The sequence below is a fragment of the Phyllopteryx taeniolatus genome, chromosome 7, assembly GCF_024500385.1.
Source record: "Phyllopteryx taeniolatus isolate TA_2022b chromosome 7, UOR_Ptae_1.2, whole genome shotgun sequence".
NCBI lineage: Eukaryota > Metazoa > Chordata > Actinopteri > Syngnathiformes > Syngnathidae > Phyllopteryx > Phyllopteryx taeniolatus.
This window is the reverse complement of record NC_084508.1, coordinates 7,983,065-8,043,238: the sequence shown is the minus strand read 5'-3', so window position 1 is coordinate 8,043,238 and position 60,174 is coordinate 7,983,065. Positions and strand designations below refer to the sequence as shown.

At 42.7% G+C, this 60,174-nt stretch overlaps 1 protein-coding gene across 4 annotated transcripts; it reads right to left on the bottom strand.

Annotated features, from left to right (window-relative positions):
* Positions 1-12,142: 12,142 nt before the first annotated feature.
* On the bottom strand, positions 12,143-51,532 carry kita (KIT proto-oncogene, receptor tyrosine kinase a). Of its 4 annotated transcripts, none has more exons than XM_061778343.1 (21): positions 51,188-51,532; positions 47,100-47,354; positions 41,565-41,849; positions 40,279-40,418; positions 38,596-38,788; positions 37,271-37,460; positions 35,661-35,776; positions 35,456-35,570; positions 33,324-33,508; positions 28,174-28,280; positions 27,968-28,094; positions 26,111-26,215; positions 24,485-24,595; positions 24,261-24,402; positions 23,141-23,259; positions 22,930-23,060; positions 18,958-19,080; positions 16,532-16,643; positions 16,353-16,452; positions 14,709-14,814; positions 12,143-13,866 (listed from the first exon to the last, which is right to left on the bottom strand). In XM_061778343.1, the coding sequence occupies exons 1-21, from the start codon at positions 51,243-51,245 to the stop codon at positions 13,627-13,629; spliced, it is 3,060 nt and encodes a 1,019-aa protein (XP_061634327.1). In that variant the 5' UTR covers positions 51,246-51,532; the 3' UTR covers positions 12,143-13,626. The 4 variants fall into 4 exon arrangements, with proteins under 4 accessions (XP_061634327.1, XP_061634329.1, XP_061634331.1 ...); XM_061778345.1 differs by having other exon boundaries at positions 38,596-38,767; XM_061778347.1 differs by lacking the exon at positions 18,958-19,080.
* Between the last annotated feature and the right edge of the window lie 8,642 nt (positions 51,533-60,174).

Here is a 60,174-nt window from a genome sequence, read left to right as displayed (position 1 = left end):
TTCCAAAGGTGCTATTGACATGGAAATTTCACCAGAACAACCCGTACATACAAAGAAAGTAGAACAAATAAGATCAGAAATTAAGTTATGTGTAATCATGTGAAAAAGTATTGAACACGCCAACTGGTATTTATTGAATACTTTGTTTGCAACGACAGCTTCAAGATGGAGAAACTAGTCGCATGCATTGCTCTGGTGTGATTTTGGCCCATTCCTCCACACGAGCAGTCTTCAAACCTTGAGTTTCAGTTCTTTCCATAGATTTTCAATTGGATTCAAGTCAGATGACTGGCTGGGCCATTCTAGCAGCTTTATTGTTTTTCTTGGAAACCAATTGAGAGTTTCGTTGGCAGTGTGTTTTGGATCATTATCCTGCTGAAATGTCCACCCTCGTTTCATTTTCATCATCCTCATAGATGGCAGCAGATTTTTGTCAAGAATGTCTCGGTACATTTTCCCATTCAGCCTTCCTTCAACAATGTGAAGTTTACCAGTAACATTTGTTGAAAAGCGGCCCCACACCATCATGTTCCCATCTCCGAACTTCACTGTTGGTATGGTGTTTTTAACGGCGATGTGCAGTGCCATTTCTCCTCCAAACGTGGTGTGCATTATGGCATCCAAAGAATTCAATGTTGCTCTCTTCCGACGAGACTATATTCAGTCTTTTTGAAGCTGAAGAAGAAGGTGGTCCTTGGCTCTTGGAAAACGCTTCTGAGGATTCTTTGCACTCCTCTGTCAGAAATCTTGCGAGGAGCACCTGATCGAGGCAAATGTATGGTAATAGGATTGGCTTTCTTTCCACTTACGTATTATGGCCCCAACCGTGCTCACTGGAACTTTCAAAAGCTTCGATATGCACCCGTAATCAACGCCCGCCTTATGTTTTGCAACAATGAGTTGGCGAGGATCCTGAGACGGCTCTTTGCTCCTACCCATCATGCGATATGTCTTGGCAATGAGACCTTTTTGGAGGCCATCAATTAGGACTGAACCGGCTGATATTCATTTGCACTGACAAGGGGCTGGATTGCTGTTTGATTATTAATGGATTTTAGGTGTGGCTCTTGGCTTTCCATGCCTTCTTGCGCCTCCCTTTCTTCATATGTTCAATATTTTTTCCCTGTTCACAGTCAGTCAGTTCACATCATTACACACAACTTTATTTCTGATCTTATTTATTCGACTTTCTTTTGTATATATGGATTACTAGGGTTATTCCCAACACCTATGTCAATAGCACCTTTGGAAATATATTTAGTGAGACAAATGGTGACGAGATAAATACTTATTTCAGCCGGTGCATATCAAATGCGGCCCTTGACCCCCAAAGGTGGCCCTCTACTGATGTTAGTGGTGCAGGTGTACCTAATGCTGTGGCTAGTGGGTGTATGTCACCGGCTGTGATGAATAATTAATTCCTGCGTGCGTGTTGTTGTTGTTGTCATGCTGGTCAAGTGCAGCTGGACAGGAAGTCAGAAAACCTCTCACGTCGTCATTAGGTCGCAGCCTGTGTGTGCCGTCTAGTGTGTGTGTGTGTGCGTGCGTGCTCAAATGACGACAGCAACACAAGGACAAAGGACAAGTGGAAAACTAAATGACCATGATCAAATTAGGGCAAATGTTCCATTGGATCACTCTTGAATGGCGTGTGACATCACAGAATGAATGACATTATAGCGTGACATCCTAAAAGAACAGCATAACTTCAATATTGTATCATTGCGTGACGTCATAGTGTACGATCGTAGTGTGGCAATGGCGTGACATCAATTGACAAGTCAGTGTTGCTCAGTAACAAATTGCATTATGGAATTTCATTACAACATTTATGTCATTGTAATTAATCCATGACATGACTGAGAGAAAATGTGCAATTCAATTACTGCTACTTTTGGACATTTCCAAGATTACAATTTTTGGCTTCCTCCTTCTGAAGCCGACGCTTGTGATTGGCCCTCTCTGGTCATGTGCAATTCTGCCGTAGTCTCAAACATGACATATTTTTCCAACTATGAACTCGAAGTGCCACCTTGTGGTGTGATGCATTAGTTTGAGATTTTGAAAACTTCTCATAGTTACACTTTTGAACACATAAAAGAAGAGTGACTTTTGAACAGTTTCATCATAATTTGGGACTTTTTTAATGTAACGTGCACTTATCTGGGTGGTCATATGTAGCGCTATTCTCTAGATTGTGCACATTTGTCATTAGGTCAACATGTTATGGTGGTTTTCCAAGTGCTATACACATATAATGCAGCAATATTTTCATGACAAACCTGTATTTGCATTTCATCACAATTTGTTATCAGTTTATTATTTGTATAAAGAACAAATATTTCATTGTATTGTGACAGTATAATTAACCTTTTGCAACTTAATTCTCCTTTATTGAATGAAATCTCATTGTAATCCCATTGAGAAATCCCTCCTAATAACCTTCATCAAAGTGGGATTGGCATGCAGGCTCGAGTGGAGGTCGGATTAGGAAAAAGCCTTAAGAAGACTGGGGAGACGTGGCTGGAATCAGACGCCGAGACGCACGCCATCCGCGACCCGAGCATCCAATCCACGATCTAATGGGTCAACAATTAGGGCCCGAACATGCAGTGCCAAGAGCCTGTTGAAATGACTTTTTACCATTCATTTAGGGATTTTCCATTCTCATGAAACGCAAATATATTTTTTGAAGAGGTTTCATCCTGGTGGATGGATAATAATAATAATAGTAATAATTGCAAGCATTTTTTGTTTCCAAACACCTTTAACCAGTAACTTGAGCAATAGTCAAAACTAGTTATCCATCAATTTGTTGTGTAATAATAATAGGATGCGAGGAAAAACAAAACAAAAAAAAGCATTGATATGAGTTCAGAATCACAATAAGTAAAACTCTCTGAGGAAAACCGTAACTGCATTGTGGCCTGTAACCAAATTTTCTTTTGACACACCTGCATAGAGATAGAAGATCATGCGATTTTCCCATTCATGTATGGCATGTGATGTGGTATGGGTTGGTTTATGACCTTTAGATAGATAGATAGATAGACAGATAGATAGATAGATAGATAGATAGACAGATAGATAGATAGATAGATAGATAGATAGATAGATAGATAGATAGATAGATAGATAGATAGATAGATAGATAGATAGATAGATAGATAGATAGATAGACAGATAGATAGATAGATAGATACTTTTACTGGCAGTATGAAAAGGGCGAGCAGTGCCTCCTAAAGGGTTAAACTACAGCTCACGTTCAAATAAGCATGCATGCACGTAATCACTATGCAGTGCAGTTCAATTTCATTCCGTAACTTGTTTTTCCAAGTCACTTCCTTCGGGCCAACATCAGCCAAACAAGGGAGGCGAGCCACTGGGATTAGTACAAATAATAACGCCATAATTGCATTACGGTGTGGAGTTTAAGGGCCCGGGTCGCTCTGGCGTGTATCTGGACCGAAGTAGAGCTTCCTCACACGTCCGCGACTCATTGCTCCCCGCTGACTCGTTCATTCGCACCATATGCGAAGAAGAGGCCGAGCGACCCTGCCGCGAGCCGTCCGCGACTTAGGGGACAAACGACACGCACGACTGCTCTCGTTTCACCGGTGCTCAGTCAGCTCACGTTCCTGTTCGCCTTCACGCAGGAGTTTGATTCGTTCCACGCTCACAACACAAATCACTCACATCTCAAAGCAAATGTTCCCATTGAAATGAATGGAAGTACCATGCCTTTAGTCTGCTAGCTTAAGGCTAACGCTAACATAGCCACTCATTAGCATTTATGCGGTTATGTTATAGCACAACGGATGTTTGAACACAAACAGTGCAGCAACAAGTAGACATACAATTTAACAGTACTCAGTCATCTACTGTATTTTTTTAAACCTCTTCGAAGAACGACTACATGAATTCCACTTGAGTTCGCGGCCGGACACCCCCCGTTGCAATATGATTGGCTGCTGTATCCAGACAACAAAGTAAGCGTGAAGTAAGTATGAATTTGCTTTCATACATGTGCACGCACCAGAATGAACCGCACAATGTGCGTTGAATTGAATGAGAAATGTGTGACAAAAATGGGTAATTTTTAATTGAAAGCAATTATGTTATTTATTTTACAAATCATGCGTTTGAAAAAGCCAGAGGCGGTCATGCATTTTTCAATTGGCATTCAATTACAGTCAAATATGAAAAACACGAGAGTGGGCTTGCCTCCTCGCCCCTCGCTTGCGATGCATATTTGTTGGGAATATCATTTATCGTGTTGATAGGTTGCATACGTATTATGTGTACTGGAAAAACAGTGTCGAACTTTCTTTAATGGAACGACTTTGACTCATCAGCACAAGTCATCCCCTGGGGTCAGTGTGTCCCTTGAGCCAATTTCCACTGGACAAGAGGCTATCACCTGTCCTGTCCTGTCCTGTCCTGTCCACTCATCAAATATTGAGGCTGAGCGTGGAGGTATCCAGTTCTTTTTTTTTTTAATCTCCGGTTTCTTTGTATGTGCACTCCACAATAGAACTCAGTGAGCTCCACACGCACGCTGTTGTTAATTTCCGTCCGGGCAATATACAGGTAGGCTGCTTTGCACAAGCCTGAGTGGGAAAAATGTCTCCACTAAAAACAATGATTGTAATCTCAGATCTAAATTTGATAATTGTTACATATGCCAAAAAAAAAAAAACAAACGAAAAAAAAAACTGAATGGCAACTATCTATCTATCTATGAGCCCAAATCGTACCACATCATGTATCAGACATTTATCTATTGAAGTGAAAAGCTCATGACCCAAACGAGGCTTGCATGTTTATGGCCAAAATGATAATCACAATTATCTTGGATCAATATTGTAATGACGATTATTAATCATGATTATTCCTCATGTTAGGGAACACATCTGTGTTTTTATTGCACTACTTTTCAACAAACAAAATGTAAACAGTTTTCAGGGCAAAATGAAACTTTAAATGAGAATGAATGGTAGCTAGTTAACAATAACATTTATCATGGTTATACTTTGAACACATGAAGGAACATTGACTTATAAAGCGTTTCATCTTTATAATTTTGGACTTTTAAATGGAACATTCACTTATCTGGGTTGTCACGTGAAGCGAAATTGTCTAAATTGTATAAACTGTGCTCACTTGTCATGAGGTGAAAAATGTCCATTTTTCATTATATATTTAACACTTCCTCACGTGTTGTTATCTGTTCATTATTTGTGTAATGAACAAATATGTGGTTAATTCCAAAATAATGATCTATGCTTTTAATGCCCTTTTTTTTGGAGGAAACATCCGAAGGTCCTATTGACGCATTCACTCAAAATTACGGAAAGTAATTAAAATGTCATCAAATGCAATTAGTTACATTTCTTTGAGAAAGTAATTGAAATAGTGACACTACTATTACATACATTTCCAAAGTAATCTTCGTAACACTGTTCCCAACTGCATTCAACGTGCCTTCCAATCACTCGTTCACAGATCAGGCTTGTCGTGGTTTTCGCATCGTGGCAGCCATCTGTTAAGGGACCGTTCCCTTCCCGAAACAGAAGCCCCCTCTCAGTATACCCCGGGTAGACCTCCCCCCCCCCCCCCCCCCCCCCCATCCCCTTAACTACCACCTCTCGAGGTCTGCCAAGCCACAGCAGCACCTCACAGGTCACAGTTTCCTGAGCAGCTTGAGCGAAAAATGGGAAGTGACCCGTTAACAAAGCCATATGGGGCCTCCATCTTGCCATGCAAAAACAAATATTCGTTTTTTTCCCCTTCCCCCCTATACGTTGACTTTATGTCAATGCAGGACAAGTCTGTGTGCAACAAGAGCCAGCATTCATAGACTCTAAAAGTCTTATGGCCAAAACAACGTGACCCACACTTGTGACGGAGCGTCACACGGTACACGTTACTCCAAAAGTAACCCAGATAAACGCAGACTCAGGATGAAGCATAGTTTCTCAAACTTTTTGGTAAAGGGGATATTTCGCCCCCCCCCCCCCCCGTTGACCCTTTTCATAATCCTTACACCAATTAAACATAGCTAGTGCACCCCTAAATACGATAGGAATTATTTTATGGACCGTTTCAATCAAAATGGTCACGACCTGTTTAATCGAAAGGGAAATCAAATCACTTATATTTAGGATTTGCTGACGTGCACCACTTACACGAGCAATGTGACTGTGAACCGAGAGAAACCTAGTTTTCAAAAGCTCGCATTTAGCGATATGGTTGCAACTTTTCCCGACTACTCTCGTGACTATTTTTTCAACAAGCGCAGAGCGATTTGAATTCCCTTTAGGAAATACACGCAGCATGAGCGGATTCATTTTCACATTGTACCAAACCACTCACGCTCAGATACAAACTAACCCAACCAGACTCCAGCTCCTTAAAGGCACACATAAATACTACAGTGCGTATTACACTTACACTTTATAAACCAGTTCTTTAATGTATGTTGGGGAGTAGTAGGTTTCGCCAGGGTTGTTAGTGGAAATTACAGAGAGTCTTCACTGAATGAGCATGTATATGCAACTTCCAGTGCATTTTTCCCAAAATCAAATAGTCATTTGCCATTTATTTCAAGTCTTTTTAATGACATTAAGGTGGTTGGTACATTTGTGTTTTAAACCAGTGGCTCTCAAACGTTTTACACCAAGTAAACTGTTACTACCTCAAAAAATACTTTGCTCTTCAAGTATCGGCATAATGAACCAACACTAAAATACAGTAGTGCGGTGGACCTATATTTATTTTAAGCCACTGTTACACGCACACTTTGAAAATCAATATTTTGCTTACATTTAAGAAAATACGAAACTACTTAAATGATTCAAATGCAGTAAAATGTATTGGACATAGATTGTACCTAAAAAAATGTGATGGTAACAAACTATTCTGAGAGATTAAATGCAAATGCATTGTACTTAAAAAAGTTAACTACAACTCAACAGCACTTTACAAACGTACTATACAGAATAAAAAAAAAATAAACAAAAATTCAAGTCATTATAACATTATGCATAGTTTGAACATTTAATTCAATGATTCGTTCGCGTACCACGTATGGGAACCCATGTACAACTGGCGGTACACGAACCGCACCTTGAGAAACACAGTTTTAAACTATTAATTTCGGCAATTCTAAAGATTTTAGTGTGCTATTTTAATTAATCGTGATTTTTTTGCTACTTGTGGCACGGATCGGTCCTCATCCCCCAGCGAAAAGATGGCAAACTGGCTAACGAGGCTAGCAGGCTGCGTACGCTTGCTTGCGACATGTTCTTTGCCCACAGAACTTGGTTCTTTCTTTCTATAACCGTTTCCTTCTTTCCTAGAAGACGTTTAACTGCTCGGAAGGAGAGTGACACGCCGGGCGAATTTACGACCGCAAGTTGAATGGAGCAGTTGAGCGGCCGCACCGCACCACACACAGACACGCGGCCAAAACACACAGGTTAACGTCTTCTTACGTAACACGAGAGGAGCAATTGAGGAAACAACTTGCTAGATGCTAACATTAGCATTACCGGTACGTCTGGATACCTTATTTTCTACTACTTCGGGGACCAAATCAATTTACAGACATCTACACGTCATACAAGCTAATGAGATGGCGTAAAATCTAATATACTGTAGCTCTCTGAAGCTTGCTAACTTTCATGAAACTGGGCTAGATGCTAACGTTAGCATTACGTTTGGAATCTGGATACTTTTTTTTTTTTAATAAGTAGTACTACTTCAGGGACAAAATCGACCTTGGGAATGAAAATGTAAATATTTACACAAATCTACACGTCAAACGAGCTAATGAGATGGCGTAAAAGCTCTCTGAAGCTTGCTAACTTTCATGAAGAAGAAGAAGACGAAGAAGAAGACGAAGGAGAAGAAGAAGAGGAAGAAGAAAAAGAAGAAGAGGAAGAAGAAGAAACTGTGATAGATGCTAACATAAACATTACGTTTGGAATTTGGATACTTTCTTATAAGTAGTACTACTTCAGGGACAAAATGGAGCTTGGAAATCTACATGCCATAGCAGCTAAGAAGATGCAGTAAACGGTAATGCAGCTCTTTGGCGCTTGCTAACATTAGCATTAGCATACAATCGAGTTAAATAAATACATGCTAATGACACTATCTGAACTTGCTAACGTTCACTTCACATGGCTATATGCTGGTGTTAGCATTAGATTCTGAATTGAACATTTAGTTTTTACATATTTTGGGCGTCGGTCGGAAACCTTGTATTCCCAAAAATGACTTTTCAGGAAAGAATTTTTGGGTGGTAATTTGAGGGAAAAAATGCTTCCTGGGAATGGTGGTATACAAATTCAGTACATAGTAATCTACGTTTTGAACTTGCTAACTTTCACAGAACAGGGCAATAGAGGCTCACATTAGCATCTCATTTGGAGTCTGCACTGCAGTTTGAATGTCCTATTATTAAAAAAAAAAAACGGTGGTATAAATGTCCGTATCAATAACGTTCGGGTCCGCTTCCTTGAACTGGAACATTTTCATATTCGTGATGTTAATTTTTCTGTGATTTCCCTCAAGGAACGCTAAAACCTGAGGGTCAATATGAGTTATTACAAAGAGTGAATATTATGAGCAACGCTGAATGTGATTTAATGAAAGATCAGACTGGTTTTGATGAACAGAGGGATAAGGTGTGTAGGCGGGAGGCATTGAACAGACATGTTTTATGGGCTTTTTAATGAAGCGTCATGACGCCGTTACTGTAATCCCTTAATGACTGACTCTTCCTGTTAAAAAAAAAATAAATCAAAAAAAAATCCAGAAGTTCAATGACGGGATTTCCTTCCCGATCTCTTATCAGCTCCTTTGCGAAAACAATGAACGCTACCCAGGTGTGATTGAGCCGCCGTCATGCTCGCAACGTTCCCCACAGCGCCAGATGTCCACTTTCTGGGCCCGAGCCAGCAGGAGCCAGTGAGCGTAGAACAGGAACAAGCCAGATAACATGCAACACTTCTCTTTTTTTTTTTAGATATAATCTAGAACAGAACGTTCATTTTTGATAAGGTTGCCTTGCACCCGACATTAACCTCAAACATCGCTCCATCTGGCAATCTTTAGCAAAGCACTCAAAGCATCCCATTTTTCATTTACTTAAAGTACTTTAAAGTTTTTATGAGTTGTTTACTAGTCAGACTCATTCCAAAACACTACATTTACTGTTAAGGCCCACATTACAATTATTATGTCCATGTCAAAAAGTATGCATATACGTTTTCATGCATATATATCCATGTAAAAAATTTTAGACTGGGGATTTTCAAACTTTGATGCATGCACTCCAAGTGGTTACCCCCTGCAATTCTAAACTGTTCCCAGGTGTCTTAATAACATGTCTGTGAGCAGCTTTTGGCGAAATACCCCAAGGATCAAGAATTAGTTTTGATGGGGTGGTTCCGTCTCATGTAAACGAGCCAACGCTCACTCCGGTCCCTTCTACTGAAGGGGTGTGCTGTGTCTTGAAAGCGAACACGGTCCAGCTGCCAAGTTAGCAACTTTGTCACAAAAGTTCATGAGTATTCAGACCTCTTTAGCGACTCTTTCTTTCTTTTTTTCTTCAAAATGCGACTAGTAACAAAACTAGCGACTTTTTCTGCTGTGACTGGAAACTTTTGGAGACTCGCGAGTAAGAATGGGAACCAACAAAATGTTTCTCTTTGAGAACCAGTTCCCCTATAGGCATTGTTTGTTTGCCTGACAATTCCGCTTTTCAGTTCCTCTCCAAAATAATAAAAAAAAAAGAACCAGCGTTTTGACCAGGGTTCGGCTGCTTAAACCATCTCGTTCTCGGCCGTGATTGGGCTCACGTCGCGGCAAGAATCAAGGAAGAGGATTCAAATATTCTTGGGGCAAGGTGCTGACTATATCTGGAGGTGGCAGTTCCTAAAAAGTGGTTTTCTATAATTGTGCGGAAGGTATTTTGCAAAACCAGGTAAAATGTTCTCTTTTTAAACAGAACATTTATTTGTCCCCTGCTTGAGCCGTCAACGTATCGCGGTGGAGGGATTTGTGTGTCCCAGTGATCCTAGGAGCTACGTTGTTGGGGGCTTTATGCCCCTAGCAGGGTAACCCATGGTAAACAGGTCCTAGGTGAGGGACCAGACAAAGCACAGATCCAAAGACCCCTATAATGTTTAAAAATACTGGAAGACGTTTTCCCTTGCCTGGACGCGGGTCACCGGGGTCCATCCATTTTTATTTCATTTCCTCACCCAATGAGAATCAGTGAGAGAATTGATAAGGAATTGATAAAAATTCCCATCCCTACTTGTGAGAGAGCAGGAGCTAATTCACTCCTGTTAATATATTCGATTCTTCTTGTGGTTCTCATGGCGTCAACACCTAAAATGCTGAATTGCACTACAATTAACCATGTAAAGTGTTTTGTGAGTACTCGCACTTCTCATTCTGTGAAAAGTTCTATATGAATAAAATCGAATTTTTTACTTACGTACTTACTAACTTACTAACTTTTGTTTGTTGATTGTGAAATTTCTGTCACATGCACAAGTCAGTAATTTGGAACTAAAACCTCGTAGTGAATGTACAGGCCAGACTGGACTCATTTATCTAGTCACATGATCGGACTGGCTTCTGATTGAAAAATGAATGAATTTTGCGCTACTGGTTTTGGCATTTGGCGTAAGCTAGAGCCCGCTAAGCTCTATTACACAGTAAAGGCATTCCTAAACTCACAAAAGATTGACTTGGTTGTGTAATTTCACACTTGAAGAGAGGCGAGGCACTCCAGAGATGAAACTTTTTGCATGCGAGCGATTCAAAAGGCAACTTTCCATAATACGCCCGCTTTAAAAGTCAGCAGTTTGGAACTCGAACCTCATGGTGAATATACTGGCAAGACTGAATTAAATAATGGACTGTGGGACCCGAGTATGTTTTAGACTGGCCTTTTGAATGAGAGGTGAAGGTTGGCGCTACTGGTCTTTGCATTTGGCGATAGCAAGAGCCCGTCAAGCTCCATTTCACAACAAAGAGATTATGTGAATTACTTGTGACATGCGCTGTAGGGGACAAGCACCTATTGGCACACACTCATGTGTGACGAACCAAACGCATCCAGCTACACACACACACACACACACACACACACACACACACACACACACACACACTGGATTAATGGTTGAGATTCCTGTGCAGAAGGACGGGAAGGAGTTCCACGCATTGTTATTTCAATAGAGATCTTTTTTTTTTATTTACACTGACACGTGTAACACATCCATTACACACAGCAACACTAACTAAAGCCTCAGGTTTAATAAATACCAACGATAGATGGGGAAAAGTCCAAATTATTTCTTTTACATCGTCAAATGAGAAATGTGTTGTAAAGAGGCGTTTGATGAGTTTCCGTTACCGAGGCGACAAAGTATACAAAACCAGCACATTTTCTGTATATTATGTTTACCGCGTCTTCATGAAGACGGTCGCCTGCTAAAATGACTTGACAAAATATTTACACAAAGGGAAGCAGAGAGATCACGTTTTAGGGAACGTTTACATGACGACGAGAGTGGAATTGTTGTAATAGGCTTAGGCGATGTCACTTTGCAAAGAAACATGATGCGCTGTAGTTTTGACCATTTTTCAGCGCTTTTTAATTTTTTTTTTTATAAGTGATGGGTGTATTCATTGTTTTTCTGATTATTTAATTGTTAAAAGGTATGGTATTCATTGTTGCACTACTTGGCTGCAAACAGCAGAGGTGCTGTTTAGTCAGTCGCTAGTTCTAGTTTACATTCTGAAGAATTGTTTTCAAAACAATTGTTAAATTAAGATACTTGTAGGGTATCTTCTGTCATTAATTATTAACGGTGGCAAAAAATATAACATTAATTGATTGTTAATGTTCCCAATTTGGTCCAATGCCATCCATAGTTAACTATTTGTTAGGAATAAGTGTTTATTCTTCTTCCAACAAATGAATCGCTATTTTGTATACCAACTTAGACAAAAGGGCAAAGTTAGACTGCCGATATTCTTTACCTACGCCATCTAATGTGGGCGGACTAAGGTGTCAAAGTTTCGAGGATTTGCCATGAAAAATGGGGTCTGTTCATCGCTGCTTGCAGGACATTTATTCACAAATTCACCTATTTGCACATTTTATTTATTCACTGAATCTGCGTATTTTCTCGGGCTCTTTCTCTAATGTCACAAGATGGTGTCAAAGCTCAGGCTAATAGGAAAGTAGTAACTGGTATCAAAGAAGTCAGTTGAAGTGATACATCTCATCTGATCCTTGTGTGTTGGGAAGGAGCAAAATCGAAACTGATTTGAAATTATATCGAAGTGTTTTGGGATCATAGTTTGTGGAATATTCACATCTTAAACAATTAATACAGGCAATTCTAAACGTTTGTAGGGGTATTAATTACTTGTTGTTTTTCGCTATTTGCAGCAAAGCTCAATCGTTTGTATAAGCGAAGCAAAACGTTATTGCCATGCAAACGCATGGACAAAATGACAAACATGTTCATACACACTAACAGGACATTTTCCCTGTGGGAAGGAACATAGGAAGCGCATCATTGTAGAGGGGACATCTGGACTCAAACAGGAGAATTGGGGAACAACGACGATAAACTCGAATGTCTAATTTCCAGACCGTTGTATGGCAAGCCCCCTAAAAAGTTAGCTATTTTCTTTCCCGGGTGATCACAAAAAAAACACACACACAAATCTCTCAAATGGCAGTACCAGCATGTAAACAAAGAGGTGGGGAAGAAACACAAACTTTTTTTTGGTTTTTGTTTTTTTAACGTTTGATGTTCACCTGCTAAAGCTAGCCTGCTATGGCTTTGCCTTTGTCCCCAGCGTCTCGCAAAAAAAACAAACCAAAAAAACAATTATCTACACGCACAAAAAAAGCTATTGTACCATGTTGTACAGCCTTTTTTCACGGCCCGTGGCTTTGTGGCAATGAAACAATTGGAAATCTCCTCAAAGCAGATCAGGCTGTCTTCATAATAGCTTATAAAAACCTGCATCCCAGTAGCTCCATTTGAAAAATTCGACACTGAATAAACATCCCCTTCATTTGAAACATGTAATACTGACAAAAAAAATGAAAAATCAAAATGAAAGCTGCACTACGGGATGTATGGAATGATGTGAAGTGCCTCGAGTGCATTTTTCTTTTTCCTTTACAGAAAAAAACATGGCATAAAAAGTGTAAGAAAAATAAAACTGGTAAAAAGGAAAACAAAACTTCAAAGAGAGCTGATAAAACCATCATTATGATAGATGTAAGCGTTTAATATTGAGCGGTTGATTTTTTTCAACTGTCCTCCCTTGAAAGTTGCAGTCATATTAATATTAACAAAATGTTCTTCTTCCTTTATGTTCTGTCTGGAGTGCCCCAGTGGTGGGTCCACGAGTAGTAAGGGGATGTCCAGTGTTTTGTTTTTGTTGCACCATAGGGGTAGTCTTCGCAGAGGATGGGGCAGTCTTTTGAATGGTCAGTGAGTCAATGGCAGTGGTTTGTTTTTGTTGTAGTAGCAGAAGATGAGAGGCACTTCTTTTAAGAGGCAGTAGGGCGGCTCACACCCGCTGGACTCCGAGGCCCGTGCCTTCCAGGAAGACCTCGTGCTGGGGCAGTAAGGGCTGCGTCGGAGCGCTACTGCCGTTTGAGTTGAGCTGGAATGCCGTTTTTGGAATTCTGGGCTCCTCGTCATCGTCGTCATCGTCGTCATCGTCGTCCTCGTCCTCGTCCTCGTCCTCCTCTGTGGTGGTGGTGGATCTGGGTGGCGCCATGAGCCTGGAGCTGAAGTTCAGATAGATCTGAAAAACCAAAGCACCAATCAGCATACACTGCATGCTTGTAAACAAAGAAATTGGCATGGCACCTTCCTATCTTTCACTTATCGGTACCTTTCTATGTTCTATGCTGGTCATTTGGTGACTCCGACAGAAGTCAGAGGAGTCTAGAGCACCGGTGTCAAACATACGGTCCGTGGACCAAAACCGGCCCGTTAGGGGGTACAATCCGGTCCGTAGGATACATTTGAAATTTAAAAAAATATATAAAAGACATTGTGGTGGTGGGAACCAAGGACAATTTTGAGAATTATTATGCTCTTGTAAAAAAATGGAATTCTAATAATTCCTAGGTCTTCAAAATTTTAAAGTGCAATACTATGTTTTTCAGTTCCAAATACCTGTGACATAAAGGTTTTGTGCCTTAAAATACAATCACCGTGATGTGATCAGTTATTATACACACTGAAGAACTGAAGCAAAGAAAAAAAAGAAATCTGAGGTTGTTTTGTAAAACGATTTGAAAAGTTTCATTCAATATATAGATATTCCTAATGTATTTGATTTCAAGCGAGGGGAAAAATCTATTTATTATTATATCAGGTATGGTAAGATTTTAGCGGTCATGCCCCATCGAATTAGGCTTCCCTGTGTATGGCCCCTGAACTACAATGAGTACTCTGGCATGTCCTACCCGTGGAAATGAAAGCAACTACCTTCTGTATAAATGTTTAAATCTCGATTTAAGACTTACTCCTCCACTCTTGCAATTGGTTAAAGCACACCTAGAATGCAACTAGTCTGTTGCCTTGCCTTACCGTCTGACATCTGGATTTTGGCCTGTTTTACTGCTCGTTCACACTTACATGCTTAGTTGCATCTGACAGCTGCTGTTCAATTCGCTCCACCACCTTTCTGAAGGAGGGCCTCTGGATGGGGTTGGCGTCCCAGCAGGACCGCATGATCTGATACCTGTTGAGCGGTCGGACGTGCACTATTATGTATTACTGTATCATACAGTAGTTCAAAAACAATGTCACTAACATACATGAAACGGTGTGATTGAACCTGTCGTAAGATCATCTTTAATACTGCACATTCACTACGTACAGTAAGATTCCATACTTAGAAATCACGCTTTGGTGGGTGCTGCTGTTTTGGTTAGCAACTGAGTTCAAATGGGATAACCCGTTCACAATTTAATTTCTGTGTGTCACCGTCTACAGATTGAGGTAATTACAGCTACCACTTGTTTTTTTTTTCTGAAGTGGGAAATTTGTTTTCATTTTTAATTTTGATTTCAATAGGGCAATTAACGGAAACTGCGCTAATTCAAGCAATTAACTGGGGTAAGGCATCTATTTAGAGTTGAGGCCACTATTGTAGAAAATATTGTTCTGTTTTGATTAACTTATTCAGCCCTCCAAAATAGTGATAAAAAAAACAAAACAAAAATAAAGACAGAAAGTGTCTATTTAAGGTAGGGTGTTTATTCAAGCGACGATGTCCCTGGCACTTAGTCTTGATCATTGTTGGTTGGTTAGGAAAAAAATATTTGAGGTACGCTGTTTTCTTCGGATGAGGCAGCCAACGATTAATTGGGGTACGGCATCCATTTGCCACATGATAGCTAAATAAGGTATGATGTACTGCAGAATGATACAGTATAGTGTAGTATATCATTGTCAGTTATTTGGTTGGTTGGGGAAAACCGAGACATCCACTTGAGGAACGACGTTCATTCATTCTAAAGGATGAGACATCCAGTGATATATTGGAGTACGGCATCTATTGATCATATGATGGATAATTAAGTTTTGCAGGGTTTGTTTTTTTAGACGGTTGGTTGATTTGTTAGGAGGAAAGGTTACACATTTATTTGAAGTAGGGCATTTATTAATTCTAGATGACACGCCTAGTGACGAATTGGGGTAGCTAGTCTTGAATGTTGTTAATTGGTTGGTTAGAGAGGAAACAAGACGTGAATTTGAGGTATGCCATTCGTTCGGGTAAGGCATAAATTGTGGTATGGCGTCTACTAACCACATGTAAATATATAAATAAAGTAGGATGCATTGCGGTAGTTGTGTTTTCATCATCGTTGCGCAGTAGATTAGTTAATTAGGAAAAATTAGCCATCTCTGTATTTGAGGTAAGGCATTTATGTATTCAAGTGGATGGCGCAACCAGCAACTTACTTACCTGCGTCAATTCGAGTGTCGGCCACTATGTGCGGAAATACAGGATTCACATTTACAGTCAGGAAGTGCAGACCAATAAATGGTACTACTTTTCAATGTACCCATTATGTGTTTTATAGTTAATGCAGAGTGGAGATCGAATCGTTAAATAAACCTGAGGGGCTCTAGTTCGTTTTCTAGAGAAGAACAAGTTGTAATAGTTAAGGTGTCTAAGCCAGTGGAACAGGATGAGAGTGGGCCGCCATCAAAATCACACTTTTTTTTTGACACCTTTAAAAAAAAATGTCAAACACTTCCTTCCAGTCTTACATTTCACAAGGTGCAAACTCAGGAGAGTCCAGCCTGTATCCTTCTTTAATCAGCTTGTAGAACTTGGCGTCTACGGGCATTCCGGGATAAGGACTGTTTCCTGAATGAAGGATTACTGGGCTCAGAAAAGACACAGAAAAAGACAAAAGCACACACAAATAAAGGATGGATGCGTATACCTAGCGAGAAAATCTCCCACAGCAGGATGCCGTACGACCACACGTCACTCTCGAACGTGTACACGCATTCGAAGATGCTTTCCGGAGACATCCATTTGACCGGCAGCCGAGCCTGAGTTGACAGTGGATGGAAAAGGTTAAGAGCCATAGTAAATCCCACAGCAAAATCATATTGTGTGAGAGGACAAAATACATTTATTGAAAAAGTTCTCAGAAGAAGAGTAACAATGTGAGAAATAGCCACAATCAGATACAAAGAATGTAAAGCGTTAAAACCTCATTTTAAATGCAAGTTTTCATTTCTGCATATGTTAAGCAGCTGACTGAGGGAATGCTGTTTGTGTTTTCCACAAATTTAGGAATTGCCTGCATGAACGCGACCGTTGCTGTTGCTGTTGCGCTGAGGTCACCGACACGTCTGCAGGGGTAAGGCGCATTGGCTGCGTGAAGACGTCGCGGTCATTTCTCTCTGGAAGCCAGCGTGAAAGTCGCAATTTGAGGCACACGGTTTATTTCTGTGGATGACACACTTGGGGCACGGGCTCCATTACAGTGGGGGTTAAATTTGAGGCGATTCTACAAACCGTTTGTATAATTTGGTTATTTCGTTCCCCCGCATGTTGGCAAAAGGAGTTATGATGCTACAACATAAAACAGAATATGTCTATTTGTGTTACAGTGTTTATTTATTGAAACGAAGAACGCACTTGGTGTAAAGTGGCTATTCCAGCGAAGGCCACTATTGAAGGAGGTCATTTAGCTGTACGATGCAGTGTGGAGATTATGTTTTGATCATTGGTAGGCGTCTGTTCATCTCTTCAAGAATCGGGGCGCATAGTCTTGATTATTCTTGGTTGTTTTGTTAGGTGAAAGGAGACATGATTTGAGATACGGCGTTCATTCTTTCAAGTGGCACCCAGAGATTAATTGGGTATATGTAGGTAGGTAGGGCTTTTACAGTATTTATCCAAGAGGAGAATCTTGGGCACTTTGGCTGGATAATTGGTGGTTAGTTAAGTAATTTGAGGTATTTAAGGTATGGCATTCATTTTTTTCAAATGGCTGACCCAACCTGTGATTAACTGGTGTAAAGTTTCTATAAAATCTGAGGCCACTTTTGGGGAGAAACACTGTATTTTGCACGTCTTGTTTCAAATAATCATTACTAATTAGTTTGAACAAAGGGAATGAATTCGAGGTAGGGTGTTCTGACACATCAGACGATTAATTGATACACGGTGTTTTTTAGAGAGGAGGCCACGATTTGAGGAATTTGGGTTACCTTATTAAGTTAGATAAGAGTGAGTTGGTTGGTTAGCGACTAGTTATTCAAGTGCACGAGGCACTCGGCAATAAATTGGGGGTAAAACGTCTTATCAGAGCACATTGGTTTTGGTAACCTTACTTATAGCTGAATGATACAGTGCAGAGGTTTTGATTTGATTTATGACCTCCTTTTTCAAACTGCCGATAGCATGGCGTGGTATGTCGTCGATTTGAGCGGAGGCCACTATTTGAGGAAGTACAGTACATGTTTTTAATTTATCATAGAGGTCATGCTTTGGCCATGAGTTAATTAGTTAGTTAGGGTATTAGAAAAAAAGCAGGCATCTAATTGGGTTACAGCAAATATCTATTGAAGCAGACATAGCAGACGATGAACTCAGGATTCGGTCTAGGTTTTTCTCATTATTAGTTACTGCAGAACGAAGACGTTTATTTAAGGTTCCGCATTATTTTATTCATTCACAACACCGCCGGTAATTAATTGGGGCACGGCTTCTACGGCAATGGAAGCCACTATTCAGACAAAATAAAAAGTTATGCTTTGATCATTATTGATTAGTTGGAAAAAAGATTGTATTTAACATAGGGCGTTTATTTATTTAAGGGCACGTCATACCTGGGAATGACTTAGCCGACGCTAGCCAACATTGTTTGTTGGTTGGTTGTTTAGTGGTGGTTGGAGAAAGATAGCAACTATTTGAGGTATGGTGTTGATTCATTTGATCGTATATGTACGCCGTCTGTTTGACTGGGGGCCACTCCTTGTTTCACTAATTGTTTTGATCTAAGACGAAATGGTTGTCAACAAAGAAGATGTTGCCTTTATTCAACTATTGTAGGCTTTTTGATGTTACAGTGACAGTGACCCTTCACTTACTGCCACCTACAGCACTGGAGTGGAACTACATTTGTTTATTTTTGTCATCAAATAGGTGTTTAGCATGTTTAGGATTGTTTTGGCTTTGGTGGAGGTCTTGACTAAGTAACATTATTGTTGCCTTCGTAATGGTATATTTTGGTTTACAGGGGAAACTAAGACATTTGTAAACCCTCTGATTCACTAAATACTGTGCTGGTGCACTTTATCTTGGTTAGATTACGAGTGTAACATGTTATTCCTTGATAAAACACACACTCACATTTCCTTTGACCACATAGTTGGAGTCGGTGGTGATGTCGCGGGCCAAGCCAAAATCACAGATCTTTGCCACTCGCCCTTGAGTGAGCAAGATGTTTCTGGCTGCCAGGTCTCTGTGGATGCACTGGGGGAGGCGGGGGGGGGGGGGGAGCGCTAATGAGACATGTTCTGCGTGACATCCGCCAAGTGTTGCGTATATTTTCTTTTTTCTTTTCCCCCAGCCGACATTTGACTCTGACAGTAATTACATTTTTAACAGCGTGCCGCGACATGCTTTCTGTTTACTCGCGGTTGAAACACGAGCCGTGCTTTGTGAGGACACAGAAATCAGATAAAACCAGAACACTACAATATAACCCCGAAAGGTGTTCAGACACATTGCCTTAGTGCAACAGACTAGTACCAGATCTGAAATAGAGTGTATAAGCATACTTAAAAGTTACGTTAGGCCATTGATAAGCTTTTAGCTTCAGGCCTAAGCCTTTCGACCAGCAGTATGGACATTTGTATTTATTTATTTATTTTTGTATCTTTTGAATTTCGTGTCTGATCATAACTCTGTCCAAAATAAACTCAAAATTAAATTACATTAAATTAAATACTTGAAAGTTTGCTATTACAAAAGGATAAGTTCAATGTCACAATTTTTGTGTGTGTCAGATATCATAAGTACACCAGTGTTTATATTTCAGACCCCCTTAAATTTTTCACTCTTTGTTATATCGCAGCCATTTGTTAAAATCATTCAAGTTCATTTTTTCCTCACTAATGTATACACAGCACCTCATATTGACAGAAAAAAAAGGATTTGTTGAATTTTTGCTGATTTATTAAAAAAGAACAACTGAAATATCACACAGCCATAAGTATTTAGATCATCTTTAAGATGGTGCTACACCTTCATTGGAGTCCAGCTGTGTTTGATGATACTGATCGGACTTGATGAGGAAAGCCACACCCCTGTCTAGAGAAGACCTTACAGCTCACAGTGCATGTCACAGCAAATGAGAATCATGAGGTCAAAGGAACTGCCCGAAGAGCTCAGAGACAGAATTGTGGCAAGGCACAGATCTGGCCAAGGTTACAATAAAAAAAGATCTGCTGCACTTTAGGTTCCTAAGAGCACAGTGGCCTCCACAATCCTGAAATGGAAGACGTTTGGGACAATCGGAACTCTTCCTCGAGCCGGCCGTCCGGCCAAACGGAGCAATTGGGGGAGAAGAGCCTTGGTGAGAGATGGAAAGAAGAACCCAAAGAGCTCCAGAGATGCAGCCGGGAGATGGGCAAAGGTTCTAGAAAGTCAACCGTCACTTAAGCCCTCCACCAGGCGGGGCTTTATGGCAGAGTGGCCCGACGGAAGCCTCTCCTCAGTGCAAGACACATGAAAGCCCGCATGGAGTTTGCTCAAAAAAACACCTGAAGGATTCCAAGACGGTGAGAAATAAGATTCTCTGGTCTGATGAGACCAACATAGAAATTGTTGGCCTTAATCCTAAGTGGCATGTGTGGAGAAAACCAGGAACTGCTCATCACCTGTCCAATACAGTCCCAACAGTGAAGCATGGTGGTGGCGGCATCATGCTGTGGGCGTGTTTTTCAGCTGCAGGGACAGGACGACTGGTTGCAATCGAAGGAAAGATGAATGCGGTCGAGTATAGGGATATCCTGGACGAAAACCTTCTCCAAGGTACTCAGGACCTAAGACCGGGCCGAACGTTCACCTTCCAACAAGACAATGACCCGAAGCACACAGCTAAAATAACCAAGGAGTGGCTTCAGAACAACTCCGTGACTGTTCTTGAATGGCCCAGCCAGAGCCCTGGCTTAAATCCAATGGAGCATCTCTGGAAAGACCTGAAAATGGCTGCCCACCAACATTCACCATCCAACCTGACACAACTGGAGAGGATCTGCGACGAGGAATGGCAGACGATTCCCAAATCCAGGTGTGAAAAACTTGTTGCATCATTCCCAAAAAGACTCATGGCTGTATGAGCTCAAAAGGGCGCTTCTACTAAATACTTATGGCTGAGTGATATTTCAGTTTTTCTTTTTTTAATAAATCTGCAAAAAAATTCTCTCACTATGCAATGCTGTGTGTACATTAATGTGGAAAAAAAAGAACTTAAATGATTTTAGCAAATGGCTGCAATATAAAAAAGAGTGAAAGATTTAAGGGGGTCTGAATACTTTCCGTACCCATTGCATATACTGCTATTGCTTGCGATATAGTTCAAGTAAACCCAAGATTTTGACTTCAACCTCCTGTTATGTTGCTTGCCAAACTGACTGATCCATCCATCCATCCATTTTCTGAGCCGCTTCTCCTCACTTGGGTCGCGGGCGTGCCGGAGCCCATCCGAGCTGTCATCGGGCAGGAGGCGGGGTACGCCCTCAACTGGTCGCCGGCCAATCGCAGGGCACATACGAACAAACAACCATCCGCACTCACATTCACACCTACGGGCAATTTAGAGTCTCCAATGAATGCATGTTTTTGGGATGCGGGAGGAAAGCGGAGTGCCCGGAGAAAAGCCACGCAGGCACGGGGAGAACATGCAAACTCCACACAGGCGGGGCCGGGGGTTGAACCCCGCACCTCAGAACTGTGAGGCAGACGCTCTAACCGGTCGGCCACCGTGGCCAAACTGACTGATATTAAAGTTTACATTTCAGAAAACAAAAGTGAAAATGGAAAAAAATTGTATTTTAAGTTCTTATTTAAAAAAATAAATATATACTTTAAACAAAAGATATATGAATAAATAAAATTAAATAAAAATACTCCTCTAAAATATTTTTAAATAAATATATTCATTTAAGTCATACATATTAAACATTCATATTTTTAAAAACAAAAAGTTGTTTTAATGATGGGAATTCTATCTTTCATTAACCTTATTTTCTTTATTTTAATATTCATTTTATTTCTTTTTCACGCATATTTGTTTCAAATATGTATTTCAGAATTTTGTTTTCTTGGTATATTAAAATTACTGACCAGAAAGTGATACAAGGAGCCAAACGATGCATCGTTTTTCAATATTAACACACACAAAAAACATTTTTATTAAAAGTACTAAGTAATGTTGCAAAGGGGAAGTTAGTGTTTTCCTTTGTAAAGTATGTATCGCTGGTTTTGGGCAGAATCCTCACATCTCCAAAACCAACACATTTCAGGACCCCCACCCCCACCCCCACACACCCACACCCACCCACACACAAAAGATAGCATGTTTCTCAAGCCATTAACATTGCACTGTCAAAAAGAACAAACCATGTTTCTACGCTTTAGGTGGGTCAATCGTTTGTAAAAAAAATACAGACCCACGTGTGGTTTGACCAATTTTATCGATTTGTGAAAAAAAATATGAAATAAGCCAACTTTGGACGTAGGAGGGCTTGGTCCCACTCTGGCGGTATGTACAGTATTTTATGCCTATTTTATGTATTTTATTCCCAATGACATTTCCCGTGGCGGCACGGTGGCCGACTGGTTAGAGCGTCAGCCTCACAGTTCTGAGGTGCGGGGTTCAATCCCCGTCCCCGCCTGTGTGGAGTTTGCATGTTCTCCCCGTGCCTGCGTGGGTTTTCTCCGGGCACTCCGCTTTCCTCCCACATCCCAAAAACATGCATTCATTGGAGACTCTAAACTGCCCGTAGGCATGACTGTGAGTGCGAATGGTTGTTTGTTTCTATGTGCCCTGCGATTGGCTGGCAACCGGTTCAGGGTGTACCCCGCCTCCTGCCCGATGACAGCTGGGATAGGCTCCAGCACGCCCGCGACCCTAGTGAGGAGAAGCGGTTCAGAAAATGGATGGATGGATGGACATTTCCCGTGTTGTAGTGGCCAGAAAACAGCGTTTTTGCTGCGGGTGCTCTGGCTCCCTCTCACATTCCAAAAACATGAACGTCAGGTTAATTGAAGACTTAATTGTCCATGTGTGAAAAATGGATGGATGGGACAACTCACATTCTTGGAAGCTAAGAATTCCATCCCCTTGGCCACCTGGTAAGAGAAGCTGAGGAGGTCCTCGGTGTCCAACGACAGCCCGTCGTCGTCGAACATTTCCTCCTCGGCCACTCCTTCTCCGTAGGATCCGCCTGAGAGAGAAGCCAAAAGGGGGCATTCAACTTTCATTTGGACGGTTTTCTTATTGGAATTGGATGAATGTCCGACTCGCCTTTGTGGAAGGAGCGTCTCTTCTCCATGGTGATTGACGACGATGAGGAGGAGGAGGAGGACGAAGGCGGCTTGCCAGCGGCAGACGGCCTCATGGTCATGTAGCCGTTCAAGCTGTCGCTGCGAGGAGGGAAAGGAGCAGTCTGAGAAGGAGCCTCTTAACACCCTGCTCCTACGCACGTTCTGGATAGTAAACAGCACTTTGCAGCACTCCAGGACTCGACGCTCAATTCCGATTTTACAGCTCGTATTTTGTTTTGACTATGAATGCTTCGCGGTCCTTAATCAGTTTTTCAGAGACTCACAATGACTGAAACCTCACCAATTTTGACAAGCGTGTGCAACCTGGTGAAAATGTTAAGTTAGCAAAAAAAGTAGCCCACGACACCTGCTTAATAAAACAACATGAAATTTGGTGCACGTGTACCATAACAAGACGAAGGAACCCATGCCTGAAATCGAACAGGAAGTCAGCCATTTGGGTTTAAGGAGCAATTACCAGGGCTTTTGAGGAACTGTTACTGGGAAACTTTTAATCCGACCTGATTGGAGTCTTTGTTTCTTGTCATTCTTCTGATGACTTTTAAGACCTTTTGGGGGGACTCAGAATAAATTGACTAGGAAGCGATCCCTGTGAAAATGTATGCATTCTAGGGTTCTTGAACACAAGCCTCTTGCAAAACTCAGGAGTTCCTCATTGAAAGTTGGCAAAAAATTATATGAAATTGGAGAGACAAGCCCAAGAAAACAGGACGCGCCAAAAAGTCCATGCAAAGATCCATGGGCAACATTGAAGAGGAAGTCGGCCATTTTGGTTTTGGGCATTCAGGGGCTGTTGCTCCTACTAAAGGATTGGCCCACATCGTAAACTGATATGATTAACTAAATAAAACATTTTTTCCCTAAAGCAATTATTGTTGGCAGAGCGTCGTGTCAAAGTTTGCTGATCATTTTGAGGATTTTGGGTGAAAAAGAGGCCGTTTTAATGCTCCTCGTATTTCTAATCGAGTTTTTTTTGGTCGCAAAATATAGGCTTTATGACCAACTGTTCGGATTCTATGCGGCTTACGCTTTTCACAACAACAACAACAACTTTTTGGTGTAAACTTCAAACAACTGACCCCGTGGCCCCCCTCTGCGACACAACGTTACGATAGTAGCAGTCTTCCTCCGTTTTGGGCAAGTAGAAAGATTCCCTCTTGCTTCGTAAAAAGTTGAGCAGGTCACCAAAGCAGCAGTACTCTGTAATCACCAGCGTGGGGCCTTCCGGCACAGACAAACATATCATCGTTAATAGAGATGGCAAGAGTGATTCTCCCCGTGGTGAGAACGGAGGCTCCTTTACCTCCCACAGTGCAGGCTCCCAGCAGGTTGACAATGTTCATGTGATTTCCCAGGTAGCTGAGAACCTTCAGCTCGGACATCAGGGCCTCTTTCTCAGTGGCATGAGCGGTCGCTGGGGAAGAATAACAACAAAACCCCAGGGTAAAGTTGGATAAAACAATGCATTTATTGATGAATGCTACTTTGCACTTAAGCGAATGTACATTAGCTACTAAAAGGACTGCAAACTAATACCCTGAGATCCCTTCAGTCTTTGATAACGTTTCCTACAAAAAGAGGTTGCACTTTACTCAATAGATCAACTACTGACGTTGCACTATCCTATAAATAAGACCAAGTATTGATGTTGCCCTTTCCTAAATAGAAGACACACTACCGACCGTTGCACTTTCCCAAAAAGATGAACTATTGGTGTCGCGCATTCCTCAAAAGAAGACAAACTGTTGACATAGCACATTCCTAAAGTGAAGCGAAACAATTGGTGTTGCGCTTTCCTAAAAAGAAGAAACACTATTGTTGTTGTACTTTCCTGAATAGGAAAACTTCATTTTTGAAAGAGAAGCTACTTTATTGATGTTGCACTTTCATAAAAACAAGAAAAATAATTTACATTGCGCTTTCATAAAAAGAAGACAAGATATTGTCTTAGTAACTTTAGTAACCCTAAAAAGAAAACAAACCACTGATGTTCTACTTTGCTCAAAAGAAGAAAAACTACTGATGTTGCACTAAAACGAAGACAAACGATACCGATGCTGCACTTTTCTAAAAAGAAGTTTGAAGTATGTTTCTAAAATATAATTCAAAATTGGTATTACATAAGATGAGCAGTTTAATGTGCATTTTGTTCCCTTACCGTACCAAACGTGAACCGAACCCTGCGTCCTATTTGTTACTTATCATTTAACCAGTAAATGTTTTTTTTAATGTAATGGATGTTTATAATTATTATGTTTATTCTCTTTTCCTCCCCATCCATCCATCCATCCATCCATCCATTTTCTGAGCCGCTTCTCCTCACAAGGGAGAAGCCTATCCCAGCTATCTTGGGGCGAGAGGCGGGGTACACCCTGAACCGGTCGCCAGCCAATCGCAGGGCACATAGAAACAAACAACCATTCACATTCACACCAATGGGCAATTTAGAGTCTTCAATCAACCTACCACGCATGTTTATGGGATGTGGGAGGAAACCGGAGTACCCGGAGAAAACCCACACAGGCACGGGAAGAACATGCAAACACCACACAAGCGGGGCCGGGATTTGAACCCCCGGTCCTCAGAACTGTGAGGCAGATGTGCTAACCGGTCATACACCATGCCGCCCCTTTTCCTGCCATTTTTGATGTTTTTTTTAAATAGTATTAAAAGACAAAAACAATATTTTAATTCATCCCTAGGTTGATCTAATGGTAAATGATTTTTGAAGCACTACACTATTCATGATACATTTGATGTTTTTTCCAAACTTCATTTTTATTGATTGATTTGATCATCCCGATAATCTGGTCTGCGTTTTAATGGAATACATGTGGCGTCTGACATCTGACTCGAAGCCCTGCAGCAGAGTTCTTCCAGCTGTGCATCACGGCCTAGCTTAGCTTAGCTTTAGCATCCTTCAACGTACATTTAAGCATCTTGACCGCCACCGTGGTGACTGAGTCGGCCTTGGAGAGTCCGTATGCTGTCGCTTCCACCACTTTTCCGAACGCGCCGGAGCCCAGTGTCTTCCCTGCAGGAGCACAAATAAATCCAGAAAGCTGTTATTCTCCCTGCCCATCCTGTTTTCCCCTCCCTTCCCTTCCCTTCCCTTCCCTTCCCCACCAATGGCTCACTGCCAGCATTACTGGGACAACACCAGTTGAGCCCCCGGGCTGTGTGCTCAAGCACCAGGACATGCAGGATCCTGTTGGAGGAGGTTGGCTAAAAAACAACACCCAGGATATATCAACAATACAATGTTTGCAGTGAGGGAAGGAGGGTTTTCGTCACGATTGAGCCCCGGGACTGCTTTTGCTGGATACAACTACCAGCATTCCACCCCTGTCCACATGTAGATCAATGGTGACAGGTGGGGGTGATGTCATTCCCATCTTCAGCTTCCCATTATTTTGGTGTTTATCTGGTGTTTGAATTCAATTTGGGTTGCAGTGACTGATGGTGTAGTGCTTCACACAGGTGGCTTTTATGTAGCCAGTGTAGGACCATATTCCACTGATGACTCTTGTCTGTTTACCCATCGTCAGCTGGATATACTCCAGCTTTCCCATGACCCAGACACGGTATGGATGGGTAAATGTTGTTTACTGTCCCAGTGGATGATGATCCATATCTATATTTCATACTGAGCTAATTTCATTTTTAAACCCCTTAGTGTTACTAACGACTAACGACCAGTCCAGGGTGCAGCGGTGTAGAAAATTATTACGGCCTTCTATCCCTGTTCCTGATGGACCATTCAAACATTCTAGTGAGCGTGAGTGCCATATGCCAATGTTTTTCCCAAAAATGTATTGTGCCAAGCAACAAGAGGGTTGTGCAAACATGTGACTTGACCACGACTGACAAAGCAAGCATTTCTGTTAAGCTAGGTTGCTGGGTTGCATTTCAAATGGTCATAAACCCTCAAAACAAATCCAGAAATAGATGTTTCCACTGTCTGTGGAGTCAGAATGTGAAGGCAATGCTCACAGTGTGCTTCTTCTATTGTTTCTGCCTTGAACTGTGTTAAAAACCCAAAGACACATGCTTCATAAATCTTATTTTAGAACCAGGAAAATGTCTCAGTTTAAAGCCTCCAGTAGCTGGAATATATCCCACCGGGGTTATCGCAGGGCTTAGCTTGACGCTGGCTGTTAAGTTCCAATGTTTCAAAAAAAAAAAATCCCACTCCTTGCTGTTCCGCCAGTCTGCTTGACCTGCGAGCACACGGCCAAGCGGCCAAGGCAGCGGACTTATTTTCGGGGTGTAGGTATAGCTTTGTAGCTAACCGCATGTTGCGATGCGCCATATAAGCGCTAATGCGAACGAAGGTGCTCAAGTTCGTGTATAGTCTCCAAATCGTCCCAAAATGTTAGGAAAACATGAAATGGTGAACAGTTTAAAGCTATAGCTCCACAATTGAACACTACATAGTTCTTAGTCTTTCTTAGCATTTTTACAGCAACTATATTCAATTGGGAAATCTCAGATCGGGGTCTGGAGAGTCCAGTCGCTCTTTGTTATCCTGTAGACCACTCAGCTCACGACAGCCAAGATGACCTGAAAAAAAAGCCTGCATGAGGCTTTAAACCGGTCTAATTCACAGTATACGTCCAGCTTTCTAATTTTCTCCATAAGTTGTTGGCTCTTTCACATAAAACCATTTGCTTCGAGGCACGAGACTCGTGACAAATGACAAGTTCACGCTACGCACCGAGGCACGCGCCACAGACGAAGGTGACAAACGTGCTACACCAATGTGTGAGGAGTGCTGGCGGCTCACCAAAACGCAGGTTGTTTCTGGGAAACTCCCACTGGTGGTCGTAAGGTAGCTGGGTGGGGTCAATGTACACGTAGTTGTTACCGTGGATTCCTTCAATAACCTTCCACTGCACCTGGTATTTAGGTTTCTGGAACAAAACGACCCCAAAACACAATTACAATGCGTGAAAAATGTTCTGTTGTTTCATGAATAGCTCCAGTAAATACCTGCAGGTACTTGTAGAAGAGCATGATGAGGACCAAGCAGAGGACGGAGGCTGCCGATACCGAGCCGATCAGCAGCGGCGTGAACAGATTGTGGGGAACGTTTCTCTCTGTGGGGACAAAATAAGAGCATTGGGGTGGTATTTGGGTTTTGCAATCGATACTGCTTGTCTTTCGGTTGTTTTAATTGGCACTCACTTTTTTTTCTAGACTGGGAGCTCAACAAGTAGCCACCTGATAGTGCCATGGCACCATTTCAGCAGGTTAAACAATTGCCACAATTCTTGATTCTTGGGGAATTTCAATGTGAATGACAGTATTTCAGTCGCTCATCGCTCGCCCACCGTGCCAAGCCAAAGGTTCAAAGATCCATGAAATTGATGGCATTATTAAAACGCTCCAATTTTTACATTGAGGATTTCTGGCATGATTCAAATCAACCCAAGTTCAAATGTCAGACCATTTTTTATGATTTACAGCATGATTAGAATCCCCCAATTGTCAAATGTCAAACCGAAATATATGAAATGTCCATTGTAATCCTCACATATGAAAATGATTTAAGTCTCACACATTTTCTAGTGTAAAGCCAAATTTCACCGGACTCCAACCAAATTGTGTTAATGGGAGAAATCATGCTTGTATTATTAAACTTAAGGGGGAGTTAGACAAAGGGTCCTTTTGTCATTTTTATCATATTGTACACACGTAAAAATAAAAAGATGAGTGTGCGAATGTGTCCCAACTCAAAATATTGACTAAAAGCACAATTAGGGCCAAGATTAACCCTTCAGTGCTTGTCTCCCATAAACCGTTTGGTAAACAGCAGCCAAGAGAGACATGATTGGCTGCGATAAGGTGTGCAGATAAGTATTAGCTGGAGTCCATTGTTTACTTTATGACTCCAAATCCACGCGGTGTCATAACGGCTTCCCCATCTGCTGCAATGCCCCCCTTGCTGCCCCAAAAAGCGGTATCGCCACTAGCTGAGGTCAGAACAAGCCGCCAGGGAGCTAACATGTCGGCGAGTGATTCTTGGAAGGCGGGCGGGTAGGTTGTCCCGGCTGCCTTGGATGACGCTCGGAGGTGTTGTGGAGAACACGTAGAGCTTTGGATTTGTTCCTGCAGACTCTGCATTCTCAGATTTGAAGTGGGGAGAAAGCTCCTTATCTCTATAAAGAGCTTATTACACACGAGTGGACAGAGAAGGGAACAATAAGGCCAGGACAGGCACGGAAGGGGGACTGAACACAGCTGTAAAAACACAAAGACTCTTTGTTGTTTGGAAAAAAAAAAGAAAAAAGAAAAATTGACCACTGCCAAGCAGGATTTTAATTACAAGCGACGATCCCCCCAAGCTGAGAACAATAGCACACTAGCCAACGACTTGAATACCTTCTACTGCAGATTTGAAAAAGACAGCTTCACACCCCACACCCCCGGCCACAATCACACCTCTGACTTCTGCGTTGACCATCCATGAACAGGATGTGAGACGCATCTTCAAACAACAAAAGATTAACAAAGCGGCAGGCCCAGACCATGTGTCCCCGTCCTGCCTCAAAGTCTGCGCGGACCAGCTCGCGCCAGTCTTCACTCAGATCTTCAATAGATCTCTGGAACTGTGTGAAGTACCATCCTGTTTCAAACGCTCCACCATCATTCCAGTCCCCAAGAAACCTGCAATCTCGGGTCTAAATGACTACAGGCCTGCCGCTTTGACATCTGTGGTCAGGAAGTCCTTTGAACGTCTCGTGCTGGACCACCTCAAGAGTGTCACAGGTCCCCTGCTGGACCCCCGGCAGTTTGCCTACCAAGCGAACAGGTCTGCGGATGATGCAGTCGACATGGAACTGCACTTGATCCTAGAACACCTCGACAGTGCAGGGACCTACGCGAGGATCCTGTTCGTGGACTTCAGCTCAGCGTTCAACACCATCATCCCTGAACTCCTTTCATCCAAGCTTCTCCAGCTCACCGTCTCACCTGCAGCTTTCTGACAGGCAGGACACAGCAGGTGAGGCTGGGGGAGGCCACCTCATCCACACGCAGCATCAGCACTGGGGCGCCCCAAGGTTGTGTCCCTTCTCCGCTGCTCTTCTCTCTCTACACGAACGACTGCACCTCAGCGGACCCGACTGTCAAACTCCTGAAGTTTGCAGATGACACCACTGTCATCGGCCTCATCAAGGACGGTGACGAGTCTGCATATCGACAGGAAGCGGAGCGGCTGGAGCTGCGGTGCGGCCGACACAACCTGGAGCTGAACACGCTCAAGACTGTAGAGATGATCGTGGACTTCAGGAGGCATCCTTCGCCACAGCTGCCCCTCACGTTGTCCAGCTGCCTTGTGTCAACCGTCGAAACCTTCAAGTTCCTGGGAATTACAGTCTCTCAGGACCTGAAGTGGGCGACCAACATCAACTCCGTCCTCAAAAAGGCCCAGAAGAGGATGTACTTCCTGTGGCTTCTGAGGACGCACGGCCTGCCACCGGAGCTGCTGAGACAGTTCTACACAGCGGTCATCGCATCAGTCCTGTGTTCTTCCATCACAGTCTGGTTTGGTGCTGCTACAAAAAAGGACAAACTCCGACTGCAACGGACAATCAAAACTGCTGAAAGGATTGTCGGCAACCCCCTACCCACCATTGAGGACTTGCACGCTGCCAGAACTAATACAAGGGCGTGCAAAATACTCTCGGACCCTCCGCACCCCGGTCACCGGCTCTTCCGGCTCCTTCCCTCAGGTAGGCGCTGCCGATCAATGCAAACTAGAAGTAGCAGACATTCCAACAGCTTCTTCCCTCTTGCGATCAACTTCTTAAACACCTGACCTACAATTCCATTACAACATGCTGGCAATTTTTTGACTTGAGTTCGTTGTCACATTTCTGTGGGGCCAATTATGTATTACTCGTGCACTCACTGTAGTTGTCTCGCCATGCTGCACTTTTTGCATATACTGGCCACTCATGCCAGAGTAGCATCTGCTCCATTTGCACACTGACTGAGGAGTATCTGTAACATTTGCACAACCAACATTGTCCCAGATGATCGCACTACTCGTCACTTTAAACCGCATCCACTCCTTGAAGTCTCGGCGCCCCTTGCACAATGGTCATTGCACCGGACTATTGCGATATTAGTCATTCCAACTGCTCTAAGTGCTAGAGGACTCTGCATCTTTTTGCAAAATAATAATAATAAAATGTACCGGCATTACCAGATAACGAGCAACCCTTTACTGCTTTTTTTTTTTTTTTTATCAATGTCTTTCTGTCTCCAAAGTGTTGTGTAAATTGACTGTCTGTTGTCGTACTCGAGCGGAGACAAATTCCTTGTGTGTTTTTTGGACATACTTGGCAAATAAAGATGATTCTGATTCTGATGAGTCTACACACAAACACACACACAGACACACACACACACACAAAAACGCGACTTCTTTATTTGACAAACTATTTTAGATGTGTAACGTACATATAACATGATTTATGGGTGAGCTGAATGGTAGTTAGCGTTTTTGACCTAAAATGCTAATGCTAATCACGATTCGTAACCATTTAGCGTTTAGCATTTTGCTGTCTCAAATTCTGCACACCAAATTTATACCATACACTCAGTACCAACATATGCAGTTTAAGGATCGAGGTCCGTCCCTCATAAATGAGAATAAAATGCACGTTTGTAGTACAAATAATACATAAATAATAGTGGGGGAGGGGCGGCGCGATTATTATTCGTTTATTCGTCCAATATGCAAAAGGAGAATCAATTCTAAATAGATTCCATAGTGACAGCCCAACACAACACTGAGACTCACTGGTTTATCGGCAAACACAAACACCTTCGACTTCGTCAACTTCGCCAAACGTTCAACTACGTGCCGCGTTTCAGCTTATCACGCTCTTAGTTAATGGTGCTCTGTGCTAGTACTGCATTTCTACTTATCATTTAGCTTTGACATGATCGTGTTTCCGTGTAGTCCAACCGTCATTTCGAATAGGTGGATATTTGCTCGCCTAGCTGCCAAGTCGTGGTCGTAGAAATTTGTTGAGGGGGCAGTATTATCTAAATAAGCCTGTCTGACATCGCAATGTGGGAAAATAGAGAACGGTCTTGCCCACAGACACATTTTGTGAAATAGTCAGCTCACAAATGATTTACTTGGTTGTTTAATTTCACACTTGATGAGTGGGTAGGCACTCCAGAAACCCAATTATTTGTATACAGACAATTAAAAAGTCAATTTTACTCAATGTGTCCCATTTAAAAGTCATCCCGTTTGAAAACCTCAGACTGTTGAGCAAACCAATAAGGCCTAGTGCATAACCAACTACAATTACACAGTACAGTGGCAAATACTGTACATACAGTAAAAGCACTCTTTATTAAATGGACCAACTCCAAAGGAAGGTATGTCTTAATCCGCTTGGATTTGTTGTTTCCTACACTTCAGGGCGCCATAAAACATCCATGATTCAGTCGTTTGAATGAAATTTGCTGCGGCGTGCACTATTCCAATGAGCAAAAACAATTCGGCTGGCCTGCGAGCAATTCAATGTTGATCCCACAGAATGACTCACCGGAACTGGAATAGCACATGATTAAAAGGTAGCTTTAGGAAACCAAAAAATAATTATTAAAAGACGCCAGAGAAATGTTGTCTTCATCAACGTTGGTTTGTTGTTCCCATGCACAGACGTTTTGATGGCACCATCAAAACGGGATGGGCAAAATAAATTAAATCCATCGTTAGGATGAATGGATTTAAATTTTGTGCGTCAAGTGACACACTTTGACGTTTTGCTTTCAAGTGGTACAATTCTGACGTGTCATTGCAGTGTGAAAATAGCAAACGCATCTATCTATCCATCTATCTATCTATCTATCTATCCATCTATCTATCCATCCATCCATCCATCCATCCATCCATCCATCCATCCCTATGACCCCGCTCGTCTCTCTGTGTATCTCTGGTGTGAATTTTTGCATTCAAAAGTTTAGAGACGGTCATAAAGTTCACCTGTAATTGTTAGAGTGCATTTTAGGTTCGTATGACTTAAGACCAATATCCCCAACTTTTTTGTGAGTAGCGCGTGTACATGTAGCCTGTGCACATATTTGTGTTGTTGTTGTGTTTTGTGGCTCACCACTGATGGAGAAGAGCGTGTAGGCCTGCTCGCCCTCCACTGTGGCCACACACTCGAGCGTACTGAAGCGTCCACGGCTGACGTTCACCCGGCTCTCCACCTCTGTCTTGCCGAACGTGGGGCTGAACAGCGTAATGGTGACAATGTCCGTCTCTTCTTTGGTGGCGTTCACCTGCTGGGAGCACCTGGAGTGAGGGGGGCAACAATGAAGAGCAGGGGGTAAGTGGATTAGGTCTTGTTGACAGCAATCTGGCAGGATCAGCAAACTGGTTATTAGTTGTCCAGACATAAGCACCCCGACCATTGTTGGAAATTCACAAAAAGTGTTGTTATTGTCATGCACATTTGAGGGCAGCCAGGAAAGCTTATCTGGACAATTGTATGGTTACATAACAAAACTGTCATGCTAACTGAGCAAATAGTATCCTAACGCTGTTTTGATATATAGTATGTATTTTATGACGCAGTTTGCATGCTAATTATGCTACTGTTGTGCTGTGTTATGTGTATTATTAACGGAGCACTGATGCTTATTGAGCTAATGCTTTGCTATCTCGTCTGTGTCATGTGCTCGGTATTTTCATAATGCAGCTGTGATGCTAATTGAGTTAATGTTGCTTTTCCTCTTCGGTGTCACGTGTTACGTATTGTGTACCTAATTGAGCTAATGCTGTGCTAGCTGTGCTGCGTTTACTAATGTAGCTGTGATGCTGACTTAACTAATGCTGTTCTACCAATGCTGTTTCACCTGGTATGTGTTTTATATATTACACTGTCCTATTTCTGCTGTTTTATGTGTTTTATAATGTAGCCGTGCTGCCGAGTAGCCCTAATACCAGGAGCGAGGCGGTCGATAGCCAGAAAAGCCAGCCAACCCTTGTACTAGCGCTAGCTAATAGTACATATGCTATGTTTGCTATGGCTATGGCCAATACGTGCCATGCTTTGCTGGCTAGCAATAGGCTGTGATTCAACGTTGCAAGTTCGTTTGGTGAGCTCTGTGTGCATAAATGCAGCTCAAACAGGAAGCTTTCAACGTAACATTTTAGTATAACAGTATAATCATTATGGCTTTTAGAAAAATGTTTTTTTTTGGGGGGGGGGGGGGGGGGTGTGGCAGTCGACAATTGGTTTTCATGGCTACCCGATGGAATTTTGGGCTACTCCACTGAAACTCTGCCAATGTTGTTTAAAAAAAATAATAATAATTTCCATCTAAAAAAAACATTAAGAACTATTTAATTTTTGTTTTGCAAAATAAATAAATAAGACAACTTTTTATATTTTTACCCCCCCCCCCATAACAACAGCAAATGTTTCTTTGTGTTTCAGATAAAAAAAAAATAATAAAATAAAAAAACAAACTTTTATCCTCAAAAACAACAAAACATTTTACTTTGTTTTTCAGTTAAAATAATAAGACAAAACAAAAAAAACGAGGTATTTTTTTATCTGAAAAACAGCAATTATTTCTCTTTGAGTTTTAAATACAAAGAAACTCAATTTTGTATTTAAAAAAACAACTTGTCATTGCGTTTTCTCTTTAAAAACCTCCCACAAAAACAACAAACAAATGTTTCTTTGGGTTTCCGTTAAAAAAAAAAGCTTATTAATTTCTACCTCAGAAACAACAACGCACATTTTTCTTTGTGTTTCAGATTAAAAAGAACAATAAAATCTCACAAATGTCTACCTGCAAAACAACCAAAAATAGTTGACTTTGGTAACAGTACAATTTTTTTGTATCTGAAAAAAATATTTGTCTTTCAGAAAAAATTAAAAAGAAAAGAAAAGGTAAAAATGTTAAACTTTCTCCTAAATAAAAAAAAAATGATTGTTGCATAGCGAAGATAACTACTGTAAAAATGTTGTAACCAGCTACACTCTACACTCATCTCTCAGAGTAAAAAAAATGAATAATTAAGATCATATTTAATTATGTAGATATACGATTGAGAATTTAGAAAAGTCAACAAAAATAAGTAATTTCGTACAAACTGAAACACCCAAATTAATATATGTAGAATGATGAATATTTTTAACAAAATAGTTACCATAACATAATTTGAAAATAACTTCAAAGGAACATGTAATTGACACAAGTATCTGGACTGCAATTCTTTGGTGCTCACCTGATGTAGGGCTGCTCGCAGTAGTACCATGTGATCTTGGGGGCGGGAAATCCCTCGGCCACGCAGCGCACTTGCCCGTCCACCGGGCCTTCGTGCGACACGATCTCGGGTTTAGCTAATAAGAAATGAGACATGGTTAAAAATGCAAAAAGCCAAGCAGAAAAGCTTTCATTAAAAAAAAAGAAGAAGAATTGAAGCTACTCACTGGTTACGAAGACGGCAAAGGTCTCGTTCAGTGAGGCGTCGTGATTGGAGGCTTTAAACATGTAAACGCCGCCTTCCGACATCTTCAGTCGCACTAATCTCAGCTCGCTGCTGTACCTGAACACCAGGGGGGAGACGTTTTAGTCACGCCATTCACAAAAGCAGCAAAAGCCGACACTGAAAACCATATTTTCATTGTTTGTTTGTGCGTCGCTTAGCAGGATGACGTAAAAACGACGTCACCAAATGCCACAAATGCGTCATTGCGTCAACGTCTGTAACCCTATTTGAACACAAAATAATGCATGTGCTTTTAAGAGGCGGGGTCTGCTGAGGTGATGTGTGACGGCAGCGAGTCTGTACGAGAGTCTGGGTGTGAGCCGTGGTAGACAGCAGCTTTTGCGTGAGTGAACAAGAACAATTGCAGTGTGGTGGTAGCATAGTTACGAAAACATTTTGTTTAACTCTGTCATTTGTGCATGAACAAAATTCGGAAATTCAAAAGCCCGTAATTATTTTTTCAGTTTGTTTGTATGTTCGTGAGTAGTCATCAACACTGGAAGTACAATTTGAACAAATTTCGTATGTGCAGAATAAGAAAATATCTTTTAATATAATTTTTTATGTACTAGGATCAATTTGACCCGCAACATTGTCCTTTAACATTACACTCATTGAGTTTCGTCGCAAAAAAAGTATTTCAATCTTATTTCCTCTTACCTGGGTCAGTTTGACCCATGGCACTTTCATTTTAAGTTGATTACACGTCTCATAGCAGAAAAATATTTGTAACTGACATTGGTCGATTTGACCCACAACATCCTCATTCTATATGTTGTAAGTTTCAGAGTAAAAACATATTTTGAACTTTTGTTTTTTGTATATTTTTGACTCACAATATATCCATTTTATATGCTGTACACTTCTTAAGGTTCGTAGAGAAAAACTACTTTGAACTTTTAGTTAGAGTTTTTTTTTTTCTTTCTTTTTTTTTCACTTTTTGTAGGTTTGACCCACGACATTTCAATTTTACGTGTTGTAAACAAAAAAAACTACTTTTCATTTTTATGTTTACTCGAGTATTTTGTATTTTTTTTTACTTGGGTCGGTTTGACCCACAAAGTTTACATGTTGTACAGTTTTCAAGTTTCGTAGCCAAACGTTTTTGACTTTTCCTTTTTTTTTAATCCGTACATTTTTTGTTGTTAATTTTTGACAAAGTCAACTGCGAGTCGACTTGACTCACAACAGTTTCATTGAATATGAAACCCCCCCCCCAAAAAAAACAAACTGGTAACTTACAATTGAATTGGGTCAGTTGGACTTGCCACATAACAGCCGGGTCATGTCCCGTAAAAAAAAAAAAATCCAAAATACTGGGAAGCATGCGACACATAGCATTATGATATTATAGTTCCCTTGCCACTCATGAGTAACACAGCAAATACTTTCCGTTTTTTCTGCGTGCAGCCGTTTTGGCTCAAACAACCCGAGGCGCTCTTCTCTCCTCCGTATTTGTCATGGCGCTGTGAGGCCCGCGGGGTACATGTTAAATGCCACCCCCGCCGGTTGTGGGGGAGGTGTTCGGTTGAGGACCGGGGCGGGTCGCACCTGTAGTTGCAAGTGCTCTGCGTCGTGATGACGTGGTCGCTGTTATTCTTCAGCTCGTGGTCCATGAAGCTCCAGGAGAAGGTGCGGGGCCTCGGGTGAGCCTCCATCTCCACCAGCAGGGATAAACTATCACCAGAGCGCACGTGGACGGTCCTGTTGCTCGTCGACGTTACGTTGATGAATCCTTTGTCTGGAGGGAAACAAGAAGCGGTGTCATAGGCCTGTATCGTTACTATATAATATGGCATAGAAAAGTAGCACAAATTCTGCCTTCGCAATGACAACAAGTCAGTGGAACTTCTCTTCGACCTCTGCCGTGGATGACTTAACCTACACAATGAACCCACAAAAGCGGTCAACAACCCACCGGAATTGAACTAAACTTCAGAAAGGGAGGGAGGGAGGGAGGGAGGGAGAAAGGAAGGAAGAGAGTGTGGCAGGAAGAATGGGAGTAAGGAAAGAAGGGGGACAGGATGGAAGGAAGAAAGATAGGGAGGGTCGGAGGGAAGGGAAATAGAATTGAAGGACGGACAGTCTGATTGAAGGGAGGAATGAAGTAAGGAAAGATGGAACAAGCAAGCAAGAATGGGAGGGAGGTAGGGAAGGAGAAGGGAGGAAGGAAAGAATGATGGAAGGAAGCCAGAAAGGATAGATTGGAGTAATTCAGGGAAGAAGAAAGGAAAAATGAAGGAAGGCAGGGTGGGAGGAAGAAAGGATGAAAGGAAGGAAAGAATGATGGAAGGAACAGTGGAAGAAAGGAAGGATGGATGAAGGTAGGGGCTCACCTCCACTTTGAAGTTCAACACACACAGAAACCCACAACCGGACCTGAAACCCGGACTACAAACACTAAAGCTAACTTGAAAGCTTGAAAAAAACAAAAAATGTCGAAACCAAACTTTAGAACGCTAATCTTGTCTGGAAAACTTACTCCGGAACCCAAAAGGTGTCCATGAAACCCCTACTCCTTCCTACTGCCTTGAAAGCCTATTGTTGAAACTGGCTCCATTGATTACATTGTCATTGTAATCATAAGTGGAACTTTAGCGAGTCCGGCCAAGTGTCCGGGTGTGAGCTGTGGCCGACAGCAGCTTCTACGTGAGTGCGTTTGTGTCTTTTACTGTTCAATAAATGGCTGAAAAGTGCATTGGCGACTATGGCTCTCCTTTTCCACATGTGAGGGCATAAAAATAAGTAAGGAGCTTTTGGCCCAACCTTTACAATAATCAACAAAATTGTTAAATACCTGAAAAAACACAACATTCTTATCATTGTTACAGAATTGTTCTCATTCGGTCTTGCGCGTTCCCTCCCCGCTTACTGACCATAGACGTCTAGCCACACGGCGCGTACGCTGAGCCCCCTCTCGTTCTCGGCCTCACAGCGGTAGCGTCCGGCGTCCCGGTGTGCGACGGCGGCCACGCGCAGGGTGGCGCTGCGTATGTGGTCGAAGTGCTCCGCCCGGATACGCGACGCAGTGTCAACCTTAGCTGGTTGCTGTGGATACCAGACGGCACCCTGTCAACGCCCAGAGATCTCTAGAGATTAACCCCGTCTGCACGGCTATCCTCGCCAAGCACACACACACACACACACACACACACACACATGCATGCAATGACACACAGTCCAGATCTTGAAGCGTTGACCCCCTTAAACCAGGGGTGTCCAAACTTGACGCAAGGACCAGTTTGAAATTCCCGATGTGGCCTCTGGTGATGTAGTTTTGACACCCCTGACTTACGCACGCACTCACTCACTCACTCCCAAGACACTGATTGCACTCATACAGAAGCTTCTATGCATAGAAGAAGAAACCTGCATTAGTTGGCCCTGAGGGCCAGACTCCAAAATATCATGGCCATTGAACAAATGTGTGTCATGATTCATTATTATGAGCATTTGTGGCTTAGATAGTTTTGGGCCCAGATTCAGAGGGCCTCCCTCCAAAGTTGCAAAAGACTTAACATTTGAATTTGAGTCCTCACTTCAGCGAATATTACAGGTATATTAAAGGAAGTGGAGTGTAAAAGTGGATTTAACTATCAGTATTGACAGAAATGTTGACAAATGTAGTTGATGAGATATCAGCAATGTTTAATGGGGATTTTATTTCAGATTTTGACAATTTTACATTTGTTAGTGGTAAAGTAATAGTGGCTTAATAAAGGAATATTACTGATTAACAAGTGTGTAAATGATGGCATCACCACGCATTTACGTCAAGGCGGAGCATTTCTAGTCTCTTTGGGTTTCTAATCCGAATACAAGGCTCCATGTAAACCAGGCTATAGATTGAAATGGTGAGTAATGGACTTAATAATGACGTCAATACTGTATAAACAATGTTTGGGATATTTTTGTTCCCATTTCTGACACGTTTGAATAACAGGTCCAATTGACCGACTATAAATTTGTTAGGTTTCATGAAGAATAAGTGACCGCAGGGGAGTTAATAATGAGGTATAAATAAAGTCTTATTGGAATCTTTTTGTCAGTTTCTTACCCTTTTGGATGACGGGTCAAATTGACCCGTTGTAAAGTGGTTGGGTTGTATTGAGTTGTAAATGAGTAAGTTAATAATGAAATAGTCTTATTGGGATTTTTTTTGCAGCCTCTGATACATTTGGATAACGGGTCAAATTGACCCATCGTGAAGTTGTTGTGTTGGCTTAAAGTGTGTGCAATTATAAATATTGATTGAAATGGTGACTAATGTGATAGATAATGAGAAATAGTTAATGTAAAGAGGTTTTTTTCCTTTCTTTTTTTTTTTCCTTGACACTTTTGGATCATAAAACATGCCCCGGGTCAAATTGACCCTGGAGCATTATCGCTGTTCCTGACAAACAAACGTAACAGGAGGCTTAAAGAGGGACTGATTATTTCCAAATTGGATAAATGTGCCCGACAATGTATATCTGACACTTGGACAAGTTGCAGTGTTTTCGGTACGAGAAAACGTCCACGGAAACGCAAAGCGGTAGAAGAAGGCAAAAGTGTCTCACCGAGCCGGGCGGGGCGACCCACTTGAGCTTGATCTCGCCGTTGACGTTGGTGGTGTTGCAGGTGAGGGCCAGACCCTCGTTTAGGGTGAGGATGACCCGCTCGGGCGCTTGCATCTCGATGACAGGGGGCGCCGCGGGGACTAAAAGGGGAACGATGAAAAACGTCATCGACTGGCGAAGAACACATTTCCCTGTACGAGTCCCAAGTACAAACATTTGGTTACTGTACTTGAGTAGATTTGACGATACGTTACTTGAGTCTTTATGTCGCTCATAACTTTGTACTTTTACTCAACGCCTTTAAAAACAAATGTACTTTTACCAGGTTCGTATTTGGACACAAATATCTGTACATCTACATAACCCTTACTGTTTGGGTCCAATTTGACAAAAATAAAAATGCCTGAAAGGTAATCTTTCACCCTGATATTGAACCAAAGTGACCCAAAATACACAAAAATGAAAATCTTTCTAAATTGCGTACACTGTAGGTGTTCCGGATCAAATTTGACCTGTGTGAACTGAAACGGAATTTTTAGATTTGGGAATGGTGAGAAACTTGAAACTATGAAAGAGTGCATGCCATAAATGTGTATTTGTTATTAACCCCCATAAGTGGTAACCAACCAATCAACGAAACAAAATTAGGCAGGAAGGAAAGGAGAGAGGGAAGAAAGGATGGAAAGAATTAAAGATGGAAGAAAGGAAGAAGCGATTAAGAAAGGAAGGAAATAATTAAAGATAGAAGGAAGGAAGGAAGGAAAGAATGACGGAAGAAGCGCATGATGGATGGGAGGAATTAAAGGAAGAATGAGGAAACGATGAACGGAAGAAAAGTAGAAAGGACGGAAAGGAAGTAAAAAGGCAGCATGAAAGGATGGAAGGAAGAGATTGTGGGAGGAAGGAAGGTATAAAAGATGGAAGGAAAGAAAGTTAGAAGGGAAACATGAAAAGTTGGAAGGAAGGGAGGAAAGATGTGCAGTGTAAGAAAAGAACAAATGACGGAAGGACAAAAAGGAGGGTGGAGGAAAGGATGGAAGAAGGGAACGAATGACGGGCAGAGAGAGAGAGAGGGAGAGGATCAAAGGCAGCTCGCTTTTTCTCTGAAACACTGATTAAGTGACTGATGAGTCATCCATTGAGTTCACACAGGCTGGATTTCATTTTGAAAAAGATCTGTCCTTCGTGATTTGAAATAGACAATTATGAGGATATTCTCGGCCTGCCTCCAACGATCACCAAGGCGCAGTAAAACCACAGTGTGGAAAGTGGAGCTGCGCGGCGACCTGGCTTGACGGTCAGGTGGTAGTTGTGCGAGCGCACGTGTCGCCCCCGCAGCGCGCCGGCGCACACGTAGCAGCCCTCGTAGGCCTTCCGCGCGTCTCGGATCGCCACGCCTCGCTCCGGGCTGGCGGAGAAGCGCAGGCCGGGGGCCAGGGGCGCGCCGGAGCACGTCTCCAGGTGCAGGTCGGACAGGCTGGGATCGGTCGCCAGGCAGGGGATGGAAGCGGCGGCGCCCACGCGAGTGAGGATGTTGAACACCATCGATTTCCTGAAAGGGTTGTCGGGATCTGCCAAAACAGAACATCAGCACCGGGTGAAACGGGGCCGCGGAGTGCCTTTGCTTTTTTCCGCTTGTTTGTTTCATCCAAGTGAGACATTCCGGTAAACTAACAGCAACTACTGGATGCTTTGGATGCTCTCCATCCATCCATCCATCCGCTTCCTATAGGGTCAGGTCTGGGTGCCAACCAATCACGGGCACACAGGAGATTTAAACCCCCAACCTCAGAATTGTGATGTATACGTGCTAAGGTTAGCGAAGACATTTTCTATATCGTCGCTGTCAGGTGGAAACGGCATATGGTGGTCGTATTTTTTCAGGAATTGATACGATTGGCCTGTCCCCACGTCTTTATTTTGACGTTAGTTTTAAAGTGTTGAAAATAGCATGAGAACAAATTAGCTTTCCTCACTCTGTGCGAGCCATGACAGATAGACTGGATATTTTTTGAAACCATCAAAAGTGAACGTAGTTAGGTAGTTAGACAAATTTGCATGCGCCTGTTTTGTTCAAAATGGATTGCTTGTAATGCTTTGGCGCAAAAGGAAGCGTGTGCGCACTGCTTCATTTCCGCATATTACACTGCAAAGAGTTTAGGAAGTAATTTGCTTTGGTGAAGTACTTAAGGCTTTATTTCTGCCCAGGGGAGGTTTCCTACCATTTTAATGACTGACAGCATAATTAGCAAATTCGTTTTTTGTTTTTTTTTGCACATTCAATTAATGATCGAACATTATTTCGTGGCAGTGTTGTGTTGTGATGTTGGTGCGGAACGGTATTTGATAGCAATATGAGCTAGAATGCCAACTTGAACGATGCTGTGCTTGTTTGTTTTTCTTGAAAAGTAGTAGTTTTGGAGATGCTTGGATTCTGCCCGACTATATGACTCTTTATTTTGTAGCATTTCTCTTGGCAGCACTGTTTCCAAGGTGTGGATTTTTTTTGTCCATTCAGATTTAAGCTTTTATGTGTTGCCATGTCAATCTAATCTGCTCAGTAGTGCTGATTCAGATTCAGATAATTTATTTAGTGTATTGCCAATGTAACTTACACTATATGATACTACATCATTATCTACTTTTTTCAATTGAAACACAGATGAAGAAAAGTATTATTTTGTTGTGGGTAGGCTAAAGATGTTAAAATACTCGCACAAATTGGAGATACACTTTTATTGACCATAGACAATTTTAGGATACGCATGCATTTAGCATAATCCAGCCCTATGGGGGGCACAAGCCAGTGCAAACTGTAGGCCGGTCCCAAGCCCGGATAAATGTAGAGGTTTGCGTCAGGAAGGGCATCTGGCTTAAAACCTTGCCAAACAAATATTAGCGTTCATCCAAAGAATTCCGTACCGGATCGGTCGTGGCGCGGGTTAACAACGTCCGCCACCGGCGCCGTCAATCTGCAAGGCGCCGGTGGAAATTCAGCTACTGTGGGTCGAAGTCGAAGAGGTGGTGGAAAGCGGGTTCTTGGGCAGAAAGAGAAGAGGAAAGCACAGAGCCTCGAACTGAATGTGGGGACTTTGAATGTTGGGACTATGGCAGGAAAATCTCGGGAGTTGGTTGACATGATGATTAGGAGAAAGGTTGATATGTTGTGTGTCCAGGAGACCAGGTGGAAAGGCAGTAAGGCTAGAAGTTTAGGGGCAGGGTTGAAATTATTTGACCATGGTGTAGATGGGAAGAGAAATGGAGTCGGTGTTATTTTGTGGCTGTGCGCCACAGGTAGGATATGACCTCGAGGTGAAAGAGAAATTCTGGAAGGAGCTAGACGAAGTAGTTCTCAGCATCCCAGACAGAGAGAGAGTCGTGATTGGTGCAGATTGTAATGGATATGTTGGTGAAGGCAATAGGGGTGATGAAGAAGTGATAGGTAAGTACGGCATCCGGGAAAGGAACTTGGAGGGACAGATGGTGGTAGACTTTGCAAAAAGGATGCAAATGGCTGGAGTGAACACTTTTTTCCAGAGAAAGCAGGAACATAGGGTGACCTACAAGAGCGGAGGTAGAAGCACGCAGGTGGATGACATCTTGTGCAGACGATGTAATCTGAAGGAGGTTACCGACTGTAAGGTAGTGGTAGGGGAGAGTGTGGCTAGACGGCATAGGATGGTGGTGTGTAAGAGGACTCTGGTGGTGGGGAAGAAGACTAGGAAGTTAGAAAGGCATTAAAGAGGATGAAAAATGGAAAGGCAGTTGGTCCTGATGACATTCCTGTGGAGGTATGGAAGCATCTAGGAGAGGTGGCTGTGGAGGTTTTGACCAGCTTGGTCAATAGAAGATGCCTGAGGAATGGAGGAAAAGTGTGCTGGGGCCCATTTTTAAGAACAAGGGTGATGTGCAGAGCTGTGGGAACTATAGAGGAATAAAGTGGATGAGCCACACAATGAAGTTATGGGAAAGAGTAGTGGAGGCTAGACTCAGGACAGAAGATGTACGAGGCCAGCAGAACAGCGGTGAGGTGTGCTGTAAGTGTGACAGACGTATTTAAGGTGGAGGTGGGCAGGCATCAGGGATCAGCCCTGAGCCCCTTCCTGTTTGCAGTGGTGATGGATAGGCTGACAGATGAGGTGAGACTGGAATCCCCGTGGACCATGATGTTTGCAGATGACATTGTGATCTGCAGTGAAAGCAGGGAGCAGGTGGAGGAACAGTTCGAAAGACGGAGGCATGCACTGGAAAGCAGAGGAATGAAGATGAGCCGAAGTAAAACAGAATATATGTGCATGAATGAGAGGGGTGGTGGGGGAAGAGTGAGGCTACAAGGAGAAGAGATAGTAAGGGTGGAGGACTTGAAATACTTGGGGTGAACCGTCCAGAGCAATGGTGAGTGCGGTCAGGAAGTGAAGAAGCAGGTTGGAACGGGTGGAGGAAGGTGTCAGGTGTGTTACGTGACAGAATCGTCTCTGCTAGGATGAAGGGCAAAGTTTACAAAACAGTGGCGAGGCCAGCCATGATGGACGGATTCGAGACTGTGGCACTGAAGAGACGACAGGAAGCAGAGAAGAGGTTGAGGTTCGCTCTCAGAGTGACCAGGATGGATAGTCAGAGGGACAGCCAAGGTTCGATGTTTTGGAGACAAAGTTCGAGAGAGCAGACTTGGATGGTTCGGACACATCCAGAGGAGAACTAGTGAGGATATTGGTAGAAGGATGATGAGGATGGAGCTGCCAGGCAAGAGAGCGAGAGGAAGAGCAAAGAGAAGGTTGATGGATGTCGTGAGGGAAGACATGAGGGCAGTTGGTGTTGGAGAGGAGGATGCAGGAGATTTACGGGCTTCCATGGAAAAGGATGACGCCTAAAGGGACAAGCCCAAAGGAAAAGAAGAAGACAATCTTAGGATCGTTATGCTTTAATGAAGATTTTCTCTGCTTAACGAGTTTCAAAGGCGGAGTGTTATGGAGCCAACATGTATGACGTCCAAAAACGCAGTTAGAGATTGAAAAGAAAAGAAAAGAAAAGAAAAGAAAAGAAAAGAAAAACTGTGTTCCCAGTGGTGGTCCATCCTGGCCTCCCGCATGAAAAGCGCTTTTGTGTGTGCTGCCTGTGGGCAAGGAGCGTTCCGACGGGACATGATGTCATCCTGCAGCGATCGCAGCAGGCCCAAAAAGTCATGCGTGTGCTCTGCCTGCACGAGGCCATGACGAGAGAATACCACCGCGTTCAAGCTCACCCACGCATTCATGCGTGCCCCTGCTAAATTGGAATTTGACCATAAGAAAGTTGCTACATTATATCAAAGCTATCTTGGAATTGGGGAGAATCCATTCCGAATATTATGAGAGAAAAATCGGAATACAGTTGGGAATTTTATGAGAATAAAGTGGTAATATTGTACAAAACGTTTTTGGTAAGAAACAAATAAATAAATACATTCAGAATAATATGAGAACGAAGTCACGATAAAGTTTGGAATTTTAAAGAATGAAGTTGTAATATTATATCAACTGTATCTTTAACTATCCCAATGAAGAAATCAGAATTTTACAAGAATAAAGTCGGAATACTAAAATAAAGTGGAGTATTATATGAAAAATTGTGTAATGTTACGATACTAAAGCCAGAACGTTATGAGAATAAAGTACGATATTAATATCAGTTGGGAAAAAATGGTAATTTTACAAAAATGAGGTCGAAATACTGCGACAAAAGGTCGTTTTTTGGGGAGAATATATGTAGTCACAAGATTCGTAAAGTTTGCCATTTTATGAGTATGATATTGAAATATACAAAACAAAAGTTTTTTTCCAAAAAAAGCTCATTTTACAAAAGTCGTAATATTATGAGAAAACAGTCGGAAATGCATAATTTTATTTGTAAGAATAAAGCCCGAATATTTGTAGAGTTTCATAATTTTATGAGAAGAAGTTGTGAGCTTATATAAAATGGAGCATTAATTTTGTGGAGAATCAATTTAGAAAATTAGGAGAATCAAGTCACAAAAATAAAGTCACAAGTCATAAGTTCTATAGAATATCACAAATATTTCACAAGAACAAAGTCTGAATATTCTGAAAATGAAACAAATGTCATTTGATGAGAATAAATCCATAACCTTAAAATGTTTCCTAAAATCATTTACAAGAAAGATAATGTTGGCACATTGCATAAAAAACAAATGCGGAAGTAAAGTCTTTATATATACTTTTTTTTTTTTAACGAGAATGAAGTTGTAATCTAAAAATTTTGCCATAATACATTTAGAACGAGAATTAATTCTGAATTTCTCGAGCGTTGTGAGAATATTAGATAAAGATGTAATTTATAAAAATAAATAGTTGAGAATTAAAATCTGAATATTTTATTCTCTTAAAGTGAATTAAGACAGAATATTAAAAAGTTGTAACATCAAATGATTAATTTTGTACTTTTACAAAGACAAAGTCGGAATATTACAAGAATACATTTCTAAAATTCCTTGCATTTTCTATTTTATGAGAATCAATTCATAAAATTAGATGATTTTTTTTTAACAGTAATAATCACGATAAAGTCATAATACTGCAAGAGTAAAGTTGTCAAATTGTTTGAAGTAATAATAATAATAATAATAATACGATAATATAGACATAATATCCAATAATTTATTTGTTGTAATTTTACAAGCATAAAGCCAGAATATTATGGGAATCAATTAATCAAATGTCACAAATGTCTTCACCAGAATATACAGTAGTTATTGCGTTCGTTCCAAATTGTTTGTTTGTTTGTTTGTTTGTTTGTTTCTCTTCTCCAGTCAGACATGCAGCTACCGTTGACAAAGACGTAGATCGATGTCTGCTGGCCGCTCGTCCTCTCCAGGCACACGTAGCGGCCCATGTGGACGGGCAGGGCGCGGGCCACATGGAACGCCGACGCGCCCTCCGTCCGCTGCTCCCCCCGCACCTTGGGCCGCTCCTCCCGGTGCCACTGCATCTCCTTGTCGCCCTGGCAGCGCAGGTTGAAGGGCGCGTTGAGCGGGACCACCAGGTGGGGTCCAGCGGGGGTGATGCTAGGCTTTGTGTGGCCTGTAAGGCAGAAAAATGACCAAAAAGGAGAAAAACAAATACTGTAAACATTCGACTTTTCAGTGGACTAATCTGTGTATCTGACAACAGCGCGGTTCTGCTTGGATTTTGTTTGGGAGGGATAGCGGTCGTCTGCAGAGGCGGTGGTACTGCGGGGGGGGGGCAGCGACACATACAAGCAGACTTTTATTGACCATAGACAATCTCGGGATAGTGTTGCTTTAATGAAGATTTTCTCCGATTAACGAGTTTCACAAGCGGAGTGATATGGAGCCAAAATGTATGACGTCCAAAAGCGCAGTTAGAGATTGAAAAAAAGACAAAATAAAAAACTGTGTTCCCAGTGGTGGTCCAGCTTGGCCTCCCGCATGATAAAGCGCTTTTGTGTGTGCTGCCTGTGAGCAAACAGCGTTCCGACGGGACTAAGCAGCGCATGATATCATCCTGCAGCGATTGCAGCAGGCCAAGGGAACACTCGGGCCCAAAAAGTCATGCGTGTGCTCTACCTGCACGAGGCCATGACGAGAGAATACCACCGCGTTCAAGCTCACCCACGCATTCATGCGTACCCCTGCTAAATTGGAATTTGACCATAAGAAAGTTGGTATCTTCTATCAAAGCTATCTTGAAATTGGGGAGAATCCATTCCGAATATTATGAGAGAAAAATCGGAATACAGTTGGGAAGTGGTAATATTGTGCAAACATATTTTTTGTAAAAAAAAAAATAACAAATGAAAAATAAATTCAGAATAATATGAGAATGAAGTCGCAATAAAGTTTGTAATTTTAAAGAATGAAGTTGGAATATTATATAAAATGTATCTTTAAATATCCCAATGATAATCATATTTAATCATTTTTACATGATAAAACACGCCTCTTTGACTCGCACTGTAATGCCATATTGTTTTGGCAATGTCAGCACACAAGAGGTGGCGAAAGCCCCCCAAAAAAACGGAGTCTACTTCTTTACTTAAGAACAAGTCCAAAGTACAGACTCTGAAAAGGTTTGACTGCCAATTAGACACAATAGCTGTTTTTCACAACTTGGCACCATGAAAAATACCCATTTTTGGAGACAGCTAGCCTTGACTTGACTTTTATGCTATCAAAACAATGTTTTTCCATAGCTTTGTTCACGTAGTCAACTGGCAAAATAATAAACAACATTAGCTAATGAAGACAAGTGAAAAAAATGGAGAATGTTTTTCACAAGGCATTCGCCACCCAAGCATTCGTGGACCCGGCAACATCAAAACAATCTCTTAAATAAGGCCGTGGATGGGATTATTGAAAAGTATCGGGATATCGGTATCGGGAATAGTGGCCTTGTATTCGCTCGCTATTGGATTGATATGCAGCAAAATATGCAGCATCGCACGCCACTGATGGATGGTTGGCGTTTTTGGAATTCCTGATTTCGGGGGTTTTATGAGCTGGAAGCCCAAATTATGTGAAAAGAAACAAAGAAATACTTGGCCCTGAATCCATGATCTAGAAAAGTTCAACTTTTTGAATGGAATGTATGGAAATAAATGAACTTTTCCACGATGTGAAATGTTTTTTTGGGGAAAGGATGGGTATATAAGAAAGTATTTATACAGTACTTGGTGACTTCCCGCCACTGCAGCATCTGCACTCCCCAAAACCTTCTTCTCGTGTAATACGCAGGCTTAAAGGCCCGATGTCTGACCCAAACATCAACAAAGCTTTGTAGCGACAACACCGCCACGCGCAGCGACGTGGTGTTTTGTCAACAGATTCCAATTATACAGAACACAAGGGAGCCTTCAATGTTCGCCACTCAATGTTTTCATATCAACGGGTTCCACACGATTGCCTTTCGTAATTCTGTTCTTTTGTATTCGTCAAGCTATTGAACTGGTCGACATAAAAATCTCCTGCATCCTTGTGTGTTATTTTCTGACTGTTTAGCGCCCATTTGCATGATTGTGCATGTGCAACCGCAAAAAGCAAAAAAACACAAAGACTCGCGCCTCTCCATTATTATCATGATCAATTGTCTTAGCTCATCCATCCATCCATCCATTTGTTTTCCATTGTTCATGTTGTTATTAACGTTGCGGATGAGCTTGAGTCTAACCTGGGGGAGAATTTTGAGTGTTCAGTGAACCTAACAAGTTTTTGAAATCAGAAAGGAATCGGGAGTATCTGAAGAAAAAAACTCTTTGTGCCTTTTCCCAGACCTGATAAGCAAACAAGCGCGTTCCCAAGCTGTAAAAGTGTCTCTGACAGCAAAAAAAAAGCAGAACCTTTCTCTACTCCTAAAAGGTGGAATTCGGTCGCGGTGTATGTCAGCGGTGGCGTGATCGCCGCAATGACAGGACAGCAAACAAGCCAGGTGCTGTCCCGTCGGCTGTCGCTTGCGTCTCGATATTTGCCCGGGGGCGCTGCGCATGCGCACTCTCACCGGAGGAGTGTGGCACACGAAAGGTGAATTAGGCCTACTGATACTGCGTGCGGAGAAGAGCTTAAGACAAACTTCCCGCTACGTCACATGACAGGTAAGCCCGAGCGTGCGGGCCGGCCTGCAGATATTGTCCGCCGGCGACGCGCCACTGGCTCCTCGTCAACAACAACCTGAGAAAAAACTCAAGTCGGCTCGGCTCGACTTCAACCGGCGCCGAAAGCGTTTCTGAAATGTATTTCTCCCCGGGAACGTTGCGTAATATTGACATAATGATTAACACAAAAGACGCAACCATACTCCCTCCGATCCTTTCTTGATGATCGAGAGCAAGACCAATCACACACAATCATTCTTTATAAAAACGACAACGCAAGAATGTATTTGATTGGCTCAACGTAAATCGACATGTGGATTCCACCACATTTCCATCCCTCCATTTTCTGTCGCGCTTCTCCTCACGAGGGTCGCGGTTGCGCTGGAGCCGATCCCGGCTATCTGCGGGCGAGAGGCGGGCTACGCCCTGAACCGGTCGCCAGCCAATCGCAGGGCACGTACAAACAAACAACCATTCACACCTACGGGCAATTTAGAGTCTTCAATTAACCTACCGTGCCCGGGAAGAACATGCAAACGCCACACGGGCAGAGCCGGGATTTGAACCCCGGTCCTCAGAACTGTGAGGCAGATGTGCTAACCGGTCTCACACCGTGCCACCTCCTCCACATTAATTCACTTATTTATGGGGATGAATACGGTTTTCTGAATCAGACTCTCTATCAAATGGCATTTCATTTTAATTACCCAATATAAATCGATCATTTTGGGTGCTGACAGTGACATGCAGGGGGGGGGGGCATCCAACTACAGCATTCAAATGGATTTTGGTGGGCATCAAACTGTTCGGGAATCACCAACGTGTTCTGCAACACACCTCCGAGTGTGTTGACCCTTAGGGTCGGGGGTCATCGCTTATGAACATTTGGACACTTGCGGTGTTGTTAACGTTAGACTTATTGAAGAGCACAGCTGCACGTTTGCATGAAATCAAAAGGTCGTCTCCCCCTAAAATATGTTTATTAACCACCAGAAAACCCTCTGCTCAGGTTACACGGGTTGTTTGTTTGTTTGTTTGTTTGTTTGTTCCCCCCCCGCCCTCCCCCTCTCGCTCCATCTAAATAATGCAAGCGGCTGTGTTTGATATCCACGGGTGTCCACTTGCCTCGCGTGTCAGTTATCGCTTCACACACACGCACCACAAAAGAAACAAAAATGTGCGTCCGCGCAAACCGTGCGTAAAGAGGATTTCCAAGCAAACGGTTACCATGCAACAAGTTGCCCTCTAGAAATACTCCCAGGCAATTCAAAGCATGGAGAGGTTGTCGGAAGGGGGGTTGACCTACCTGCTCGGATTGCGAAATGCAGCACGACAGACAGCAGCAGTATGCGGCAGTAATCCATAGTTAGAGTTCCATGGGGGTGGCTGTGCACGAGAGCCGCTGAAGGTGTGGGAGGCGGACGACACTGGTGGAGCTCCGCTACTCCACTATACTCCGCTCTGGTGGGGGGGGGAGAAGACCAGGTGCTCTTAGAACTCTTTCAAAGCGCAGAGCAGTCAGTGGACATTGCCGGGCCGGGCCCGTGCACGGCGAGCAGGTGTGCGTGACTGGCTGAGACTGCGGGGTGGACATGTTCTTGTGCGTGAGTGCAGTCACCGCGCTGAGCCCCGCCGCTTAAATGAGTGAGAGAGCGAGAGAGCGAGAGAGAGAGGGAGAGAGGGAGCGGGGGAGAGGGGGAGAGAGGGAGAGGCTCAAGTCTTGTGAATCGTGCTGCTCGAAAGAGCTCCATGGAACACACAGACATATGCACAAGGCGTTTTGAGAGTGAGAAAAATGATCTTGACCGGGACGCCACTCGAAGAGGCCAAATGAGACATTTGGACAAGTCAAATGTGACAAAGTCATGCTGGGAAATTTGGGGGGACCTCCAGCCATTAAAAGTGCATTCGGGGTGCCGCAAATTGCCAAACTTTGACATAGAAGGGAAACTCAAATATGTTCATTTGTGCGTGGCACTCGGACAATGGTAAATGGTAAATGGTAAATGGTAAATGGTAAATGGTAAATGGTAAATGTCTGAGCTCTCCATAAGGAAAATTAGGTGGAAACACCAACATTTCAACGGACCTTGAAAATTGCATTGAAAACGCCCATTTGGTCTTATTTCTGACTTTCAGAGTGGGAACTTTTTGATGCGGGGAAAAATTGCATGGGAACACGATTGAAAGCTCTCAAATGGATAAGAATTTGCATTGGAATGCCACAAATTTCCCAACTCGGACAAAGACACCACTCAAAGATCTTAAAGTGGACATTATTTCTCACCTCTGACGAGGAAAAGTGCATTGAAAGGCCAACACTTTGCACCCACTGATGAGGAAAAGTCAGCGGCCACTCAAAGAACTGAAATTGTTCATTTTCAACTTCTCCCAAAAGAAAAGAGCACCACTGACTTGGAAAAGTGCATTGGAACGCCGTAAATTTCCAAACTTCGGTGAGGTGTATACGCCACTTGAAGAACCCCAACTGGGATATTTCTGACCTCCCAAGAGGAAAAGTGCTTTGGAAGACCCACGAACGAGCAAAAGTCAATGAGAAGGCCAATCATACAACCGAAACGGTCAAAGACAAAAAGTCCAATCATACATTTCGGATCTCCAAATTTCTGACTTCGGAATTGCAAAATTGTATTGGAACATCGCTTGGCATTGAATCGATCATTTCCGACCTCTGACCGGATATACAGCGAACCTCTGCATATTTGCGGTTTGCAAATTCTTTTTCGGACCTGTCCTGTTAGCCGCTGAAACGCTCGGCGACTCGTTGTTTTTGGGCTCAGAAGAAAAGTATTACTTTGGCGACATCTGGTGGAATATTGTTGTTGCTATGTGGAGTGGGACATTTGAGACGCCCTGTTTTGTTGGCAGCCCTTGAATGCACCTCGTGCGCCGCCAAACGCGAAACGACTTAAACTAGCTCGTGTAGTTTGACATTACAATTTGCCTGTACTCCCTCACAACTATGAATGTGTAGAAATGTCAAAAGGTGAGTTGAATAACTTAGTTTGTTTACCCATGTGTCCTAGTGCTTTCCTTAGGCTAGAATGCTACTTCAGTATGAGCCTCGTGTGACGGTGGTTTGTTCGTGTTGAATAAATTCAACGACTGCAAAAAAGTGCGAATGTAACATGACTTCCTGATTGCGTACGTCCTAGAAGCATGGCGTTGATTGTTGTTTAAAGTGCTTTAGCCTCCATCTTGTGGCATCTGTACGCAATTGCGAACCCTTTTTAGGGCAGACGTTATTCGCTAATTTTCTTTCTATTCGCTCCCTATATATATTTTGTTGTTGTTGAACATACAATGAATAAAATACATTTCCATTGTGTTTAAATACGTTTGAATGTGATTACAGCATGTGGGAGGGTTTTCTTTTTTCTTTTGATGCGTTCTCTCTCTGTATCGCGGTTTTTCACCTATGAGCTCCTACAATGAACAGACTTCCAAACTGCCTGATTGAAATTCACTATTCATCCCATTTCCGGGAAGAATTTGTGTTCAGCTCTACTCCAGATTTGTTTGACTAGTTTTACTTCCCACCCAGTATGGACATTCTGAACCCGACACAAACAAACCACCAATTGACAACGACCTTTTGTGTTTCGTTCCCTCCCGGGATCACATGCATTATTGCATTATTTGAACAATGGCACGCTGCGGAGGCCGCATCGTCAATTGTTGACAGAAATAAGCCGGGAGTCGTTCGGGAGGGGCGGGCCGTTGTGGGTCTTGAAAAAGGATGACATGATGACATCTTTGCATTTTCTGGTTTCCTGTCACATCCTGTTCCACCAGGGGTTTCCAAAGTACAGCCCGTGGGCCATGCTGGCGGTGTTTCATTGACCTGCTGCAAATCCTCATCATGAAATCAAACATCAAAACATTTGGAGAAAACGTTCAAATGTTACAAGATATCACAGTTTTTATTCTCAATACATGATTTTAAAATGTAAAAACATAGTTGTTTTTGTTGTTAGAATTGTAAATACATTTGAATTTTACACTTGTGCCTTCAGATACGTTTAATTCCATCATCATCATCATAACTCCATCCATCCATCCATTTTCTGAGCCGCTTCTCCTCACGCTGGTCGCGGGCGTGCTGGAGCCTATCCCAGCTGTCATCGGGCAGGAGGCGGGGTACACCCTGAACCTGGCTGTGCCAGCCAATCGCAGGGCACAGAGAAACAAACAACCATTCGCACTCACAGTCATGCCTACGGGCAATTTCGAGTCTCAAATGAATGCATGTTTTTGGGATGTGGGAGGAAAGCGGCGTGCCCGGAGAAAACCCACGCAGGCACGGGGAGAACATGCAAACTCCACACAGGCGGGGCCGGGGATTGAACCCGGGTCCTCAGAACTGTGAGGCTGACGCTCTTACCAGTCGGCCACCGTGCCGCCATCATCATAACTCGAAACATTGAAATAAATGGAAATGCCATTAAAGCTGTTCCAGTCTCCCCAAAAACAAAAAATGTAATCTTTTTAATGAGAAAAATATCCCTCTATAATCGTGTACTTTATGTCATTTATTGTCTTTGGTTTTCACTCATCCGGTGGACATTACGAACTGAAGAATGAGTACTGAAAATTGATTGCCTGTTAAATAAGTTGCTGGATTCTTTCTTCCACAAGTTACAGCAATGTGCGGATGTCACGTTTTACAACTCGTGATTTATGGCGAATGTTTTATAAAAGGCCACTCTGTTGTCTGTAGACTAACCGGAGGCCAGATGTGTTAGCCGTGCACCATTGGAAATGTGTGAAACAGGTCAAGCGACAAATAAGACGTGATTGCATCCTTCAGCATATATTTGTGTTCAAAATGACAAAATGACAGCCTCAATGTTATAAAAAAAAAAATGTTTACGCAAGACATTGATTCATCCAGTTAAAGCAATTGAGAACAGAGTTTCATTAGCAAGACCAACCTGGCAGCAGACAGCAGAGGAAATCAATCAATCAATCAATCAATCAGTAATGATCATTCCCAGGTTCGACGGTAGAAGCCGGATTGGTTTACAGTACACCTGTCTCGGTGAAGTAAATCCTCGTTGGCTGGGAGCTCTGCCTCCTTTCTTGAGCTAGGTAGAACCTGCCACACTCTGGTGGATCCTGCTCAACTTCCTCCCATCCATTCTGTCGTGATCGCCGTCCACCTCCAGCGAGGGCTCCTTTCTGGCTTCGATTGCGGTGCTACGATGAACATCCGTGTGGCTCCTCGGGCTCGATTATTGGACACTTCCTTCCGTGGAGATCCTCGGCTCGACTCTGGACTTTGCCCTCCCCACGTTTTGTGGTGGAGCTGCAGATACAACATCCCACGGGTGAACAGGCTAATCGGGAACAGGTGGGTGCCACGATTGGGTAGAAAAGGAGCTTCCCTGAATTGCTCAGTCATTCACAAGCAAAGATGGGGTGAGGTTCACCTCTTTGTGAACAAGTGTGTGAGAAAATAGTCCTCAATGTTCCTCAACGTACAATTGCAAGGAATTTAGGGATTTCATCATCGACGGTCCATAATATCATCAAAAGGTTCAGGGACTCACTGCACGTAAGCGGCAAGGCCGAAAACCAACATTGAATGCCCGTGACCTCCGATCCCTCGGGCGGCAGTGCATCAAAAACCGACATCAATGTGTAAAGGATATCACCACGTGGGCTCAGGAACACTTCAGAAAACCAATGTCAGTAAATGCAGGGTGGGCGCTGCATCCGTAAGTGCAACTTGAAACTCGACTACGCAAAGCCAAAGCCAAAGCCATTGATCAACAACACCCAGAAACGCCGACGGCTTCTCTGGGCTCGGCCGAGCTCATCCAAGATGGACTGATGCAAAGTGGAAAAGTGTTCCGTGGTCCGACGAGTCCACATTTCAAGTTGTTTTTGGAAATTGTGGCCGTCGTGTCGTCCGGGCCAAAGAGGAAAAGAACCATCCGGACTGTTATGGACGCAAAGTTCAAAAGCAGGCATCTGTGATGGTATGGGGCTGTGTGAGTGCCAATGGCACGGGTAACGTACACATCTGTGAAGGCACCATTCATGCTGAAAGGTACATACAATTAGTGGCCTCAGTTCCCAAATGTTTATTGAATGTTGTTCAAAGAAAAGCCTGTCCCAGCTTTTTGGGAAGTTAATGATTATTTGCTAAAAGCAATCAAGTTGATCAGTTTGAACGTTAAGTATCTTTGTCCTTGTAGTGTATTCAATGAAATATAGGTTGAACATGATTTGCAAATCATTGTATTTCTCTTTAACACAACGTCCCGACTTCATTGGAATTGGGCTTGTAACTTCGGGTGAATCCATACAGATTCACCCGGTGTGGGCTACGCGTCTAGATTGTGTCTCTCGTTTGGTATCAACTCTTTTAAAGGCTTGGGTGGCTAACCCACTGAAACAGTACCTCTAATTGAACTTCCTCAACACATTAAATCTTGTAAATGACACATCAGTTATCACACATTGATTTTTTTTTTTTCTTTAATTCACATTAACACCCCTACAATAGACACCAGAGAACACATTGCAGCCAGTCTAGGGAGGCAGGTACGGGATCATGTGCTCGTTCCTATCCAGTAAAAAGATCACAATCGTGCTTGTGTGAGAGAGGCGAGCCTGCGTAGCACTCAACAAAACAAAAGAAAAAACAATGTTGTCAGTGTTTGACATGCTTTCATAACATTATCCACCGCGACAGACTGTACTTGTGGTAGACCGGCTCACATAATGTGTTTTCAGTCAAGTTCAAAATGAAAGCAAAAGACGCTGGAACGTTCCTAATGGGATCCAATCGGTTCCTTCACACCAATTGTCATTTTAAAACAATATTTCCCATGGGAAATTCCAGAATCCAGAATCATGTTAAACTGTTGCCATAGTAAAATCTTTATTAAGTCAACAGCGAGTATGGAGTGTTATCATCATATGAAATAAAATCCAACTAGTTGCCATTTGAAGGCGATACTGTCATCGAGCAGAGTTTTCGAGGTGACGTTTGTCCAAATTCTGCTTCACCTTTGAGGCACGATTCGCTCAGTTCAGACTAATCATATACTTCGTACAGATTCACTCAGTTTGGGCGGCGCTTCTAATTGGGTTCTATAGTTTTGGCTATGCGTCTTCCTTGCAGCAGGGCTGACGAGCAGAGATGCAAAAAAACCCAAAACAATTAACGACCAGACAGGGAAGACACAGGAAAGCAAACCAAAACTAAATAAGAAAAAGAAATGATCTGAACCAATTTCGAGTTAAACCCAAAAAAAGACAAATGATAAACAAAACACAGTTCATGACAGGTTAGGGTTGGGGTTGGGGTCATGAAGTATTGCCATAGGTTACAGTTGATACTTTGGGATTAGGTTTGGGGGTCACGGTTAGGCGGTTAGGGTTCGACAGTTGATTTGGTCAAGGGCTGGTGTTTGGGACAGAGGTATGGTTAGAGTTGGAGTGTTGGGAGGGTTAGGGTTAGTGAGTTTGAGTTAGAAGGTTGGGGTTAGACCTGGAGTTAAGGGATTAGCGATTCAGGGTTTTGTTGAAATTAGATGGTTAGAGTTAGGGGTAAAAGTCATGATTATGCTTGGGTTGGGATTAGGGCGTTAGGGTTATAGCTGGGGTTCGGGCTGGGGTTACCGTTCAAAGGCTCCGATTTTGGTCAGGGGCCTAGGGTAGTGCTAGGATTAAGGGGTGTGGGTTAGGATTCGGGGGTTGGGGTTAAAATTAGGGCGAGAGCTTGGGTTATGGTTAGGGGGTCAGAGTTGGGTTAGGATTAGGGTGGCAGGGTTAGGCTTGGCATTAAGGTTAGGCTTGTTTGTCAAAGCAGCACTAACGGACGGACTCAAACACACCAGTCACAGAAGATCAATTCAACAACATCAACATCTGTGTGCCAGCTGCTTGTTTAGCAAATTTGATGCGCACGGCGCCTTACAAATCAGTGAAAGGTTTTATTCAATACGGCACTTGTTGACATTTCCACAGTTGGTTTCTGTGGTGAATCATCTGTACATCGTGGTGACTTTGAATCCAATTCAAAGCAAACAATACCTTACGTCAATAGACTAGGGCTGAGTCCACGAAGTTGGCTTCATGTGGGTTCTTGTTTCTGCAAAACTCAGTGTCCAGCAGAACGTCACAAACTTTGCCTTATTAGCACACAAAAAGATGCTTCATTCAGTCATTCTTCTCCCGCGACGTTGCAAAGCCATTCATATCTGGAGTTTGATCAACTTTGTGCTCAAGATTTGATCACAAATCCCTAACCCTAACCCCGTGTCTATATGTGCCCTGCGACTGACTGGCGACCAGTTCAGGGTGTAGTCCGCCTTTCGCCCGAAGTCAGCTGGGATAGGCTCCAGCGTCCCGCGACCCTAACAAGGATAAGCGGTGTTGAAAATGGATGGATGGATACAATGATTTGTGACTCATGTTCAACCTATATTTCATTGAATGCACTACAAAGACAAAATAGTTCATGTTCAAACTGATAAACTTTATTGTTTTGAGCAAATAATCATGAACTTAGAATTTGATGGCCGCAACACGTTCGAAAAAAGCTGGGTCAGGCTCATGTTTAGCACTGTGTTACATCACCTTTTCTTTTAGCTTTGGAGGGGGAATTCTTTCCCTTTCTTGCTCGATGTACAGCTTCAGCTGTTCAACAGTCCGGGGTCTCCTTCGTCCTATTTTACGCTTCATAATGCGCCACAGGTGGCACGGTGGACGACTGGTTTGAGTGTCTGTCTCACAGTTCTGAGGACCGGGGTTCAATTCCCGGCCCCGCCTGTGTGGAGTTTGCATGTTCTCCCCGTGCCTGCGTGGCTTTTCTCCGGGCACTCCGGTTTCCTCCCGCATCCCAAAAACATGCATGGTAGGTTAATTGAAGTCTCTAAATTTCCCATTGGTGTGAATGTGAGTGCGGTTGGTTGTTTGTTTGTATGTGCCCTGCGATTGGCTGGCAACCCGTTCAGGGTGTACCCCGCCTCCTGCCCGATGATAGCTGGGATAGGCTACAGCACTCCCGCGCGACCCTTGTGAGGATAAGCGGCTCAGAAAATGGATGGATAATGCGCCACACATTTTCAATGGGAGACAGGTCTGGACTGCAGGCAGGCCAGCCTAGTACCCGCACTCTTTTACTACGAAGCCACGCTGTTGTAACATGTGCAGAATGTGGTTTGGCATTGTCTTGCTGAAATAAGCAGGGGCATCCATGAAAGATGTTGCTTGGATGGCAGCATATGTTTCTCCAAAACCTGTATGTACCTTTCAGCATTATTGGTGCCTTCACAGATGTGTAAGTTACCCATGCCATTGGCACTAACACAGCCCCATCCCACCACAGATGCTGGCTTTTGAACTTTCCGTCCGGATGGTTCTTTTCCTCTTTGGCCCGGAGGACACGACATCCACAATTTCCAAATACAATTTGAAATGTGGACTCGTCGGACCACAGAAGACTTTTCCACTTTGCATCAGTCCATCTTAGATGAGCTCGGGCCCAGAGAAGCCGGCGGCGTTTCTGGGTGTTGTTGATAAATGGCTTTTGCTTTGCATAGTAGAGTTTCAAGTTGCACTTCCGTATGTAGCGGCGAACTGTATTTACTGACTTTGTTTTTTTGAAGTGTTCCTGAGCCCACGCGGTGATATCCTTTACACATTGGTGTCGGTTTTTGATGCAGTGCCGCCCGAGGGATCGAAGGTCACGGCCATTCAATGTTGGTTTTTGGCCACTTGCGTGCAGTGATTTCTCCTTGCAATTGTACGTTGAGGAACATTGTCCTTCAACTGTTGGACTATTTTCTCATGCACTTGTTCACAAAGAGGTGAACCTCGCCCCATCTTTGTTTGGTTTGGTTTGTTGTTTGTAGTTTTAATGTGTTTCACATGGGTTGTTTGGATATCACACATTTTATAGCTCACTAAAAATACAAGCAGTGTTTTCGTTGCCTAGGCAGGCAGCATTTTGTCTTTGTGGCTGTGAGGAGGGAAAGATACACAACTCATGTGACTTATTGAACACCTCTGTTGTTGCCTGAGAGTGAGGACGCTTTGAGGAGTTGAGTCAGATATGAATGACCGTCACGTTTTGTAACTGCCTCAAGGCCAAGTTTTTGTTTGTTTCTTTTTTTTTTTTTTGGAGGGGTAACGTTTCTCCACGGCGGTGAGAAAACAGCTTGTGCGGATGATCATGAACCTTTGCCTGCAGGCCTTTTCTGCAGATTCAAATATTGTCTTAGTCAATGGATGAACCATCAAGGTAGTAAAAAT

Excerpts from the sequence above, each read along its gene's own strand:
- kita (XM_061778343.1), bottom strand. The coding sequence starts at position 51,245 with ATGGATTACTGCCGCATACTGCTGCTGTCTGTCGTGCTGCATTTCGCA. Across the intron at positions 37,461-38,595 it reads CGTGTGGCTAGACGTCTATG|ACAAAGGATTCATCAACGTA; the intron begins GTCAGTAAGCGG and ends GTTTCCCTCCAG. Across the intron at positions 23,260-24,260 it reads TCGCAGAGGGGGGCCACGGG|CGACAGCTTGAACGGCTACA; the intron begins GTCAGTTGTTTG and ends CCCTCCTCGCAG.